The 56,950-nt window shown below is 44.8% G+C and overlaps 1 protein-coding gene across 6 annotated transcripts; it reads left to right on the top strand.

Annotated features, from left to right (window-relative positions):
• Positions 1 to 611: 611 nt before the first annotated feature.
• On the top strand, positions 612 to 34,848 carry LOC138426978 (phospholipase A and acyltransferase 3). Of its 6 annotated transcripts, none has more exons than XM_069566051.1 (5): positions 612 to 827; positions 1,298 to 1,375; positions 22,195 to 22,297; positions 24,833 to 25,101; positions 31,926 to 34,848. In XM_069566051.1, exons 2-5 carry the CDS (start codon positions 1,361 to 1,363, stop codon positions 32,025 to 32,027), a joined length of 489 nt encoding a protein of 162 aa, XP_069422152.1. In that variant the 5' UTR covers positions 612 to 827; positions 1,298 to 1,360; the 3' UTR covers positions 32,028 to 34,848. The 6 variants fall into 6 exon arrangements, with proteins under 6 accessions (XP_069422152.1, XP_069422153.1, XP_069422154.1 ...); XM_069566052.1 differs by having other exon boundaries at positions 745 to 861; XM_069566053.1 differs by lacking the exon at positions 612 to 827 and adding an exon at positions 837 to 1,083.
• Positions 34,849 to 56,950: the final 22,102 nt, after the last annotated feature.

Genomic DNA, 56,950 nt, shown 5'->3' with positions numbered 1-56,950 from the left:
ATATACAGTGCCCCCTTATCCTAAGAGGATGTGTTCCCAGATCCCCAGGGAATGCCCCAAACCGGAAGTCCGGAACCCTAAAATAATCTCAGCTTATCCATAGTTCTGTCTCTCCTCGTTTTTTTACCCAGCGGAGGGCAGATAGAGAACTCGTGGATAACGGAGGTCTGCGGTAGTTTTAAACTACAGGATAAGCCCACTTGAGGGGATGAGCAAACTGATTACTCTGCAGTGCGATATGTATAGATAGGTATGCTGCGGCTGCTGCTAAGTTGCTTCAGTCGTGTCTGACTCTGTGCGACCCCATAGACGGCAGCCCACGAGGCTCCCCCATCCCTAGGATTCTCCAGGCAAGAACACTGGAGTGGGTTGCCATTTCCTTTTCCAATGCATGAAAGTGAAAAATGAAAGGGAAGTCGCTCAGTCGTGTCTGACTCTTCGCGACCCCATGGACTGCAGCCTACCAGGCTCCTCCGTCCATGGGATTCTCCAGGCAAGAGTACTGGAGTGGGGTGCCATCGCCTTCTCTATAGATAGGTATACGAGATCTTAAAATATTGCGCGGGGGTGGCCCCGAGCTGGGTTTTCGGGGCTCCTCTTCTCAGGGTAGTGTGTGTGGAGAGGGTTCGCGGTGAGCGGAAAGCATCCTGGCCTGTCTGCCCCAGAGGCCGGAGCAGGCTGTCCCTGTCGCCCTGGGCGTGAGCTCTGCGAGGCTCTAATCAGCCACACGGGGAGGGGCCGGGTGACCTCATGCGGGCCTGAACTCTGCGGCCATTTAACTGGTTCCCTTCCTGGTGGAGGCCGCTACTGCCTTCTAAGTTCGCGAGGTGGGTGGAGCAGTAATCCCAGCTCGTAAGGAGGGTGAGACGCTTGGGGTGGCTCTCCCGGTGTCCCAGGCTGTGTGGGGGATGGAGGACTTGGGTGAGACCGGAGTAAACAAGTTAGTTCGGTTTAGCTGAGCGCAGCGGCCGGGAGGAAGGGCCGCGCGGGCGCGGCGCCGCGGACTTTCTGGGGCGCGGCCGCCAGAGTAGGTGACACCGATCGCGCTCCCCGCCGCTGCACCGCCAGCCTCTCCGGTATCCGGTGAACCTTCCTGCCCGCCCTGCGAGGGTTCATGGCCAGGTGCAGGGGTTGGGAGGGGACCGGCAAAGAACTGGAATGGAGTGAGCCGGTCGTTGCGCGAGAATTTGGAGATCAACTGGGCACGGTCTCCTCCGCCAGAAGTCACTGGCCCCTGGGGTCTTGGGGACACGGTTTCTTGTTACTGACGGTGACTCCCCTCTCCCTCCTGCCTCAGGCATTTACACAGCTGATAAAGTCAACTCCAGCCTGAAATCGAGGGCCGCCATCACCCAAGAGGATGCGTGCACCCTTTGTAAGTAATGCGGCTGTGCGTGGGCTGGGGGTGGGGGCCGTGTCTGGGTCGGTCTGAGTCATCAGAGAAGGGGTCCTTGAGGATGTGCGGGCCACACCTCCATTGGCCGGTGGGGTGGGCATCAGGCGTGAGACGGTCAGTGGTTAGAATTGTCTTAGTGTGAGTACTTGTATGGTCAGGTCCTGTTTGCCTGAAACAGGAGCCGGGGAAGGCAGGGCCAACCGGAGCTGGGAGGCAGCAAGGAGAGACTTGCTCCGCCAAGGTCCTGTCTGCCTTCCTGAGTCAGACCAGAGCACCTGGAGGGGCTCCTGGAGCAGGATGTCTTGGCTGCACCTGCTGCACCCCACCCCGCCCCCACCGCCTGGGGTTAACCACAGGGGCATTTTTCTGGCCTCAGCTGAGACGCTTCACAGCGCCCTGCCAGCAGTTTCCCAACTTTCACTTTTCCTATCTCTAATCTGTGATGTGGTTCAGAAATCATAAAGGGGCTTAGTACATGCTTCCTTTCAACCGATCAGGACCCTCTGCGGAGAGGTTCTGAGCCCGGCTTTTGAGGAAGACACCCCTGGGATCATGTTCACCATCCTGTTCCCTAGCTGTGGCACGTTGATCACGTTTCCAGTCCCAGAGTGACGATTATGTGACTTAATACTTCTGAAGTGCTCAGAACGTGCTTTGCACGCATATTAAGTGCTCACCTGTAATTCATTGTTCTGATTATGATTATGGTTTAATCCGTGTAAAGAGCTTAAGGCATGCCTGGTATTAGGGTGTACCTGGCATATTTGATGCCGGGAGTGGTCATTTAAAAACATCCCTCTTCGTTATCTAACAACATTGTTTTCAGTAATAATCATGAAATAAATATTTAGTAATGGCCGGAAAAGAAACACAGTAAAGTTGCTTCTGTTGAGCTTTGTATATGAAATCATGCCAGTGAAAAAATAAAAATTGAAAAGTAGGGTAGATGTTATAGAGAAGAATAGAAGTAATGGGTTAATAGTTTTTAGTTGCATTAATGTAATTTAGAAGAAAACTTGTTCTTAAAGTTAGGTTGGTTATACTCATGAATAATGACAACATTATAGTTTTTGTTTTGGAACTTCTTCTGAAAAGTTGTCCTTGACTTTGACAAAACTGATCTTTGCATATGCAACTCTCAGTAGAGGCAGACTTGTCAATCTGTCTTGGCTCACAGTTGATTGAAGAACACTTTTTATTAATTTCAAAAGCTTCTCTCATATGAAACAACAGATATACAAATAGGAAAAGCCTTAAACATTAGAATCGGTTTGCCACAGATTAATAAAAATCCCATTTTGTAATAAATTCCAGAAACTGCAATGCTGCCTATGTCTTAAAAAATTAATTCTAGTGGCTTTTATTTTTAATTTATGTTTGTTGATCTCTAGGTTTTTGGTTTGTTTGTTTTTTGTCTGTGCCGTTCAGCTTGCGGGATTCAGTTCCCTGACCAGGGGTAGAACTCAGGCTTTAGGCAGTGAGATCGGAGAGTCCTAAGCACTGGACTGCTAGAGAATTTCTGATTTTTTATTTTTCTTTTTAAAATTGATTTTATTGGAGTATAGTTGATTTATAATGTGTTAATTTCTGTTGTACAACACAGTGATTCAGTTATATATATATACACACATATATTCTTTTTAATGTTCTTTTCCATTATAACTTATCACAGGATATTAACTATAGTTCCCTGTGCTATACAGTAGGACTTCGTTGTTTATCCATTCCAGTGGCTTTTAAATATATCCACATTTAAAACATTTTGACTAAAACATCTTCACCAGAAAATCCATCATAAGTTTTTATTTGGTAAAATTCTCCCAAGTTTTTCTTCTTTGGCAAAAATCAGAGAAAATGGCTGAATGATGGTGAACTTTGACATTTATTTAATCCATTGCTTTAGAATGAGAGTTTAGTTCCCAGTGAAATTGATTCAGACTTTCAGACACTTCTCTTTTAGTCTCTTTTCTTCTGGTGCTGGGAGCGCAGACGCTTGTCTTCTGTTTAAACACAGGAAAATGTAGAGAGGGATTGGTAGCCCAAACTGTCCTGAAAGTGAACTTGAACCATTCTGAGCCATTCAGAACTTACTGTTGGAGCAGACACATGGAGCTGAGTCTGTGTGTGTTGGAGGTTCATTGTATAGCTAGGTGTTCTCTGATTAGACTTCTACATAGAAAACTAAGCTTTTCAAAGAATAGGAATGTGTGCTTACTTAAAGCTCGCATGCATGTTATTAAATCTTGGCAGGAACTGCATGAGTTAGAACTTAGACCATTATCACTAATACTGTTTAAAAGTGTCGGCATATGGTGATAATAAACAGCAGACTGACTCTTGGTAGGTCTTATTGACTTAAAATTCTCTATGGACAATTCGTCTATTTGTCTGCACCCAGAGGATGGGTGTACTTTCCTACTCTATGTATGCCACTGCCTGGCTCTTGTGTGTGTGTGTATATGTGTGTGTGTGTGTGTGTGTGTGCTTTGTCGTGTCCGACTCTTTGCAACTCCATGGATTATAGACTGCCAGGCTCCTCTGTCCATGGGATTTCCCAGGCAAGAATACTGGAGTGGGTTGCCATTCTCTTCTCCAAGGGATCTTCCCAACCCAGGAATCAAACCTACATCTCCTGTATGGCAGGCGGATTCTTTGCCACGGAGCCACCTGGGAAGCCTGGCTTTTAGGACTTGACAATTGTTAGTTATTCTGATAGAAGCTCCCTGGATCTCCCTGGGTTGGAGAGGCTGCATGTCTACCATATGGGCCCACGTTTCTCCAAGCTCTTCAGTCCAGTCCTGAGGCCTCCAGGTCAGTGCCACTGTGTTCTATTAATACATTTGCTTAGGAGGCGTGGTCCAAGAGCTTTGCCTTCTCTTCTCCATGCACCCTGTCCTTAAACCCGTGGCTTGTTGAGCAGCTGCTGCTGGGTAAGTTAAGATCCAAAGGGCCTCTGAGGCTCCAGATATGGAGAAATTAAAAAAAAAAATTATTTCAACCTGAAGGATAATTGCTTTACAGTGTTGTGTTGGTTTCTGCTGTACAACATGAATCAGCTATAAGTATACACACATCCCCTCCCTCTGGAGCCTCTCTCCCACCCCCACTCCCATTCCACCTTCTAGGTCATCACAGAGCCCTGAGCTGAGTTCCATGCGCTACAAAACTGCTTCCCGATAGCTTTCTATTTTACACATGGCAGTATACCTAAGCCAGTGGTACTGTCTCAATTCATCCCACCCTCCCTTCCCCTCCTGTGTCCACAAGTCTGTTTTTTACATCTGCATGCCTATTCCTGCCTGCAGATATGCAGAAATTGATGAGCCTGCTCTGGGCTCTGACTTGATACTCTCTTATGGACCTCTTCACGACCCTCTAGGTTTGCCTGACATCCTGACAGATCTCTGTGGAGCTAGTTAAGGTGCAAAGGGGAGGAGGGAAGAAGTGGATGCTTCATGCAGGGCAAGGGTTCATCTGTACCGTGGAGGGGGCTTGAGCAGGAAGCAGAGTGTTCCTCTAGCCCACAAACCTCTGCTGAGAACATTGTATGTGCCTGGCTGGCTGCCCAGTGCAGCTGGTGGGCTGGGCAGGGAAACTGATTGCTCCTTTCCCCAGGGCTCAGCCCGACAATTATAGTCATCATTATAGACTAAACGGGCTGTGGCTGATAAACCCTCTCTACAGGGAAGTCAGGGGAAGGCACTGAGGAGGCGGAGACATGAAGGATGAGTGGGGATTTGCTAGCAAACAGTCAAGGGCCTTGTGAAGCAGTGGCAAAACCCACCATGGGGGTGGTGAGCAGATGTCAGAAGCTTCGTGTGAATTACTGGGTGCAGAGGAAAGAACTTGGCCTTTGGGTTCAGGAAGACCTGTAGTGTAATCCTGGCATGACTTCTTTTTAAAAATAATTTAGTTAATGAATTTATATTTGGCTGTGCTGGGTCTTCGTTGCCGCGGGGGCTTTTCTCTAGCTGTGGCGAGTGGGGCCTGGTGTCCAGTGGCAGTTCGCGGGCTCCTTGCTGCTGTGGCTTCTCTTGTCGCAGAGCGCAGGCTCTAGGGCAGGCGGGCTTCAGTAGTTCAGCCTGGCAGGCTCCCGGGCTCTAGAGCACAGGCTCAGTAGCTGTGGGCACGGGCTTAGTTGCTCTATGGCATACAGGATCTTCCCGGATCAGGGATTGGACCCATGTCTCCTGCATTAGCAGGTGGATTCTTTACCACTGAGCCAGCAGGGAAGCCCCCTGGCACCACTTCTCAGGAGTTCTCTTGGGCAAGTTACTTTCCATCTCTGAGCTGTTTTCTGGCGGTTAAAATAGGGCTGCTGTAAGGATTCCAAGTAACTTGTGAAAACCCTGAGGGGTGCCTGGTGGCAGCGGTGGTGGTTCCCAGATGAGTTCAGGGGAAGTCCTGGTTCCCGTGGGCTGAGGTTCAACATGTGGAACAGGTCTGGAGTTTGTGGGGGTCAAGAGCCTGGGAAGGCAGATGAGTTTTGCCTCCTTTTTCAGAATACCCATGACCTTTGGGCTGCTGGGGCTGGACTGGTGCCCGATTGGAGCTGCTACTGTCACTCTCCCAGAGGCTGGGAGGGAAGAGGTGATGAGTCAACCCAGCCCCTCCTCTACCTTCTTGCTGGGCCTGAAGCTGGGGAGTCTGGCGTCCCCCTTCACCCAGTTCCCTGCACCCACCCAGCCTGGGGCATGAGTTTGGGACTCTCTAACAGGTGTTAAGTGGTTTTTAGAGTTCTCACCCCCATTATCCCATTATTCCTGACACAAACTCTGCTGGAGAAGCTCAGAGAGGTTAAGTGATTCCTGAAGGTCACACAGCAATGGAGCAAAGGGGCCTCAGTCTTAGGTGGACTGGGTTCTGCTTCTGAAAATGCAGTCTCAGACAGACAGTATTGAGGGTGGGCTCCTCTGGGGTTTCTTTTCTTCCTAAAGTCTTTGCATTAAAACTCCCAACTCTCTGCTGGCAAAATCCGTTCTCAGCACCCTCCCCAGACTTCAGGGTTTTGCTTTTATTTTGAATTATGTGCCTCTCGAGGGTTTCCCCAGAGTATCAGAAATGGAGTGGATAAGATGAGGGATTTCCACACTCACCACAGCATGTGATTTGGGAGCAAAGAGAACTTGCTCTCAGGCTGGGTTTCACAACCTCCAGAGTGTCTCCAGTTGGTCCTGGAGCTGTCTGTGAACCTTCCAAATCAAGAATAATAAAAACATCCCCAAGAACAGTGGCAGCAAAAACTGACATTTACAGAATGCTACCTATTTGCCAGGGCTTCCCAGGTGGTGCTAGTGGGAAAGAACCCACCTGCCAATGCAGGAGACACATGTTCTATCCCCGAGTCAGGAGATCCCCTGGAGGAGGGCATCGCAACCTGCTCCAGTATTCTTTTTTAAAAAATTAATTTGTTTATTTTAATTGGAGGCTAGTTCCTTTACAATATTGTGGTGTTTTTTGCCATACATTGACATGAATCAGTCATGGGTGTACATCTGGAAACCCCCTCCCACCTCCCTCCCCATCCCATCCCTCAGGGTTGTCCCAGTGTACTGGTTTTGAGTGCCCTGCTTCATGCATCAAACTTGGACTGGTCATCTATTTCACATATGATAATATACATGTTTCAGTGCTATTCTCTCAAATCATCCCACCCTCACCTTCTCCCACAGAGTTGAAAAGTTTGTCCTTTATATCTGTGTCTCATTTGCTGTTTTGCATATAGGGTCATCGTTACCATCTTTCTAAATTCCATATATATGCATTAGTATACTGTATTGCTGTTTTTCTTTCTGACTTACTTCACTCTGTATAATAGACTCCAGTTTCATCCACCTCATTAGAACTGACTCAAATGCATTCTTTTTATTAGCTGAGTAATATCCCATTGTGTACATGTACCACAGCTTTCTTATCCATTCGTCTGCCGATGGACATCTAGGTTGCTTCCATGACCTAGCTATTGTAAACAGTGCTGCGATGAACATTGGGGTACATGTGTCTCTTTCAATTCCCACTCCAGTAGCCTTGCCTGGAGAATCCCGTGGACAGAGGAGGCTGGTGGGGTACAGTCCATGGGGTCGCAAAGAGTCAGACTCTACTGCAGTGACTGAGGACGCACCTGTGTACCAGGTAGTGTTTGCTTTACAGGTACTAACTCATGTCCTCAGGACAGTCTTCTGAATTGTGTGCTGTAATTACCCTTATCTTAGAGCTGAGGGAACTGAGGCTGGGAGTTAGGTAACGGTGACCACGGCTACTCAGCTAATAAGTAGTACAGCTGGAATTTGAACCAAGGCTGTAATCAGTATGCAGTTTCTAAAAACCAAATGCATCCTGCTTTAAACACAGCAGTCATGCTCACTAGCCTACTTTCTGTGTTTTTTGTACTCCTGAAATATTTCATTAAAAAAAATCAACATTGACTGCCACTTCAATAAATGGTGCTGGGAAAACTGGACCACTGCATGTAAAAGAATGAAATTAGAACACTTCCTAACACCATACACAAAGATAAACTCAAAATGGATTAAAGACCTAAATGTAAGACCAGAAACTATAAAGCTCTTAGAGGAAAGCATAGGCAGAACACTCGATGACATAAAGCAAGATCCTCTAGGACCCACCTCCTAGAGTAATGGAAATAAAAACAAAAGTAAATGGCTGGGACCTGATTAAACTTAAAAGCTTTTGCACAGCAAAGGAAACTATAAGCAAGGTGAAAATTCAACCCTCAAATGGGAGAAAAGAATAGCAAATGAATCAACTGACAAAGGATTAACTTCCAAAATATACCAACAGCTCATACAACTCAATACCAGAAAAACAAACAACCCAATCACAAAGTGGGAAAAAGACTTAAACAGACGTTTCTAGATGGCTAACACATGAAAAATGCTCAACATCACTCATTATTAGAGAAATGCAAATCAAAACTACAATGAGACAATCACCTCACACTGGTCAGAATGGCCGTCATCAAAAAGTCTACAAACAACAAATGCTGGAGAGGGTGTGGAGAGAAGGGAATGCTCATGCACTGTTGGTGGGAATGTAAATTGATACAGCCACTATGGAAGACGGTATGGAGATTCCTTAAAAAACTAGGAATAAAACCACTGTATGACCCAGCAATCCCACTCCTAGGCATATTCCCTGAAGAAACCAAAATTGAAAGAGACACATGTATCCCATTGTTCATTGTAGCACTATTTACAACAGCTAGAACATGGAAGCAGCCTAGATGTCCATCAACAGATGAATGGATAAAGAAGTTGAGGTACATATACACAATGGAGTATTGCTCAGCCATAAAAAGGAACGCATTTGAGTCAGTTCTGGTGAGGTGGATGAACTTAGAACCTATTATACAGAGTGAAGTGAGTCAGAAAGAGAAAGAGAAATACTGTATTCTAACACATATATTGGAATCTAGAAAAATGGTACTGAAGAATTTATTTACAGGGCAACAATGAAGAAACAGACATAGAGAATAGACTTATGGACATGGGGAGAGGGGAGGAGAGGGTGAGATGTATGGAAAGAGTAACATGGAAACTTACACTACCATATGTAAAATAGATAGCCAACAGGAATTTGCTATGTGGCTCAGGAGACTCAAACGGGGGCTCTGTGTCAACCTGGAGGGGTGGGATGGGGAGGGAGACAGGAGGGAGGTTCGAAAAGAAGGGGATATATGTATATCTATGGCTGATTCATGTTGAGGTTTGACAGAAAAGAGCAAAATTCTGTAAAGCAATTATCCTTCAATAAAAAATAAATTAATTAAAAAAAAACAGATTGCAAACTTCTGACAAGGGGGCTAAATGGGGCTGAGCGTGGGTGGACTGGAATGCTTCCTAGTGGTCTTGAATGAAAGAAAAACATTGCTTTTGCTTTGTTTCAACCCTTGGGTTAAAAATTCTTCTGGAAGTGCCTTTCCTTTCCCCTCTGGTCCTGTGCAGTGCCCACACCTGAGGGTCTCACACTGGCTCTGAGTTGCAGGAGTGAATGTTGGTTATCATTCAGGGGCAGATGGCGAAATCTGCTAGAGGGCTGGGTGGTGTCCCTCCTCCTTGTGGTGGGGACGAGGTGGGGTTCAGGTTCCTGATTGGCTACTTGCAGGCTGACCCTGGGTAAGTGACCTCATCTTAGTCTTGGTTTCCCCAACTGCAAAATGAGGTACGACTGCCCCTCTCTTTCTAGCCTTCTCTACCCTACGGACACCCTCTCCTGTGGTTCTCCCTCTGGGCTGCACAGTAGAATCACCCGGAGGCTTAAAAAAAACCCCAAAACACCAGGCCTGGGTCCACCCCAGGGATCCTGCTTCGGACCCAACCCTAAGATCGCCCTGAGATGCCCGCACCGCTGTGCTTTGGCTCCTGTCTGGCCCCACCCCTGTTCACCTGTCTGCTCTCCATCTAGCTGCTTTTCTGCCTCCTCTGATTGCAGTGGAGTGTGAGAGTTAAGAGTGAAGGATTTGGGGGACTTCTCTGGCAGTCCAGCGGTTAAGACTCAGTGCTTCCACTGCAGAGGACACAGGTTTGATCCCTGGTCAGGAAATCCCATCTGCCACATGGTGTGGCCAAAAAAAAAAAGGGCAGGATTTGGGTTTGAATACATGCTCCCCCTCATTTTTCAAGACTTCAACAAAAATCTCTGATGCTGCCTTTCCCAGGAGGAGGTCCTCTGCTCCTGGTCTCTCTTATACCCATTTCAGCCAGGTTTTTGCCTCCAGCTCCCAATAGGAGCTGTTCTAAAATCAGCAGTGACCTTCACCCCAGACCGCTTCTCTGACCTCCAGACTCACACATGCAGCTGCCCCTTTCCAGGTGGACATTTCACCCCAGTGTACCCTCCCCGCCAGCAGCCTGCCCATTCGGCCTCCTGGAAACCTTGAAGTCACATTTCACTCCTCTCTCCTTCAGATCTTCCCTCATTGCAAATCTTGTTGAGTCTACCTTCAAAGACGTCCAGAATCCATTATTTCTCATGCCCTGCTCTCCCCATCTTGTCTGAGCCATCAGCTTCTCTCTCCATCTTCCATCCTACCCTCTCCTCCTCCCCCCGCACTCCAGCCACGCTGGCCTCCAGGATGTTCCTCAAACACACGCCTACCTGGGGCCTTTGCTCAGGTTGTCCCCTTGGCCTGAATGTTCCCGGTATCTGCGGGGCCCACTCTCTGCCTTCCCTGACACCCTTAGACTGTTGCAGCCTGTATCCCCCCACCGCCAACCACATTGTGCTCCAGACCGCTTAATCCTGTTTTACCTTTTCTTTCTTTTTGTTCTTATTTGATATCTCTTCTATTTGATATCATCATTTACTGGGGCTTCCCTGGTGGCTCAAACGATAAAGAATCCTCCTGCAATGCAGGAGATCCGAGTTCGATCCCTGGATCAGGAAGATTCCTTGGAGAAGGGAATGGCCACCCACTCCAGTATCCTTGCTTGGAGAATCCCATGGACAGAGGAGGCTGGCGGGCTACAGTCCATGGGGTCACAAAGAGTCGCACATGACCGAGCAACTAAGCACACCGACACTGAGGCTTTAAATGCATTTGAAGAATTTCTTTCTCTCTCTCTGATACTGAACAAGAGCTCTATGAAGACGGGTATCTTGGCTTTGTTCATGGGTGTAGCCCAGGTACCTGGCTCTGTGAGCCTCTGTTGAGGGAATGAGCAAACGAATGAGTCCTTTGACCCTCCCAGGCAGAGGTGAGCATCCCCAAGGGAAAAGAATTCTCAAGGGGTATCGTTGACCAGTTACACTGCTTCCCTGAGGTGGGAGAGAGTGTTTGTTAAGGGCAGGGTGATTCTGCATGCATGCTGGCAGCCTCCTCCCCTGTAATTTGGGCAAGGCTCGGGTCTGAGACCACAGCTCGGGGTAAAGGCTGGAGGCTTGGGGTCAGGAACCCAGTGAGTTCTGGAGCCTGTCAGCGGGAGAGCAGGTCACATGCTTGTTTCGCTGCTGTTGTCACTGTTGCCATTGTCCTGGGCGCCCCAGTGCTTTATGTCTGCCTTTCACAGACGTAAGAGGAGTTTAAAGATACATGCAGTTGGAATGAATAGGTGGACATATTTGTGATAAAGTACATACAGTAACACAATGGTAGAATCTAGGTGGTGGGTATATGTTCATGAAAAAAAGCTTTCAATTTTGAGCATTTGAAAAATTTTCATAATAAAGTGGAGAAATAATAAAGTTGGAAAGTATGGTATAAACTTACAAATGCTCATTGCAGAAAAGCTGGAAAATGCAGAAAAATAGAAGGAAACAAAATAATCACAACAACCACCCTTAGCCTGAGCACCTGGAGGGAATCTGTTAGGATGTTGGTATATATCTTTCTAGTCTTTTGTGTATTTATTTTGTTACATAATAGTAATTGTGGGGATTACCCCAGATTGAGCACACTGATGTTTATCAAACCTTACATTGTTTTCTGATTCTAAGGCAAGTATATATGTATTTACACTTTTGGAAAACTAGAAAATAATTAAAAAGAAAATTAATATCCCAAATTCCACCGCCTAGTAATAAACACTGTTTACATTTTGGTGTACTTCCACAATTTTATTTATTTATTTATTTTTTTCTTTGATATTATTTTTTATTAACTTTACAGTTTATCTTACATTTACATATTTAACATTCTGAAGTCAACTTATGTATATGTATTAGGTAAGGGTCTAATTTTCCAGGCAAGAATACTGGAGTGGGTTGCCATTCCCTTCTCCTGGGGATCTTCCCAACCCAGGGATCAAACCTGGGTTTCCTGCATTGCAGGCAGATTCTTTTACTGTCTGAGCCATCAGGAAAGCCCTACTAGGTAAGGGCCCAGCTTTATTTTTCTCTTTCCAAAACTATCAAGCCATCCTATCTTCAATGATTTGTGGCGTCTTCTTGAACATATATTATACATGTGACCCTAGCTCTCACTCTGTTCTGTCCCATTGGTCCATGTGTCTTTAGTTGAGCAAATACTATTTTTATTACCGTATTTTGCTGTTTATCTTAACGCCTGTTATGGTAAGTTCCTCTTCTTAATACCTTCCTTTTTTGAGGCTGACTTTTAATGCATCGACTTTTCTTTCTTTCTTTTTTTATGCAAAATAATTAGTTTTTTTTTTTAAATTTAAAAATCTTTAATTCTTACATGCGTTCCCAAACATGAACCCCCCTCCCACCTCCCGCCCCATAACATCACTCTGGGTCATCCCCATGCACCAGCCCCAAGCATGCCGTTATCCTGCGTCAGACATAGACTGGCGATTCAATTCTTACATGATAGTATACATGTTAGAATGCCATTCTCCCAAATCATCCCACCCTCTCCCTCTCCCTCTGAGTCCAAAAGTCCGTTATACACATCTGTGTCTTTTTTCCTGTCTTGCATACAGGGTCGTCATTGCCATCTTCCTAAATTCCGTATATATGTGTTAGTATACTGTATTGGTGTTTTTCTTTCTGGCTTACTTCACTCTGTATAATAGGCTCCAGTTTCATCCATCTCATCAGAACTGATTCAAATGAATTCTTTTTAACGGCTGAGTAATACTCCATTGTGTATATGTACCACAGCTTTCTTATCCATTCATCTGCTGATGGACATCTAGGTTGTTTCCATGTCCTGGCTATTATAAACAGTGCTGCGATGAACATTGGGGTACATGTGTCTCTTTCCATTCTGGTTTCCTTGGTGTGTATGCCCAGGAGTGGGATTGCTGGGTCATAAGGTAGTTCTATTTGCAATTTTTTAAGGAATCTCCACACTGTTCTCCATAGTGGCTGTACTAGTTTGCATTCCCACCAACAGTGTAGGAGGGTTCCCTTTTCTCCACACCCTCTCCAGCATTTATTGCTTGCAGATTTTTGGATCGCAGCCATTCTGACTGGTGTGAAGTGGTACCTCATTGTGGTTTTGATTTGCATTTCTCTAATAATGAGTGATGTTGAGCATCTTTTCATGTGTTTGTTAGCCATCCGTATGTCTTCTTTGGAGAAATGTCTGTTCAGTTCTTTGGCCCATTTTTTGATTGGATCGTTTATTTTTCTGGAATTGAGCTGCATAAGTTGCTTGTATATTTTTGAGATTAGTTGTTTGTCAGTTGTTTCATTTGCTATTATTTTCTCCCATTCAGAAGGCTGTCTTTTCACCTTGCTTATATTTTCCTTTGTTGTGCAGAAGCTTTTAATTTTAATTAGATCCCATTTGTTTATTTTTGCTTTTATTTCCAGAATTCTGGGAGGTGGATCATAGAGGATCCTGCTGTGATTTATGTCTGAGAGTGTTTTGCCTATGTTCTCCTCTAGGAGTTTTATAGTTTCTGATCTTACATTTAGATCTTTAATCCATTTTGAGTTTATTTTTGTGTGCGGTGTTAGAAAGTGATCTAGTTTCATTCTTTTACAAGTGGTTGACCAGTTTTCCCAGCACCACTTGTTAAAGAGATTGTCTTTACTCCATTGTATATTCTTGCCTCCTTTGTCAAAGATAAGGTGTCCATATGTGTGTGGATTTATCTCTGGGCTTTCTATTTTGTTCCATTGATCCATATTTCTGTCTTTGTGCCAGTACCATACTGTCTTGATGACTGTGGCTTTGTAGTAGAGCCTGAAGTCAGGCAAGTTGATTCCTCCAGTTCCATTCTTCTTTCTCAAGATTGCTTTGGCTATTCGAGGTTTTTTGTATTTCCATACAAATCTTGAAATTATTTGTTCTAGTTCTGTGAAAAATGTGGCTGGTAGCTTGATAGGGATTGCATTGAATTTGTAAGTTGCTTTGGGTAGTATACTCATTTTCACTATATTGATTCTTCCAATCCAAGAACATGGTATATTTCTCCATCTATTAGTGTCCTCTTTGATTTCTTTCATCAGTGTTTTATAGTTTTCTATATATAGGTCTTTAGTTTCTTTAGGTAGATATATTCCTAAGTATTTTATTCTTTTCGTTGCAATGGTGAATGGAATTGTTTCCTTAATTTCTTTTTCTACTTTCTCATTATTCGTGTATAGGAATGCAAGGGATTTCTGTGTGTTGATTTTATATCCTGCAACTTTACTATATTCATTGATGAGCTCTAGTAATTTTCTGGTGGAGTCTTTAGGGTTTTCCATGTAGAGGATCATGTCATCTGCAAACAGTGAGAGTTTTACTTCTTCTTTTCCAATTTGGATTCCTTTTATTTCTTTTTCTGCTCTGATTGCTGTGGCCAAAACTTCCAGAACTATGTTGAATGGTAGCGGTGAAAGTGGACACCCCACAATTTTTTTTTAATGTGTTGGTTTTCCTTTTGAAACAAAGTTTTAAAAAAATACCATTTTGTGTAAAGGTTTTTTTCTTTAACTTAAAAAATTGAGTTATCCTTGATTGTAAAGCTTTTTTATTAACCATTATGTTATGGTTATTTCTTGTCCTTAAGTATTCTTTTAAAATATAACTGTACAGTATACTATATAAATATGGCAGAATTTAACTAATATCTTTATGTAGAATATTTAGGTATCTAATGTTTTGTCATTAGATGTGAGTTTGTGACGTCTTTTATACGCGTTTCAGGTTATTATTAAGAGCTGGTCTATAAAGATGTGAGTCAGAGAATACGAATATATTTAAGATTGTGTGCAGGCGTGCATACTAAGTTGCTTCAGTTGTGTCCGACTCTTTGCGACCCTGTGAATCATAGCCTGCCAGACTCCTCTGTCCAAAGGATTCTCTAGGTTGCCATGCCCTCCTCCAGGGGATCTTCCTGACCTAGGGATCCAACCCACCTCTCTTATGTCTCCAGCATTGGCAGGCAGGTTCTTTACCACTAGCGCTGCCTGGAAGCCCATTTTTAAGGTTAGTGATACAAATTGCCAAATTGACCTTTGGAAGAGAGTTGTATTGATTTATACTCCTATCAACAGTGACTGAAGGTATCTGTTTACCTGCATCTTTTTCTTTTCTTATATTTAGTATTAGTATTTCCCCTGAACCATTTTTTAATTTACTTTAATTTGATTACTATTGAGATAGAATAAGTTTTCTTGTGTTAGTGGTAATATATATTTCTCTTTTAAAAATTAGTATTATAACTCTGTCTCCATTTTTTCTGTTTCAGTGTTTAAATTTTTTCTTGATTCATGAAAATTCTTTATATATTAAGGCTGTCATTTTCTTTCAGTTAGTCATGGTAGTTTGTCTGTGGTGTTTTTTTAGTGCACAGAATTTTCTGGTCTGGCTCTTTTGATTACAAGCAGCCCACTTAAGCTAGCTCAAGTAAAGAAGGTTTATTCTAAGGACACATGTAGAGGGGTAAGGGGAAAACTGAAGTACAGGAGCTCTAATAAAGCTGGGCCTTCCAGGGGCTGGGAGGCAGTTCAGGATCATGGTGATTCCAGGCACTCCGAAGCTGAAATTTGTGCATCTCTAATGGCACCCCACTCCAGGACTCTTGTCTGGAAAATCCCATGGACGGAGGAGCCTGGTGGGCTGCAGTCCATGGGGTCGCTAAGAGTCGGACACGACTGAGCGACTTCCCTTTCACTTTTCACTTTCATGCACTGGAGAAGGAAATGGCAACCCACTCCAGCAGTCTTGCCTTGAAAGTCCCATGGACGGAGGAGCTTGGTGCAGGCTACTACCCATGGGGTCACAAAGAGTCGGGCTCGACTGAACGACTTCACTTTCACTTTCAGTGCTCTGCCCGGGGAGTGACTGAGCTAGCTGTTCTTGATGAACCTGCTTCCTTCTCTCCCACTGTCCACAGGGGTCTTCTGCTTGGTCAGAGTGGGTGTGAGAACTCCACCCCTTGGTTTGGCCTGTGCTTCACTGGGGTCTCTCTTGTCTCCTCCATGTCATGATTTTTCAATTTAGGCTCTTGTGTCAAAAGCTAGTTTTAAAAATTACTTGATTCAAATTTTTGAGAGTGAGAGAGAGGACCATGGAAGATCACAGGACACTGACCTGCTTGGGGTCCGTGCCTTTTTCTAGTCCAGCTGGTGGAGGCTGAGATGCCGTGGTCACGTGGCATAAAATATGGCTGCCGGGGCAGTCGGGATTGTGGGTGGTCATTTTCTCTTAAGAGGGAGTGTGAACATAATAGGCAATGATAGAAAGTTGAAATAAGAAGAACTTTAACATTTTTTTTTCAATCATAAAAGCTTTCCCCCCCAAATGTTTATTATTTATTTATTTATGTTTGACTGCTGGGTTTTCATTGTTGCGAGGGTTTTCCTCTAGTTGCGATGAGCGAGGTCTACTCTGTAGTTGCAGAGGCTTTTGTTGTTGCTGAGCCCGGCCTCTAGGGTGCGTGGGCTTCGTAGTTGCGGTGCCTGGGCTGTAGAGTTCAGGCTCAATAGTTTTGGCATACAGGTTTAATTGTTCCAAGGCATGTGGGATCTTCCTGGCTCAGGGATCAAACTTGTGTCTTCTGCATTGGTAGCTGGATTCTTCACCACTGAGCCACCACGGAAACCTTTATAGGTTTCAATCTTTCAATCTTTTACTTTATGCCTTTTTCTTTGGACTTTATCTTTAGAATGTCCATCTCTATTCTAAGATCTGACATGTATCCACCTATATTATTTTAGGTTTTATTTTGTGGTTTTATGTGTTATTGACACATTTAAATGTTAATGATTTTTAAGCATTATTAACATGGTAATATTTACAGGCTTCAAATGAAAGATGGTTTTAAGAGGTTTTGGTGACAGAGAAGATTCACCTTTTCCAATTAAAAAACTGCAAGGTCATCAGTATGAAGGATTTTTTCCCATCTAAAATTATTAAAAAAATTTTTTTATCATAAAAGTAATTCACATTGATTAAAAACAATAGAATAATATAACATGAAATGTAAAAGTCTCTGAATCCCAATCCCCCACTGTATGTAGTATATAACAATTTGATGTATTTTCTGTAGCTCGTACATAGTGTATAATGTTTTGCTTATATGTGTACAATGTTTTTTAAAAATAATTTTTATAGGGGTATAGTTGATTTACAATGTTGTGTTAGCTTCAGCTATACAGCAAAGTGAGTGTGTTATACGTATACATACACCCACTCTTTTAGATTCTTTTCCCAGATAAGCCATTACAGAGAATTGAGTAGAATTCCCTGCGCTATACAGTAGGTTCTTATTAGTTATTTATTTTATATATAGTGGTGTGTATGTGTCAGTAAATTCTTCCAATTTATCTTTCCCTACTCCCCTCCCCCCAGAGCCATAAGTTTCTTTTCTACATCTGTAACTCTATTTCTGTTTTGCAGATAAGTTTATTTGTAGCCTAGTTTTAGATTTCACATAAAAGCAATATCATGTATTTGTCACAATGATGTTTTTTAAACAAAAGTGGGGTAATGTTTTCCAACTTATCTTTTCGATTGCTTCTGTGTCTGCTCATGTAAAACCAACCTGTTCTCTCTATTGGCTGTATATACATATACATATAAGATAATTTATTTCACTGGTCCTTATTAATGGTCGTCTAGGTTGTTTTTCCAATACGAATTGTGGAGGCCAGACACTGTTCCCCATTTGCTTGCTAAGGAAAATGGCTGTTACACAGCTCATTATAAGCTGTGCTTTTGTGGAGAGGATAAAGACCTTTTGTTCTGAAATCCTGTGGGCGCAGAGTCACAGCTTTGCCATTGTCATTGCCTGCGTTGTGTGGGAGAGTCCTGGTTACTGCGCTCGGGAGAATTGCTGGCTTCCTGCTGGCTCCCCTGTTCCTGGGGGAAGAACACCTGGCATAGCATACCACTAGATTTTGGAACTGGGGATCAAGCTGAGTGAGGGATGGATCACTTTCAATCCAAACTTAAGGGCCAGAGAGGGAACATTTTATTATGTCTGGTCTCTGTTGCCATAGAGAGAAAACAGCATTAGCCACAATGTAAATGGTGGGGATGCCAATAAAACTTTATAGATGCTGGAGTTTGAATTTCATATAACTTCTTGTGTCACAATATATTCTTCTTTTGACTTTCCCCCCAACCATTAAAAAATGTAAACATTACTCTTTGCCAGCAGACAGAAATAAGCAGAGGCACACAACGGGCCCAAGGACTGTAGTTCCCATATTTCTAAATTTATAACACGATTTCTTGAGTTTTTAATTTTGATTGAGCACAGTTGGGTGTGTGTATCATTGAGCAGTTGTTTCTCCAGTTAGAGTTTAGTGAAAGAGTGTGAATTATTCATGTGTATGTTCATGGCAACCTGTCCTCACTGGTCCTTGCAAGACCCCTTGTCTTCTGTTTACTTTTAAGTTACATTATATCATCATTTTTCTCTCCATCTTCCCAATGGTTAGCTAGCATCCTAATATGTTTAATATGTGTTCTTTAATTTCTAAAATGATGTGTGTGGTTTTGAGATTCTTTTGTTGTTGCTTTTTAAAAATAACTTTTTTGGCTATGGTTCTGATAAGACGTGTATTATTGGTTTGTGTGTGGGCGTCTTTAATTTATATAAGTGGTATTTTGCAGAGCTCAGTCTTCATTTTTCCACTCAGCACTGTAGCTAAGATAGCCTGTGTTGTCACGTGAACATCGAGTCCTTGCTTCTAACTAGTGCACAGGGCCCCATGGCCGAATCCATCACCTTCAGATCATTTTTAAAAAGAAATTTCCTTGAGTGGTGACATGTTTTAAGCTAGTGCATATTTGGAAATATGTACCTTTTGCCTTTTATAAGAGAGGCAATATGATTGAATATTTAAAAAATCACAGCTTTTTTGCTTTCAAACTGTAGAAATCCATTTTTCAAAGTTAAAAAATTTTATTAATTAAAAAATTAAGGTCGAATATACTCCATTTGGTGTTCAGTTCGGTGGGTTTTGATAAACACATACAATTGAGTAACCATTCACCATGATCAAATACAGAATAGTACAGAAACTTTCATTGCTCCAAAATTCCCTCATACCCCTTTCTTGTCCACCCCTTGTAGCCCCTGGCAATCATGGATTACTTTTCTGTCCTATAGGGATGGCTGTTCTGGAATGACAAATAAATGGAATCACACAGTATGTAGATTTTTACTGTAGGTAGGTTTTTGGTATGGCTTTTTTCACTTAGCATCAGTATTCAGTGTTACAGAGCCCGAGTTTCTTCGTACATATTTTTGTTGCTGTGTGTGTGTGTGTGTGTGTGTGTGTGTATCTATAATAAACATGTTTCTCTGCATTGGTCTTCTTTCATTGTGATTTGCTTGGGACACAGTGAGCTCCTTGGGTCTGCGTACCTACTGGCTGCTTATTACTTGACAGCATATTAAGTGAAAATGTTAGTTGCTCAGTTGTGTCTGACTTTTTGCGACACCATGGACTGTAGCCCACTAGGCTCCTCTGTCCATGGAAATCTCAGGCAAGAATACTTGAGTGAGCTGCCATTCCCTTCTCCAGGGGATCTTCCTGACCGAGGGATCGAACCTGTGTCTCCTTCATTGCAGGCAGACTCTGTAACGTATGAACCACCAGGGAGGCCCTCATATTACTCAAGTCCAAAATGTCTCCTTTTCTCATCTTTAGGCTCCCTGAGGGCTGGGTCTCTGCCTTGCCTTTATGTCCTGGCTTATTCATGGAAATGCCCACTTAATTTCCCTTCTGGGGATCCTTGAAGACCTCCTAACTCTTACCCAACAATTAATATACATTTTTTCCCTTTGTTTTGGAAAACAAATGGCATTTGTAAGTTGTAACCATTGTCCAATGTTCTGAAATAGATTCTCAGTAAGGCTGAGTGCCTTTTTCTGGGAAGATAAATTATAATTGCTGCAATAAGACAACATGATTTGTCTGTATACTTCCTGCCACATGGGATGCTTCTTGGCAGTTTTAGTGCTTCTATAAATAGAAATAAACTGCCCTTGATCCTGCTTTACAGCCACTGTAGAGTGGTGATGGGCTATTCCCACTGCCCATCATTGCTACCCCAGGGGAGTCCGTACTCCCTACTCATCTTTGATGGAATCTCTCAGTCAGGCCAGAGTTTGGAGGTGGGATGCGGACAGACCCCTATGGGTCTGTCCCTGAAGAGCAAGGAGTGAGCAGGAAAGGACAGAGGGCTGGAACAGCCTCTGAGGAGCTCTGTCTCCAGTTGTCACAAAGAGATTTATGGTTGGTTTGGATGAGAGAGGCTCATTACCCCAATTCTGGCCCAGAGTGGAGTGCCCCCACCTGCAGCTCTTAGCACAGTGTCTGGTACTGGGACCTCAATACATTGAAGACAGTGATCTTGAAGCTCTCCTGACTGTTCTCATGCTCTGGGCCACTGCTCTCATCACAGGGCGGGGCTCTGAGGAGCGTTTCAGCATCCTTCCCACCTTTCCCTGCAGATGCACGCACACCCTCACTCCCACACACGCTCACTGTGATGTAATGAGAAATGTATATTTAGTCTTGGTCCCAGGTTCCTGCCACAGAGCTTCTAAAACCCGAGTAACTTCCTGAGCGGTGGGGGTGAGAGGAATGCATTTCATCATTCAGAAGCCTCTTTCAACTGACCAGGTGCTGAAAGAGCTGGAGGCAGCATTAATCACCAGTGGGCAAAGTTCTCATCAACAGAGCTCACATAATGAAGCCTCCAGAAAGCCCCTAACATGGGGTGTTGGTGAGAGCATGGAGGTGCTGGAGAGCAGTGGTCCCCAGAGGGAGCAAGGAAGCTCCGACTCCCTCCCCCTACAGCTTGTCTTCTGCATTCCTGGCCATTCCTGAGTTGCATATTTTCTAGTAAACCGGTCATCTAGCAAGTAAACTGTTTTCCTGAGTTCTATGAGCTGTTCCAGCAATCCGTTGAACCCAAGAAAGGGGGCTGTGGGAACCATCAATTTACAGCCAGTTGTTTAGAGCGCAGGTATCAACTTCAACCTGCACCTGGCAGCTGAAGCTCAGTCTCCTGGGACTAAGCCTGTGGGGTCTGCACTGACTCTGGGCTGTGAGTGTCAGAACTGAGTTAAACTGTGGGACACCCAGTCAGTGTGCACCGAGGACTGAACTGCTTAGTGTGGGAAACCCACACATCCGGTGTCAGAAGTAGAGGAGTGAGCACAGTGCAGAGAGAGTTTTCTTTGCTTGTCACACACACGTGCACGCAGTCTCACCCTCAGGAGGAGCAGCCAGGAGCACATGACTGCCAGAAGCTGACTCCACCTGTCTGCCAGGCTCTGGGTCAGGGAGGGGCGTGTCTGTGGAATACTGCCCCCACCCCCAGATTTGGCGGCCTCTGCACGGCCCCCAGGTGGGCAGCTCTAGTCAGATAACCCGTGTGCTTGCCTGACGGTCACTATGGTGGTCAAGATGATGGCCTGGGAATCAGGAGGCCTAGCGCTGAGTCCTGGTCACATCACTCAGGGGATGCGAAGTTGTGCAAAAATTTCTTTCCATCTCTGAGCCTTGATTTCCTCTTTCATCACACGGGGTTCACAACAGTGCCCACCTCATAGGAGGGTTGTGTGAATTTATTGAGCTGCGCCTGTGAGACACTTAGCAGAGTGCTTGACTCAGAGTTCGAGTTCAGTAAATAATATAAAGGGTAACAAGAAGATAGACGCCCCAGCAAATGAAGAAACCCTTTAGGAGTGCACTTTGCAAGTCATAAAGACAGATGGGCAGGCCCGTAGTCCCTGCAGTTCTGGGACACAAGCGCGTGAAGTGGGCTGGGCACTGGTGTGGCCGGGCAGGCTCGGGAGGACGTCCTGGAGAGCTGTGAGATGGAGGCCGCTGAGCTTCTCCCTCTGGGCTGAGCGCCACCCTGGTTCCCAGCTCTTCCATCGTCTCTAACAGCCTTCTTCTTGGTTTTGCAGCCTGAACCCCAGCCTGGAGACCTGATTGAGATTTTCCGCCCTTTCTACAGACACTGGGCTGTCTACATTGGCAACGGATATGTGATCCACCTGGCTCCACCAAGTAAGGGCACCCAAGGCCTCCACCGTGCTGAGGCTGGAAGCAGAGGGGATGGGGGAGCTGTGGGTAACCAGGGACCCCAACATTCTTCTTGCTCCCCAACAAGACTTCGGCCACACTGTCCTCCTTGCAGCCTTCCTTCCTGAGGTCCTTGCTTTTATCTCCCTTCTGCTTGTGATGCTCTTTCCTGGCTCTCAGCACAGCTGCCTCCCTTTCATCATTCAAGTCTCAACTCAAATGGCCATTCCTGGGCGTGGCTTCCCTAGCCTGAGCGAGGGCAGCCTCCCCTGGTCATCGTCTCCTGGGTGACTTCACTTAAACTTCCCCACAGCCTTTTCAAACCCTAAAAGTATCTTATTTTTTCTATTTGTTCATCGTCAGTGTGCTTTCACCAGAGGATAAACTAGTTGAGGGCAGGTGGGCTGTGTAGTTCATGTTCCTCTTCAGCACCTTGGACAAGGCCTGGAACATAGTAGGGCTTCAGTATTGAGTGACTGTGCTGAGTGGGTGTAACTGCTGGACAGGAGAAAGGGAAGGCATGACAGGGATCTGGGTGGACAGTGTGACACCCGTCACTGGGTGAGCAATGCTCCTTAAAGGGAAAAGATGCTTCTATCTGCATCTTCTCATTGGAGCTTCACAGGAATCTTGTAAAATAGGTGAGGCAAGGGGGACTGACCTCACACTACTGAGAAAATGGTGGAAGTCAGAGCTGGAAGGAAACTTAGAGAACAACCGAGTACCAACGAAAGCGGACACTTGCTGGGCACTAACCCTGTTCCAGGCACTGAGGGAGGCACCTTACTGAGTCAGTTTCTTAAATCCTTGTAGCTCCCTGTCCACGGCTGTAGGCACAGGTGGAACTTATTGTGCATTTTCTGCAGGGAATGGGGTGCAGAGAAGCTAAGCAATTTGTCCAAGATCACATGGCAGGAAGGTCCTGGAGGTGGGACTCAAACCCTGGCCCTGACTCTCTATTTGCTGCCTTCAAACCTGATGCTCTGCTGTCAAGTCTGAGGTTCCCCCCAGTTCAGTCATCGAGTGTTTGCCTCATCCAGGTGCCCTTTCTCCAATTGTTTAATTAGTATTTTGTTTAATAGCCTAAATTTAAGAAGTAAAATAATTCTTTTAAAAAGAACTTTTAAATTCCTACATTGATGTGTGTTCATGAATCCATCTTAGCTTGTATTTGTGGATTCCCAGCATTGGCTCAGCTAAGTGACATGTCAAGACTATGCAGTGATGGAACCAGGATCAGCATCCATTGCTTCTGCCTCTGAGCCTGTGCACACTCTCACCAGGGTGGCACCCAGCATGTGGATTGTAAGGAAGCCCTCACTGTTGGGTGTTGACTCTGAACTTGCACTTCTGGGGCTGGAACCTCCTGAACCTCTGGGCTGGAACCTCTGGGCTGGAACTTCTGTGCCCTAGGCACCTAGCTTGCCTCTCCCCAGTCCCAGCCCCCTACCTGCCCACCGAGGGGCTGAAGGTAGATGGGCCTCTGGAGCTCCCCTGATCCAGTCCCCACGCTGACCCTCTCCACAGACTCACGGCTCAAACACAGCACCTTCTTATTTATTTCACTGAATCCATTAAGCACCTCCTGCCCTACTAGGAGGAAATCTGAATTCCTCTGATTTTCCAAATCTCATAGTTGTTCTCTGGGCAGAGGGGTTCAGTCCTCTTTGGAAGGCCAAGCAGAACAGGACCTGCACTCTGATCAGACCCTCTGGCCATTGCTTGTTGCTGTCACATGGCGTCACAGTGCAAGAGCCCTGGGGGCTCCTGATCATGGCAGGGCCACAGAGGCTCTCTGGGGGACATGAGTCTCCTCTGTGATGTTCCCTGGGGCCCACCTCTTTAATGCAAGCCCAGTTTTCAGTCATCATACCCTCCCTACATGATATAAGCTGGTGACCTCAAGAGGGATCTCTGTGTGGGCACCAGCATTTGCTCTACATCATCCTGTCCCCTGTATTGGCCCCAAATCCCTTTCTTCCAGGCAGTTTCACTTCTGGAAATCTGTTGCACCTTCTAGCCCCTCAGCATTGGCCAGGGCTGTGCCAGTCTACCCCTTGAATCTCCCTGGTGTCATACCTCTAGGAGCAGCTGTGGGGTTTTGGTCCCTTTGCTCCAAGGGGAATGGGATCCGTTCCCCAAATCCATCCACCTTTTCTGCAGTAATCAGCTTTGTGTGTGTCAGGGAAGTGGAGTCTTGGCGGGATGACAAAAAATTCACATTTTATTCTCCCAGGGAGGTGGGTGTGCTCAGAGCCTGTATTTGCGCACTCAAGAGGGCCACTGGGGTGTCACAGGGTGTGCAAGGCCAGCTTCTCTAGGTTAAAAAAAATCACAACAAATTATGGAACTTCACTCCTCATTTCAGGTAAGGAAACCAGGGACCAGAGACCACAAGGGTCTTATCCAAAGCCACACAGCTCTGACCCTGACCCATCTGCTCATCCCCTTGTGGATGTGGTGGATGCTGGGCTGGGGGCCGGCCCAGGACCAATCGTGTTCCTCATCCTGAATCCACAGGCGAAATCCCAGGAGCTGGTGTGGCCAGTGTCATGTCTGCACTGACCGACAAGGCCTTAGTGAAGAAGGAGCGGCTGTGCGACGTGGTTGGGAGAGACAGGTACCACGTCAACAACAAGCACGATGGCAGATACTCGCCATTGCCTCCCAGCAAAATCGTCCAGCGAGCAGAGGAGCTGGTGGGCCAGGAGGTTCTCTACAAGCTGACCAGCGAGAACTGTGAGCACTTCGTCAATGAGTTGCGCTACGGGGTCCCCCGCAGCGACCAGGTGGGTCCTCAGTGTGCCCCCATCTCCGTCTTCTCAGCTGACGCGGGCATCGGTGTGGACTTGGCTGGGGTGGAGACAGGCGCACAAACACGACAGGATAGCAAAGACAGAACTCTCCTCAAGAACATCATAGTCAGGCTGGGGACAGGGGTGAGGTGATGGACACCGCAGACAGTTGGGAGTAGGGGATGCTGGCTGAAGGCTTGAGCACAGGCATCACAGTCAGCCCGGTTGCCCAGCCCTCCCTGGCCGCCTGGCCCTGACATGGACCCTTCCCACAGCCCCAGAGGCAGGTTTCATTGTCCTGCTTTACAGATGCAGAAACGGAGCCCCAGAGCACTTATTGGTGGCCTTTCATGTCATCAAACAAATCTGTGTTATCTCTTTTCCTGAGCTGTCTCCAACTGTGCTGATAAGTAGCAGAGGTGAGATTTGAATCCAGGTCTTTTTGACACAGCTTTTCCTGCTTATAAAAAGCACTGTGCCCAGTCCTGCTGTAACCCAAGGGCACTCCAGGGGCCCCCAGGGGATGTTTATTTACTTAGTTGACTTTAGCCATGCTGCTGCTAAGTCGCTTCAATCGTGTCCGATTCTGTGCGACCCCATAGACGGCAGCCCACCAGGGTCCCCCGTCCCTGGGATTCCCCAGGCAAGAGCACTGGAGTGGGTTGCCATTTCCTGCTCCAGTGCTTGAAAGTGAAAAATCAAAGTGAAGTCGCTCAGTTGTGTCTGACTCTCAGTGACCCCATGGACTGCAGCCCACCAGGCTCCTCCGTCCATGGGATTTTCCAGGCAAGAGCACTGGAGTGGGGTGCCATTGCCTTCTCCGACTTTAGCCATGGCCGCTCTCTTTTTTGAATCACTTCTCCTGGGAAACTAACTTCCTCCTCATTTTCTCTCACTTCCTCCCCTCCTTTTCTGGCCCTCCCCCTCCTTTTGTGTGTGTGTGTGTGAGACAACATTATTTTTTAAAGTTCTTAGATACCAGTTGATGCAAAGGAGTATGATTTTTCTTTTTCTTTTGAGGAAAGGTGAGGTTAAGATCCATCAGGTTGCTGATATTCATTACTTTTTAACTTTTTGAGATTTGGTCTCTTCGTGGTTGTGTGGTGGTCAAGAGTGTGGCCTTCTGGAGTCAGGCAGACCCAGGCTGGATGTGAGCTCTGCCTTTGTCAGCTTTATGACCTTGGGGATTGATTCAAGTTCTCTCCGGTTAAATACCACTCTCGGTGGTTTAGCCTCTCAGTCGCGTCAGACTCTTGTGACCGCATGGGCTGTAGCCCACTAGGCTCCTCTGTCGATGGGATTTTCCAGGCAAGAATACTCGAGTGGGTTGCCATTTGGTAAAGTACAAGTGATGATATTGATCTTGGAGGGTTACTGCGTGAATTAGGTAAGAGCATCCTTTTGCTTAGCATAGTGGCAACTAAGAAAATTCTCTTAATAAATCTTGGCAGTTGAAGTAGTCGTAATGGCCCTCCTTTTCATTCTTTCTCTTGGTTCACCCAGTGTCTTGTCCACTGGCCTGTCTGGGCCACAGTGACATCCTTAGGAGGTATTCACCAGCAAGGATCATGCTCAGCCTTCTTCCTCATACTGCTGATAACCAGCGGTGTTTACTACACTGACCTGCATGCTGATTAGTTCATCCATATATATGTACATATATGCAATAAATATATAAGTATGTCTATGTGAATGTGAAAGGCGATTCATATGGAAATCGAGGAATATCAAGTACACCCCTACCTAGGTATGGACAGGGTAATACTGCCAATGTTTGGTGAAGAGTTCCAGAATCTCTGGGTCACAGTCTGGCTTCAACTTCTCTGACAGTTTATAAGAGCCTCCTTCTGGGAAAGTCACTGGGCAGGTCCATGAGGGGAACCTTGTTAGGTTACAAAGGTGATGCAAACAGAAGGGATCTGGGGGATTATGGCATCAGCACATGTGTCTGTTGGGGAAAATGACCCTCGCAACCTTTGTCCTGAGCCACATTCGCTGCATACTGTCATCCTAGTATCTGTCTTCACTAGCAGCCCTTAGAGACACCCTGCAGTTTTCCCCTGCATTAATGCTTCTACCCTCTGTAGCTCACATCTTTCCCATTCTTGGATTACTCTCTAGTTTTGGTGGAATACCACTTTGAATAGGTTCTGAGAAAGAGTGCATTTTAAAAAGGCTGCGTGCCTGAAAATATCTTCATTTTATCCATTTGATTGATAGTTTGACTGGGGATGGAATTTTAGGCTGAAAAAAAATTTGCTCCAAATTTGAAGGTATTGCTCCATTGTTATGTCATTTAAGCTATTCTTGTTGAGAAGTCTGAATTCGTTGTGATTTTTGAGCCTTTGTATGTGACCAATTTTATCTTTCTGGAAGCTTATAGATTCTTCTCCTTATCTTCAGTGTTCTGAAAATTATCTATGATAAACCTTGCATGGATCTGTGTTTATGAATTGTATTGGGAACTTGATGACTCTTTTCAGTCTGGAAACCCCAGTTCTTCAGTTCTGGGAAGTTTTCCATTTTCCCTTTTTTTTTAAATTCCAGAGGTTGTATCCCTAGAATGCTCCTCTGTTTGTCTTTTTTTTACTTTTATTTATTCATTTCTGACTGTGCTGGGTCTTCGCTGCTGTGTGGGCTTCTGATTGTGATGGCTTCTCTTGTTGTGGAGCATGGCTCTTGGGCATGTGGACTTGAGTAGCTGCCGCAGGGGGGCTCAGCAGCTGCGGCTCCCCGGCTCGCAGCACAGGGTCAATAGCTGTGGTGCACGGGCTTAGTTGCTCTTGGCAGGTGGGATCTTCCCAGGTCAGGAATGGGACCCGGATCTCCTGTACTGGCAGGCAGATTCTTTGTTATTAAGCCACCAGGGAAGCCCTCCTCTGATTTCCTTATCTTCTCTCTCCTGTTCTCCAATTATTTATCTTTTTAAATGAGAAAACTAACATTTACTGGTATATTTAGTATAATAGAAGTTTTTTAAAAGTAGCAGTGATGATGTCAGAATAAAGAGAAACTTACGCTAAAATAAGTCTGATTTCATGATTTGTGGTACTACATAACAATTGAGGTCCCAATTAGACCTGGGCTTCAACTTCAGGTAAATGTCCACCCTCCTATGCAGCAATAAAATAAAAAAAGAGATTACTGTACACATTTGGGAAGTAATGAATTAAGGGTGTTGTATTAGGAAGATTTGGTAGATTTAGAAAATATCTCTTAATCATGTCATTTTTAGTTTCCTTTAGTGGTTATTAATAGACTGAAGGACAAATTCATAAGATCATACAAGTAGAACATTTGATTTCAACACAGTATTGTTACGTAATCTAGTAAAATACATTTGTCAGTACACAAAAATAATATTTAGAGCATTTAAATACAATTCCAAATCTTGAGATAGTAAAAGAACCAAGAAATATTTATTGTTCATTCTTTCTAGAAACATCTTCCTGAAAAATGAAGCAACACTAACTAGACACACGCCATTTCTCCTCCTGAGCCTTTAGCCTGATGCATCACTCACACACCTGAAAAAGGCAAAAAGCATGAGCAGTTCTCCTGGACCCCCTTCAGAGAACACGAAAGCAGGATCCAGAGCAAGAGGAGGCGCCATGTAAACTGTTCCCAAAGATTTCCTCTTTCACTTCTTGGCCTAGATGAGGGTTTCTCTGCCTCAGCACTGTTAACGTTTTGGGCCATTGACGATGAAGTGAAGCCTTCCTTGTCCTGACTTGCTCTGTGCATTGCAGGATGTTTAGCAGCATCTGTGGCTTCTACCCTCTAGATGCCAGTAGCCTTCCCACCCCCAGGTGTAAGAGCCAGAATATCTATAGATATTGACAAATATCTCCCAGAGGCCAAGCCCGTCCCCTCCTTGAGAATCACTGGCCAAGGCAAGCAACGATCCTAATACATGGTGTGGCCAAAGTAAAATGCAGCTTCCGCACAATGTCCAGCAGTAATTTTCTTTGTAATCTCTGTCAAAGCAGCAACTCTCTTTCATTGAACTCATGAGGACGTTTGTGTTTTGTGTTAAAAGAATCTGATTGGTCATTATGTTTATTTGTGTTCAGCTCTTTAAAGCAGACTAGATTTTCCTTCAACAGACTGCATGTGACTCGTCTAACTTTCCAGTTAGAAAGGGAAGCAATAGATTAAAACTAAAATGTAGTTTGTGCTTTCCATGCCCGAGTATTCTAAAACAGATTCTCCTATTTTCCATCTACCTACCTAAAAATACTCAGGTTTCAGAAAATGTATACTTAGTGAGCTTTTGTAAATAAGCCTTCACATTGAATAGTACGTTTTAAAAGAAGCAGCTAGGAGCTACACACTCAGGCTGAAGTCTATTCTGTGTCAGATAAAATTTTAAGATAAGTAGAAATCGAAGATTTGGCCAATGGTAATATGTATATTTCATAAACCTGGATAAATTGCAGGGCATTATTTAAAAATTACTGTAAATATTAAAGCCAACGTGCTGTCAAATATTTTATAAACATTCTTAGTTTGTAACCACTCATAGTCTAAATTCAATTGCTCTCTGAGTAATATTACTCTTCTTATATCCACTTACAACATTGCTGAAAGTAAAGAAAGCACATTCAAACTGTCTTTTTCCTAGAAACAATTCCAGGGCTTAACTCAGAGTGGACATTTCAGCATGAGCAGCTAGTTGTCTGCAATCTGATAGAATTACAGTTTGCCCACTGTGAAAAAAAAGATAATGAAGGAGAATTTTTCTCTTTCATAATATTCTGATTGAAGACCTCTGATGCACACCATGTAGCCTATTTTCATGTTGAGAACTCCTGCAATTTCAGCGCAGTGGCTGGGCTGGACCCAGCAGCCTTGCAACAAGAAAATCATCAATGGCATCTGAAGGGAGCACTGTTTCTCCCAGGAAGATTATTCTTTCTGTAAAATTTGCACCCTTAGGACTAACTATTTACTACTTTTGTATTTAATGATATACTTTGTACAAAGCATGAGCACAAACAATGAGGCTATTGTTGTTTTCCTTGACCAAGTACCTTTTGTATGAACTGGCTCCATCAGCATTTCTTCTCACACTATGAGGTTCTGTAAAGAACTGGGGGCTTATTGTTCTTACTCCACTATCTGCAAACCATTTCTCCCACCCTAATGCCTAGCTTAGCAAGGAAAACACTGGATACAAGTGGTTATATGCAGGTTCCTTAGCAAGAGCGAAACAGAGCCACGGGTGCCACAAAGCCAGCCTAATTACCTTTCACAGGAAGCTCTAAAGACTGACGGACTGCTGCTGCTAAGTCACTTCAGTCGTGTCTAACTCTGTGCGACCCCATAGACGGCAGCCCACCATGCTCCCCTGTCCCTGGGATTCTCCAGGCAAGAACACTGGAGTGGGTTGCCATTTCCTTCTCCAATGCATGAAAGTGAAAAGTGAAAGGGAAGTCACTCAGTCGTGTCCGACTCTTCACGACCCCATGGACTGCGGCCTACCAGGCTCCTCCGCCCATGGAATTTTCCAGACAACAGTACTGGAGTGGGGTGCCATTGCCTTCTCCGGACGGACAGTGCAACTTAGGTCAGTTACTTCATTCAGACTTCTGTCTTCATGTGTTCTGCTGCCAAGTATGCCAGTTCTGGGTACCTTGTGATGTTAGTTACACTGGTATATTTCCTGGAATTTTGTATAGCTTTGCTGGACACATTTATGACTCAGATAAGCCTGGACAGGGCCAAGATACATATTTTTTAACCACTGAAGCTTTCCAAATTGTCCTTCATGTTGGGCATGTGTGAGTATTGCAGCCACAAAATATACAGCCTAGACAAGCTTTGTGCTTTGGGTACCAAGGGCAGAGTTGGCAGGTCATGTAAGGATGTGGATTTTGGGTTCCAGGTCCACATTTTCACCCTTTATATTCTTGAGATTTCTGATAGGTTGTCTCATTGGATTTCTTGGCATCAAACCATTAAGAAAATCTTTTCCTTTTTGAATCTTGATTCTGCTTATATGCCTGGTTTGGTTTCAGGGGAGATTTCTTGATCCATGTATATGATGCTCTCTTAGTTGGGAGAAGTACAGTTTTGCTGATTGGGGCATTGTGCCTTCATTGCAGTGAGTGTTCTCTAAGTCCTAGTGAAATTATGCCTAAAACTAATGACTTACTTTATTTTTAGTTGGAGTTCAGGAAAGAGTGAAATTTGACATATGTTCAATTTTTACCATAGAACTTATTCTTACTTTTGCCTCAGTGTGTTTTTTTTCTATTATAAGCAATACAAATCAGATATCTTAATAGTTTATAACATCACTACTCTTTTTCATAGTTGAGTCATATATTTAAGAGCATGCAAAAGTCAATGGTTGGCTGGACTGTGCTCTGGGGATTCAGCAAGGGTGAAGATAAGTGAGGGATTTGTAGGACAGAGGTCAGAGTTTATTGAGGATTCAATAGCAATTCCTCTTCAACTTTACACTTATTTCAAGAGCTCCCTGTTGGCCAGCCAGGATTTCAACCATCTGGCTTCGTCTCCCTCGTCCTTTCTGCAGCCACCCTCTGGGGCTCTGTCTGCTTTAAAAACTCACAGGGTCCAAGGAGTTTCCCTCTTCATGCCTGTGTACTTTGTTGGCAGCTGGCCCCATCCACCAATTGCTTTCCCATCCTGCCCTTCTCTCCCCATTTCCCTGCCAATATTTGTTGACTCCTGAGTTTGTCAGGGAAGTTAAGGGGCATGTCCAGCTCCCTGAGCTGGATGTCCTTGTTGAATGTACAGTCTGCTCTCAGCTTCCCGACACAGAGTCTGACTCACTGTCCTCTCTCTTGCAGGTCAGAGATGCCATCATGGCAGTTGGCATCGCGGGAGTGGGCCTTGCAGCCATGGGCCTCATTGGAGTCATGTTCTCAAGAAACAAGAAACAAAAGCAGTGACTTGATACAGTCCTGTCTGCAGTGACTTTATACATTGAGCGGGTCTTGTTTGCCTAGTGGGTTTCTGCTTTGGATTGTAGTTTTCATTCTACTTTACAATAAGGTTTATTTTCACAAGAATAAAATGAAGCCCAGTAAGGAAAGATTTAATTGGGATTAATGCATCGAGAAGTGCCTGGCATGAAGTCTGTTCAGGGTGCAGCGAGGCTCTCTTCCTGCTGATGCCAGCCTGTGCTCTGGCTCTTAGGTGATTTTCTCTCACTTTCGATTTGTGGGCTGTGTTCTTTACCTGCAGGAAACAAAGTCCAGCTCTGATTATCTCCATAATGGGTGTTTCCAGGTGTGTAGGTACGGGTGGGCAGCAAGAGAGACAGATAAACTTGACTGATATGCAAGAACAAGAACCAAGGGAAACCAGGATCCTTGACCTGGAACTAGACCCAGGCTGGCTTCCAGGAGTCAGCAGCTGGAGTCTGTAGATTTCCAGTGGGGCTCAAACCAAAGCAAACCACAGCCAAAATGAAAATTATATGCTCTGGTCAGTCTTGTTTAAAGCCTCCCCTGCTCTCCACAGCTTTTCCCTGCCTTATCACTTCCACGCTGCAGTGATCCTGCATCTTCTCCTCTTGGGGCTCGTTATGATCCCCAAGTCTCTGATCCCACACCCACTTCTGTGGCTTCTCTTCCCATATCCGTTCCGCTTCCTCCCTCCCGGTGGCCTGCGAGGCGCTCCTAGCACAAGTTCCTGAGAGAGAATCTGATTGGCTCAGTCACCACACTGAGCTGTCTACTGGTTGGTTGATAGCGTTGGCCCACTAGACCAATCAGCTCTGCCCAGTGCTGCCAGGTCACCTGGTACAAAGGCTGCCTCAGACCTTACGGAGTGTGGGTGTGGATGGTCTTATATCTGACCTGCCTGCTGCTGAGGCCTCCGGGGAGGGCTTAGGGAAGGAGGTATGACCATTCGTGATTGGTCCCTTGGGGTCTGCCTCTGTTACTAGCTGGGCTTGGCAGATGTTCAAAGTGACCAGTTTCCTGAAACGGGCTTTTGTGGGCTCCTCGGAAGCTCCCTTCTGGGCCAATTGTCCTTCCCTCCACAAGGCAAGTCATCTCCTCCATCTGGTTGCCATTGTTTCCCTGGGCAGCCTTGGTTGTCTGGGGACTTTCTGTCTGTGGAATCCCGGACAGGACTTGTAAACGGCTCCTTTCTCGTTCCCTCCTGCTTGGACCATACCTGGTCTAGGAAAAGCTTATGCTCATTCTTTCCCCAGTGTTGGCATAAGCATAGTTTTCTCCCAGTTAGTTTCTTTTAGTTTTATCTTAGCCCTATTGATATAACATCTCATGCCTGTTCTCAAGTTTGCCAAGCTCAAGGGGCACAGGCCAGAATTAAAGGGGAGTCTTTGAAGGCCCTTCTCTCACATTGGGCAGAATGTGATGTGGACCCATGGAGTATAGATCTCTAAATTAATCATGGAATAAAACGGAATGAGGTAGACTAAATATAAGAAAGCAAAAGCACCCCGTTCAATTACAAAATAACGAGACATTACATATAAAAAGTGAGATTTGTGGACATAATCAGATAAGATGGAAGAACTAATTCCAAATATATTGATAGTGACCATAAATATAAATGAACTAAACTTGCCAAGAAAAAGACAAACATTATACTGGATTAGAAAACGAATGCAGGGAATACTGTCTACAGCAGATACAATTGAAATATAAGGGCATAAAGACTGAAGTTAATAAGATGGACAGTTTATGTGACAAGTCATTTGACATCTTGAAAACATTAATGTTGTCAAGGAAGAAAATTGAGGGTATGTATAAACTGTCCTAGACTGAAAGGCATGTTGGAGACAAAGTAACAAAATGTGAGAAAGGACTATGCAAGCAATTTGGGTTTACTGGGGAAATTGGAATGTGAACTGGATAATGAAGAATATTAAGGAATCATGAATCTTATTAAGTGTGATAAAGGTATGAGGCTTATGTAAAACACATGGTATGAAAAATAGATGCAGATAAAGCCAAATGACAATCAGATTTTAACCCATGCATTAGGTATATGAGCGGACATTTTACTACTACTTTTGTATATTAAAACATTTCCATAGTAAATACCTTATAAATAGCTGAAACTTGAAAATTTAAACAAAATAAACTTTCAAAATTATTTCAATAAATTTTATAGTAATATTTTTAATAAAAAGATATACTAGGCAACTACTAACTAAAAACTGGTGAATTCATTGATATGAATTAACTGAAAGCTGGCATAACTATATTGATATCAGAAAACATAAGCTTTAAACCAAAAATGATTACTAGACAGAAAGGCTGAAAAGTGTGGCATAATAAGAAATACACTTGGTCTTTGTCCTTGGTTCTTGGCCAGAGCTCCTAAAACCCTCAGAATTTTCTTGTTGATAGGCTTTATGTTTTGCTATTTCTAAGGAGACCCCTTTGATCAACCTGAGTTTGTACTAATGGGGTGACTTAGACCCTTAGATAGCCTTAGGATGGGGCTGGTCATCAGAAAGCCCCAGTGATCAGAGGGTTGGAAATTTTAGGCTACTGATCTCTAAGAAGGGAACGTGGGAGGGGGTGCTGAAGATTAAGCTCTATAAAAACTGTTCAGCGAGGAGACTTGATGAACTTCCTGGGTGGTGAACATACCAAGGTATCCGGAGAGTGGCTGCCTGAAGAGGACAGGGAAGCTCCTTGCCTCCTCTGTCTCCACGCCTTGCCCTCCACCTCTCTTGCATTTGGTTGCTTCTGAATTGTATCCATCCCAATAAATTGGTAAACATTTCAGGTGCCTTTCTGAGTTCTGTGAGCCTTTCTGGAAAACTACTGAAACGTAGGAGGGGTTTTGACAAAAGTACAGGTGAGTGGCGAAGGACATCTGATGTGAAGGAAGACAGTCTTAGAGGACTGCGCACGTAGGTTGTGAAGTCTGTGTTTAGTGTCAAAATCGAACCGATTCAGTGAGCACCCAGTTGATGTCTGGAAACTCAGAAAATTGACTGCTGGTGTCGAGAAACACTCCACAAAGATTCTGATAAAACTTTCAACTCCCTAGGAAGGTATGATATTAATAATTCTAAAACTGTTTGCATCTAATAAAAATCCTAAAAGAGATATTAAAAATTTTGGTCTGTTGTAAGGAGAAAATGGCCAGTTCACCCCAGTGGGCGATCGACCTACGCCTCCGTCAGGATCTGATAAATCAGGGGACACAAAAATCAGTTAAGACACAGAAACTTCGGACAATGTACTGACAAGCTGATTCAATGAGCACATAAACTGTGAAATACAGATTCTTTCTGACCACACACAAAGGAATGCTTACGGAAACTGCCCATGCCTGGGTAGGAGGCGGGTGGCCCTTTAGGAGGCATATCAGACCTCCTGGGAGTCAGGACTCACTCTCTGACACACACATACTCTGCACATACAGTGCACTCACACCCAACTTGTGTACATCACTCTGACTCACTGCCCTGCTGCATGTCCACCCACACTGCCTTCTGGACCCCCTCTCTGCCTCGCCTTTGTCTTCTAAAGAGCGCCTTTCCAGCCCAGTCATCCCAGTAAAGAGAGGGACTTCTCACCAGTGCAAGAAGGGCTCCCAACTGTTGACTGGAAGTGATGAACAGAGGGAGTCTGCAGGCTGGACTGGGGCTCTTTGAGGGTCAGGTTCTAGACTGTTCCCTGCCAGGGCTGCCCTCTGCCTGTCTCTGGTTTTCGTGTCTCAGGCCAAGCCAAGACTGAGACTTGGAGACCTGACTGAGATTCCTGCCTCTGGCTGGGAACACGGGGCCTTCTCTGTGAGCAGGGGCTGTGTGAGCCATCTGGCTCCCTCAAGCAAGGACGGGTTCTCTGTTTAAGCCCCAGCGTTGAGGTGGAGAGGGGGAACAGTTGCACCAACATGCGCTGGTTCTCCCTTCAGTGCCTGGCACAACAGGCACTCAAGGGCCATTTGCTGACTTCATCATGCTCCCCACCCCCAAGGTGTACCAAGGGCTCATCTTCATTAGAAGAGTTCATGGGCAGACTGTTGACTTTATTCCATTGGAGAGTAGGGTTCAGTTCAAGCCAGCCCCCGGTTCTTGGGAAGCATCTCATCTTGGGTCCAGTCGCCTATATATTAGTTGTTTTGGAGGGACGAACAGGAATAAGACACAGTTACTTCCTTTCAATAGTTTACAACTGGCTGCACAGCATACGGAAAGGAGCTAGAGCCTCCCAACTAGACAGAAGCGGTTGGGGATCCTCGGTCTCCTGCTCCCTGAGTGTGCAACTTGCACACGTGACTTCCCCCACCCCCTTGCTAAGTTCAGCTGCACTTCCTGCAGAACAGATAATAATCCCTACCTCTGGGCTGTGTAGGGATGGAGTGAAAGCATGCGTGGGGAGGCATTGGGGCAGGCTTGGCCAAGTCCTGGACCAACTCCTTACTGCCTTCCATAGCATCAAAGCATTAAAGAGAATGTCCAAACCCTTGAAACTGCTCAAGGTACTGGCCAAACAAAATAGGTGTCTGCATTTAATGGCGTGTTATTCAACCATTAAAACAGATGGACAGCACGTGTGCATATACACATGTAGGCAGATGTGTTTATATATATATGTTTATATTCAAAATAAGTATAAAAGTTAGACTTATTGAAGAACAATTACTAATAGTAAATTGACCCTTTTTAGTATATAGTTCTTTGACTGTTGACACACTCACATATCCATGTGACCATCAGGAGAACGCAGATCACAGGAGAGTCACTCGCCCCTAAAGCTCCCCCACGCCTTTTTGTTGTCAGCCAGCCCCTCCCCCCAGCTCCACCCCTCCACTCCTGCGATCTCTTTTCTCTCCCTATAGCTTTGCCTTTTCTAGAATGTCATATAAATGGAATCATACAGAAGCTTGCTTTTTGTGTCTGGGTTCTTTATCTTAGCAGAATGTGTCTGATGTTCACTTAAGTTGTAGCACGTGACGGGCTTTGTTCCTTGTTACTGCTGAGTGGTATCATGTGCCAGTCTTTCTTTATTCACCAGCTGAAGGACATTTGTGAGCTTTTTGATATTTGACAATAATTATTACAGCCACTATAGACATTCCCATACAGGTTTGTTTGTGTGCATGAATATGGATTTTAACTTCTTTTGGGTAAACACTAGGTGTAGGATTGCAGAATCATAAACTAAGATTATGACATCCAGTCCCATCACTTCATGGCAAACAGAAGGTGAAAAAGTGGAAGCAGTGGCAGATTTTAATTTCTTGGGCTCCAAAATCCCTGCGGACTGTGACTGCATCCATGAAATTAAAAGTCGCTTACTCCTTGGATGGAAAGTTATGACCAACCTAGACAATATATATATTAAAAAGCAAAGACATCACTTTGCTGACCAAGGTCCATATAGTCAAGGCTATGGTTTTTCCAGTAGTCATGTACAGATGTGAGCGTCAGACCATAAAGAAGGCTGAGTGCTGAAGAATTGATGCTTTCTAACTGTGGTGCTGGAGAAGACACTTGAGAGTCCTTTGGGCTGCAAAGGAGATCAAACCAGTCAATCCTAAAGGAAATCAATGAACATTCCAGTGACTATTCATTGGAAGGACTGATGCTGAAGCAGAAGCCCCAATACTTTGGCCACCTGATGCGAAGGGCCAACTCATTGGAAAAGACTCTGATGCTGGGGAAGATTGAGGGCAAAAGGGGATAGGGTGGCAGAGAGTGAGATGTTTAGATAGCATCACTGACTCAATGGACATGAATTTGGACAAACTCCAGGAGTGGTGAAGGACAAGGAAGCCTGGCATGCTGCCGTCCATGGGGTCACAAAAAGTTGGATGGTACTTAGATACTGAACAACAGCAACAATGGTAAGTGAATGTTTATTACAAGAAATGACCCAGTTGTTGTCCAAGTACCTCACAGCACTACAGGAGCGCACGCCCCTCTACTGGGGAAGGAAGAGGCCCTCGAGACTGCAGGAGGCACTCTGGGGTGTGTGTGGCCCCTTCATCTGTTCGTTTTCCCTGGCCCTGGAAGGGAACTCTTTCCACTGAAGGTAACTCACTAACTTGCCTTTCTTTCTCCCCCTCACCCCTCCCTTCTCATCACACTGTTTCTCTAGAAAGACTCTCCTCTGTCTCCTTCTCTCTAGGTAAGAACGTGGGCCTGTGAGAACAGTGGAACTCAAGCCACAGAACACGCATGCAGACTTTTGCACCAAAGGGACCGTCAAACTCCAGCAGGGTTTCTGGCAACAGGAGGCCGTGTCTGCAGGATGACCCCTCAGATGCCTGCCTGAGAAAGCTCAGCGCTGCCAGGACCTGAAGCCATCCCTTTGAACGTGGTCCCCAGGAAGGGTGGGGCCACTGTCTCCAAGTCTCTGTTGGGTATAGAAGCCCAGCTTCCAATCTTACCAGCTGTCCACCCCTGTCCATGTCACCGTGTCGGTGAGCAGAGTGGAGCTGGGCTGAGTACACTGGTCTTCGGGGATCATCCTCACATATCTACTGCATCCTTCTGTGTTTCCCGAGTATCCACGTCTTTATCTAGAACCGTTTTCTGACCAGCACTGTTGGGACTTAGGGTGGACTACTCCCAAATAGATTACAATGGAACATTGCTTATTTTGAATTAAAGTTAAGAAATGGCCAAGGCAAGAGGGATGCTCTGATTCTCCTTTCTGATCCCCTGAAAGCAGGCAATACACCCCTCATGTGAAAGGTGCCCTCGCTGCACCTGGAGGTAGAAGGACATCCTTATTGCCAGGGACAGGGCATCCGGGGGAAGAAGCCTGGATAAACACCTCGTTACTTCTTCAGTTTACCATGACAAGTGCGAACTCTGCTTAGATTCCTCCCTAATTGAACACTCAATACCTAAGTTTTGGGACTTCTTTGGTGGTCCAGTGGTTAAGAATCCATCTTCCAATGCATGGGACTCGGGTTTGATCCCTGGTCAGAATACTAAGATCCCACCTGCCTAAGGGCAACAAAACCTGCCCAGTGCAATGAAAGAAAGCCTGCAAGCAGAGCAAGCCTTCAGTCAGAGAAAACCTGTGCACTACAACCAGGAGCCCTTGCACTACAACAAAGACCCAGGGCAGCCAAACAAACAAACAGGCAAACAGCCACAATAACAGCAACAACAAACCACCCCATACTCAGAACACATTAGTTTCTTTGTCCTGTCAATTTCTCACACATGTATTGTTTTTTGTCTAAAATGTCTAACAGCTGCCTGCTTTGGCTACTTCTTAGGGACCATTTCCATGAGGCTCTGTGTGTATGCATTAAAATGGTTTTCTTTTTCTCGAGTCTATCTTGAGTCGATTTTATCACTCAGTTCAGTTCGGTCGCTCAGTTATGTCCAACGCTTCACGACCCCATGTACTGCAGCATGCCAGGCTTCCTTGTCCATCACCAACTCCCGGACCCTACTCAAACTCATGTCCATCGAGTCAGTGATGCCATCCAACCATCTCATCCTCTGTCATCCCCTTCTCCTCCCGCCTTCAGTCTTTCTCAGCATCAGGGTCTTTTCCAATGAGCTGGTTCTTCGCATCAGGTGGCCAAAGTATTGGAGTTTCAGCTTCAGCGTCAGTCCTTCCAATGAATATTCGGGACTGATTTCCTTTAGGATGAACTGATTTGATCTCCTTGCAGTCCAAGGAACTCTCAAGAGTCTTCTCCAGCACCACAGTTCAAAAGCAACAATTCTTCAGTGCTCAGCTTTCTTAGGTAGTCCAACTCTCACATCCATACATGACTACTGGAAAAACCATAGCTTTGACTAGATGGACCTATGTCGGCAAAGTAGTGTGTCTGCTTTGTAATAGGCTGTCTAGGTTGGTCATAGCTTTTCTTCCAAGGAGCAAGCGTCTTTTAATTTCATGGCTGCAGTCACCATCTGCAGTGATTTTGGAGCCCAAGCAAATAAAGTCTGTCACTGTTTCCATTTGTTGTTTCATTTTATTATTAGTTTTATCATTAGTTCAGCCACAGTAACCCAAGGGGCACAGAGGGGGAAACTTCCTCTCCCCAACAGTACACAACTGAGACAATATTATTTCATAAAAGCAGAACCTCAGTGCTACCCAGAGTTCAGACATTTGTTCAACAGGTCAGTCACAAGCCTGCTATGTGCCTGGAGGTGGCCAGGCACCTGGGACACAGGGCGGTCCAGGCGAGCTTCCTGGCCACAAACTCTGGGCAGCGAGAGGCCACGGGGTGGTTTCCTCCGCTTCACACCGGCTTCCAGGCTCCCAGTTGGTCAGCCATGACCTATGTCCTCTAGGCACCCACGCCCTCCAGGGGTATTACACCCACAGTGCCGTTGAGTTTCCGTCCTCTGATCCCTCCCTTCTCTGCATTTCATACCTGCGGCTCCTCCTCCCACTTACTCTTTCCCCTCTGGCCAGCCAGTTTCTCCCCTCCTTCCTGGGTGTCCGGCTTTCTCTGGATGTCCCCTCTCACGGCTGTATTTATTCCTGCTGGGGTTGCTTTGAAGAGGACCAGACCAGATGGGTCTTCCCTGAGCTGAAGGTTCTTGGTGTTCTGTGTATCCGTGGTCAGACCCCTGGTATTGAGCGCTACCCCACTTCTCTTGCTGCAGGTCACTGATGTGCTCATGACACAAGGCGTGACAGCAGGTGTCATCGAAGTGGGCCCGGCCCCTGCCGCACTGCCATCCTGCAGAAGCAAGAGGGAAAAGCAGTAAGTGCAAGGAGTTGTCATGAAGGCAGCCAGTTACTATTGGGAAATCTTGCTTAGCTAGCAGGCATGGAGTTTAGTTTATTGATTTCCCTGTTTTGTGATCATTTAGGTTTATTTTAATGGAACTAAGTAAAAGCGCAGGAAGATTTTATTTGGGGAAATGCAGACTAGCATGATTCTATTAAAGACACAGTTGAGGACTTCCCTGGTGGTCCAGTGGTTAAGAATTTGCCTTCCAAAGCAGGGGCCACAGGTTCAGTCCCTAGGTGGAGAACTAAGATCCCACATGCCTTGGGGCAAGTAAATCTGAGTGGGGCAACTACTGAGCCCATGTTCTCTGGAGCCCACATACTGCAACTGGAGAGTCCATAGTGAAAGTCAAAGTCGTGTCCGACTTTTGTGATCCCATGGACTGCACACTCCATGGAATTCTCCAGGCGAGAAATCTGAAGTGGTTAGCCTTTCTCTTCTCCAGGGGATCTTCCCAACCCGGTGTTTGAACCCAGGTCTCCCACATTGCAGGCAGATTCTTTTCCAGCCGAGCTACAAGGAAAGCCCAACAAGAGAGTCCATGCACCGCATTAAAAGATTTTGTATGTTGCAACTAAGACTCGATGCAGTTAAAAAAAAAAAAAGACAATTGAACTCTGTTCCGGACTGCTATTTTGTCTTGTTTATGCCTCTCTCTCCATGCCAGCCACTGTCAGTTGAGGTTCCTGGCTCATTTGCTGTGTGGTTCCAGATAGTCCTCCTCTTCTCACTGCCTTTATTATTATTATTATTTTTAATGTATTTATTTAGTTTTGGCTGTGCTGGGTCTTTGTTGCTGCACAACCCTTTCTTTCGTTGTGGAAAGTGGGGATTGGCCTCTAGCTGTGGTGCACTCGGTTCTCATCGTGGTGGCTTGTTTGGTTGCAGAACACGGGCTCTAGGGCGCCTGGGCTCAGTAGCTGCGGCTCCTGGGCTCTATAGCACAGACTCAGTAGTTGTGGTGCCTGGGCTTATTTGCCCCACAGCAAGTGGGATCTACCCAGACCAGGGATTGAACCCATGTCTCCTGCATTGGTAGGCACATTCTTTACCATTGAGCCACTAGGGAAGCCCTCACCTGCTTTTATCATGTGTAAATGGAAAGCACTGGGCCTGGTCTTGTGCACATTCTCCCAGCTCTAAATTCTCTGATTCACCTCTAAAGGCTGGCTGCCAGCCTCACCCACTTTTTTTCAGTCTTCAAATATTTCTCTCTTGGAAGGCCATGCGTTGCCTTCATTTATTGGATTTCGAATCACAGTATGTCTACTTTGGTGAAACATGCCTGCATTTTCTAGTACAAAAAAGCTTTAAAAATTGTTTCAGGCATGAAAAGAAATATCCAGCTTAAATTGCGAAAAAGCGCACTATATTTACTGCTGCCCTGCAGTCATTTCTGCATTCCCCATGTTTCTTAAGTAACTATTGTCTGATTGCACACAATGTGAAGAGCAAGGAAGAAAATCAGACATTACATATACTTCTAAAGTCCTCTTGAGAATATCCTGTTGGCATTAACGGCTCAGCTGTGGTGGCAGGATATGCATATGCCTGTTGGAAAGCTGGAATGATCTCCCAGTGATGCACCTGGAACCGTCAGGGAGGAGCCGCTGGACCTGCAAGGATGCAGCGGGGCTCACCGGAAGACTGCGGAGGAATGTCCGTCTCTGAACAGCCGAGTTATCGAATGACCAGCTTCCAAATTCACTCGTGTGTGTTTTTAGCTCACCTGTTTTATTTTGTTTCAAAACGCCATTTAAAAAAGTCCCTGCCCCAGCTCGCTCCAGCTATAGGAGCAGGGATGGAAGTAGAGAAAGAGGCTCTGCTGAGTCAGTACCAGGATGGGCAGCGCTTAAGTTTTGGCAGGGTTGCCGATCCCAACGAGAAGAGGAAGGTGGAGGAAACAAGGTTAATATAGGCATGGATATACGTCGCCAAGAACTGATTCTTTTTCATGAGAAAAGCACATTGTCTCCTCGGTCTCTACCCCCGAGAATCCCCCAACCTCGAGTCTCTCCTGGGTTCATTCTCCTTTTTCTGCCTCCCAGACTGGGCATCTCCGCGATGGGCTTCTTCCTTTCCCCAGTAGAGGGCGCCCTCTCCTATGTTGCTGAGGGGAACTTGAACAACAGCATTTTGTTTCGTTTTTTGAGGGGGTGGGTAGGCAGTTTCTTAAGATTAACCATTGACTTACCGGTAACTCCACAACCCTACTTGTGTTTACCCAAAAGAAATAAAAATATACGTTCATGCATACAAACAAACCTGTATGGTAACGTCCATCAGTTCACTTCAGTTCAGTTCAATCGCTCCGTCGTGTCCGACTCTTCGCGACCCCATGGATTGCAGCACCCCAGGCTTCCTTGGAGCCTACTCAAACTCACGTCCATCGTGTCTGTGATGCCATCCAACCAACTCATCCTCTGTTGTCCCCTTCTCCTCTCGCCTTCAATCTTTCCCAGCATCAGGGTCTTTTCCAGTGAGTCAGTTTTTTTTGCATCAGGTGACCAAAGTATTGGAGTTTCAGCTTCAACATCAGTCCTTCCAATGAATATTCAGGACTGATTTCCTTTAGGATTGACTGGTTTGATCTCCTTGCAGTTCAACGGACTCTCAAGAGTCTTCTCCAACACCCAGGTCAAAAGCATCAGTTCTTTGGTGCTCAGCTTTCTTCACAGTCCAACTTTCACATCCATACATGACCACTGGAAAAACCACAGGTTTGAGTTTTGTTGGCTAAATGATGTCTCTGCTTTTTAATATGCTCTTTAGGTTGGTCATTGCTTTGCTTCCAAGGAGCAAGCGTCTTTTAATTTCACGGCTGCAGTCACCATCTGCAGGGATTTTGGAGCCCCTCAAAATAAAGTCTATCACTGTTTCCACTGTTTCCCCATCTATTTGCCATGAAGTGATGGGACCAGATGCCATGATTTTAGTTTTCTGAATGTTGAGTTTAAGCCAACTTTTTCACTCTCCTCTTTCACTTTCATCGAGAGGCTCTTCAGTTCTTCTTCGCTTTCTGTCATAAGGGTGGTGTCATGTGCATATCTGAGGTTACTGATATTTCTCCTGGCAATCAAATATCAAAAGTCACAAAGATGTCCTTCAGCTGGGATAAGCAAACGCTGGGACATGCATGAAACAATACACCACTCAGCAGTAACAAGGAACAAGTCCATTTTCGCTGCAACATAAGTGAATGTCAGACATTCGTTAAGTCAGCATTCTGCTAAGTTAAAGAACCAGACACAAAAAGCAAGCTTCTGTATGATTCCATTTCTATGACATTCTAGAAAAGGCAAAGCTATAGGGAGAGAAAAGAGATCGCAGGAGCTGAGGGGGGGAGCTGGGGGTGAGGGGCTGGCTGACAACAGTGGGGCACGGGGGAGCTTTAGGGGTGAGTGACTCTCCTGTACTCTGGGTTCTGCTGATGGTCACATGGATATGCGAGTGTGTCAGCAGTCAAAGAACTATATACAAAAGGGTCAATTTACTATTAGTAAATGTTCTTCACTAAGTCTACTTTATATATTTATTTTGATACAAACATATATATATATATATACAAATACATGCACACATATGTGTATGCATATGTGCTGTAAAGCTGTTTTAGTGGTTGCATAACACACCATTCATACAAGGGCTTCCCTTGTAGCTCAGCTGGTAAAGAATCCACCTGCAATGCAGGAGACCCCAGTTCTATTGTTGGGTAGGAAGAATATCCGCTGGAGAAGGGATAGGCTACCCACTCCAGTATTCTCGGGTTTCCCTGTTTGCTCAGCTGATGAAGAATCCGACTGCAATGTAGGAGACTTGGGTTCAATCCATGGGTTGGAAAGACACCTTGGAGAAGGGAACAACTACCCACTCCAGCGTTCTTGCCTGGAGAATTCCATGGACTGTATATCTATGGCGTCGCAAAGAGTTGTACATGACTGAACGACTTTCACTTTCACTTAACATGCCATTACAGGCAGGTATCTATTTTATTTGGCCAATTCCCTGCTGTTTCCAGGGTTAGGGCATTCTCTTTAATGCTGTGATGCTGTGGAAGGAAGCAGGGAGTTGGTCCAGGACCTATCCAGGCTGCCCCAGTGCCTCCCCACACACGCCTTCACTCCATCCCTACACAGCCCAGAGGTAGGGATTATTATCTGCTCTACAGAGGGTGCAGCTGAACTTAGCAGGGGAGTGGGGGAAGTCACGTGTGCAAGTTGTACAGTCAGGGAGCAGGAGACCGAGGATCCCCAACTGCTTCTGTCCAGTTGGGAGGCCCACACTGCTCTCCTTACACTGTGTGGCCAGTTGTTAACGATTGGGAGGAAATAGCTCTTTCTTCCTCTTGTTTGTCCCTCCAGAACAACAAATATATAGGAGACTGGACCCAAGATGAGATGCTTCCCAAGAACCGGGGGCTGGCTTGAACTGAACCCCACTCTCCAAAGGAATAAAGCCAACAGTCTGCCCATGAACTCACTTCTAAATGAAGATGAGCCCTTGGTACGCCGTGGGGGTGGGGAGCATGATGAAGTCAGCAAATGGCCCTTGAGTGCCTGTTGTGCCAGGCGCTGAAGGGAGAACCAGCGCATGTTGGTGCAACTGTTCCCCCTCTCCACCTCAACGCTGGGGCTTAAACAGAGAACCCGTCCTTGCTTGGGGGAGCCAGATGGCTCACACAGCCCCTGCTCACAGAGAAGGCCCCGTGTTCCCAGCCAGAGGCAGGAATCTCAGTCAGGTGTCCAAGTCTCAGTCTTGGCTTGGCCTGAGACACGAAAACCAGAGACAGGCAGAGGGCAGCCCTGGCAGGGAACAGTCTAGAACCTGACCCTCAAGGAGCCCCAGTCCAGCCTGCAGGCTCCTCTGTTCATCACCTGCAGTCAACAGTTGGGAGCCCTTCTTGCACTGGTGAGAAGTCCCTCTCTTTACTGGGATGACTGGGCTGGAAAGGTGCTCTTTAGAGGACAAAGGCGAGACGGAGAGGGGGTCCAGAAGGCAGTGTGGGTGGACATGCAGCAGGGCAGTGAGTCAGAGTGATGTACACAAGTTGGGTGTGAGTGCAGTCTATGTGCAGAGTGTGTGTGTGTCAGAGAGTGAGTCCTGACTCCCAGGAGGTCTGATATGCCTCCTAAAGGGCCACCCTCCTTGTTCCCTGGGCAAGTGATATGAGTGATGGAGCTCCAACCTGCAAAGCCCGACATGCCAGACATGGTGCTCAACATGGAGCCGCATTATCATCATTCCTGCGAGTAAGACCTGTCACTGCCCCACTTGACAGATGGGAAGACTGAGGCTCATGGAGATTAGATGGCCTTTCTCACCTGTAAGTAGAACAGCAAGACCAAAACCTAGTTCTGAATGTTTCCAATGTTATGCCCTTCATGAACCCAGGACATCAAGGCCATCCTGGGACAGCTCAAGTCTGGGCTCCAGGCCTTGAGCCGCCTGGGGATCATAGAGTGTGGTTGGGGTTGGCGATGGGCAGTGCCTTTCTGGAGTTTGCCGGAACAAGAGGTATGTTGCCCTGGTCACACTCAGAATCCAAGATACGCCCCTCCCACAGGAGTTTAATCTCAGGAAGGCTCTGAGGTCAGCCAGCACCGCAGCTCCCTGGGACCTGGCTGAGCCAGCCACACCCTGACCAGGGGGCTGAGCGACTGCTGTGGGCAGAGGATGCCAGCTGATAGTGGGGAGACATGGCTGAGAGCAAAGCCTGTGATTATAGGAGTCAAGACTCAACTTGGCCAATGATGTGACAGTTTACACATTAAAAAGAATACACAGAGATTGAAAAGTATCCAATATATTGAAATCTATGTGCTCATAATGATATTTTCAAATTTATTTGTTACCTTTGGAAGGTATGAAAGACTCACCATATCATTTGAAAGACTGATAAAGGAAAAGATCCAATCGATCATTTGTTAAATGAGCTATACTCAGGGAACCAGATGAAAAACTGCACCAAAATCTAAAGTCACAACACAATACTGAAAAGGTAGCCATACTTATGTCTGCAAATGAGTAGAAAAGTTATCTGGAAGGGCACACACCCAGCTGTCTAAAGGAAAAACTGTCTATATAGGAGATGATGGTGGAACGGGATTTTAGCCTTAATGCTGACAGTTTTGATTGGGCTTTGGTTTGGTTTTGTGGTGGTGTTGTTATTGTTAATAAGGAAAATGTATTTACATGTTACTTGTGCAATTAAAGAAATTAATTGTTTTTTAAGTCCAGGCTTTGGAGTCAGAGTCTCCTAGGGTCAGATTCCCGCTCTGCCTCTTGGAGAAGTTCCCTTACCACAGCATTTGTGCCCTTGAGTGTGAACTTGGGAGTAAGTAGTCCTACTTCACAGCTTCCCTGGTGGCTCGGCGGTAAAGAATCTGCCTTCAATGCAGGAGACACAAGAGACGAGGGTTTGATCCCTGGGTTGGGAAGATCCCTTGGAGGAGGAAATGTATACCCATTCCAGTATTCTTGCCTGGAGAATCCCATGTACAGAGGAGTCTGGTGGGCTACAATCCCTCAGGTTGCAGAGTTGTCATTAGTGAGCAACTGAGCACGCACGCACCCATTCCTACATCACAGGGTTGTTTCAAAAGCTAAATAAAAGCCTTTCTCACACTGCTGGCTGTGGTGAGCACTCAGGGAGTGTGGATATTTTTGAACCAGAAGAGAGAAGGAACACGTGGAGGAGGATAAAGGGATGGAGGGAAAGCAGAGGGGCTGCTTCGATGGAAGATGAGGGGGGACAAGGATGCTTTCTGACAGCCCACCCAGGCCCACTTCTGTGAACCACGCTCCTGGTCCTACTGATATGGACAGCGTGACTGAGGAGGTGGCGCTGGGCTCCCCAAGCCCTCCATTCCTGCCTTCTGAGGACTACCCGCAGGAGTGCTCGCCACCCAACCTGGACCCTCAGGTCTCAGCTTGTACCTGCGCCCCTCTGAGCCAGAGCTGCAGACCAACAAGGAAAGCACCACCAACAGAGTTTGTTTGTTTGTTTGTTTGTTTTTTAAATAAAAGCTTATCTGCAGTTTAGACTGACCAAGGCCATCTTTTTGTCAAGATGATGTCTGTCTGTTTTATTGCCTGGACGTCCAGCCTGTATCATTTTAAGAGTTTGGTTTTTCCTGTGATGCTGCGCAGGCATACAAATCTTTAGAAATGTGAGTCAGATTTCACATGAGAATTGCTCTGTCTTTAAGCGGAGCCAGGCTACATGCTGGGTAGACAAGAAGGCCCTGAAGAAGAACCATCAGAGTTTGAGATGTAGGTTCAGAAGGAGCTGGTGAGGTCAAGGTCATGGTCAACACTCACCAAGTTTTAGGGCAGAGAGGAGAGGGGAAGAGTTGGTGATGGACAGGGAGGCCTGTTGCGGTCCATGGGGTTGCAAAAGTTGGACACGACTGAGTGACTGAGTTGAACTGAACTGAACATTCTGCTTTATTGAATGATTTTTAAAATACTGACTGTGACCCATTAAATAAAAGTTATCACTTTAATCCAATACAATGGATTAAAGACAATCTCTTTAACAAGTGATGCTGGGAAAACTGGTCCACCACTTGTAGAAGAATGAAACTAGAACACTTTCTAACACCATACACAAAAATAAACTCAAAATGGATTAAAGATCTAAATGTAAGACCAGAAACTATAAAACTAGAGGAGAACAGAGGGAAAACACTCTCCGACATACATCGCAGCAGGATCTTCTATGATCCCTCTCCCAGAATATTGGAAATAAAAGCAAAAATAAACAAATGGGACCTAATTAAACTTAAAAGCTTCTGTACAACAAAGGAAACTATAAGCAAGGTGAAAAGACAGCCTTCAGAATGGGAGAAAATAATAGCAAATGAAGCAACTGACAAACAACTAATCTCAAAAATGTACAAGCAACTCCTGCAGCTCAATTCCAGAAAAATAAACGACCCAATCAAAAAATGGGCCAAAGAGCTAAACAGACATTTCTCCAAAGAAGACATACAGATGGCTAACAGACACATGAAAAGATGCTCAACATCACTCATTATCAGAGAAATGCAAATCAAAACCACAATGAGGTACCATTTCACGCCAGTCAGAATGGCTGTGATCCAAAAGTCTACAAGCAATAAATGCTGGAGAGGGTGTGCAGAAATGGGAACCCTCTTACACTGTTGGTGGGAATGCAAACTAGTACAGCCACTATGGAGAACAGTGTGGAGATTCCTTTAAAAATTGGAAATAGAATTGCCTTATGACCCAGCAATCTCACTGCTGGGCATACACACTGAGGAAACCAGCACTGAAAGAGACACATGTACCCCAATGTTCATCGCAGCACTGTTTATAATAGCCAGGACATGGAAACAACCTAGATGTCCATCAGCAGATGAATGGATAAGAAAGCAGTGGTACATATACACAATGGAGTATTACTCAGCCATTAAAAAGAATACATTTGAATCAGTTGTAATGAGGTGGATGAAACTGGAGCCTATTATACAGAGTGAAGTAAGCCAGAAAGAAAAACAGCAATACAGTATATTAATGCGTATATACGGAATTTAGAAAGATGGTAATGATAACCGTGTATGTGAGACAGCAAAAGAGACACAGATGTACAGAACAGTCTTTTGGGCTCTGTGGGAGAGGGAGAGGGTGGGATGATTTGGGAGAATGGCATTGAAAGATGTATAATATCATATATGAAGCAAATCACCAGTCCAGGTTCAATGCATGATACTGGATGCTTGGGGCTGGTGCACTGGGATGACCCAGAGGGGTGGTATGGGGAGGGGGGAGGGAAGGGGGTTCAGAATGGGGAACATGTGTATACCTGTGGTGGATTCATGTTGATGTATGGCAGAACCAATACAGTATTGTGAAGTAATTAATCCCCAATTAAAATAAAAAAATTTATATTAAAAAAGTTATCACTTGCTAAAGGGTCACAAACCAGAGTTGCTGGATTGTAGGGTATGACTTTGGCTTTGTTAGAAAAAGAATGGAAGAGGAAGCTTTTCACTGGCAGAATACCAGAGGTGTAACTGCTCAGTGTTTAAATATTTGCCAGCACAGTAGCTGCAGCAATCAGGGTCTTTCAATTAACATTTCAATAATTGCTTATGAAGTGCTTCATTTTGTCATGTGTTTGTGAGACATTTGTATTCATTCCTCTGTGAAAAGCCCATTAATGTGTTTGTCCACTTTTCTGTTGGGTTGTCTTTCTGTTATTGATTTCTTTATGCGTACTGAATATACCAATCCTTTGTCAGTTTTTGTGTTACAAATCTTCTCCCAGATGTTGCTTATCTTTTCATTCACTTTATTATTCTTATTTGATGGAATCAAATTTACCTTTTTGTGCTTTATTATATTTTCTGTATTATTTTGTGCTACAGAATTGCAGAAGGGTCATAAAGATGTTCTGCATTTTCTTCTAAAACTTTTATACTTTTGCCTGTGATGGTTAATTTTGAGTCAACATGACTGAGCCAAGGTATGCTCTGGTGGCTGATGAAACATTATTTCTGGGTGTATCTGTAAGGGTGTTTCCAGGTGAGGTTAAGTGTTTGAATTAGTAGACTAAGTGAAGATCTGCTCTCACCTGCGGGCAATGAGAAATGTGAAACAAAATGGAATCACAAAGGTCAAGTTTTTTTTTAATGGAACCAGAAGGCCATTAAATAGGTGGACCTTTCCCACATGCTACTTGGGTGGAACCTCAACTTTTGGATGGCATGAAACCACAAATCCCGAGGACTCTGAATGAACACCTAAAACTTGGTGTGTGTGTGTGCTCAGTTCTTCAGGCAAGAATATTGAGGTAGGTTGCCATTTCCTTCTCCAGGAGATCTTCCTTACCCAGGGACTGAACCCATGTCTCTTGTGTCTCCTGTACTGGCAAGCCTATTCTTTACCACTGTGCCACCTGGGTAATCCCCAAAACTTGTCATAGCAACAGGTTTTCACCTTGCTCTAGTCATAGCTTTAGTAATCCTGTTCAGCCAGGACTGGCTTCTGCATCTGGCACCAATTAAAATTCTTTGCCATACAAGCCTCCCTTCTTTGTCTTTAAAAGCCCATGAGTGGTACTCCCTAGTAGGACACAGTTTAGGTTGCTACTCACATCTGTGTGCTCTGCATTGTAGTTTTTTGATCCCAAATAAGAGCTTTCTACCTCAGTATCGCCTTCTAGGCTTCCATGGTGGTTCAGATGGTAAAGAATGTGCCTGCGATGCAGAGACCTGTATTTGATCCCTGAGCTGGGAAGATCCCCTGGAGAAGGAAATGACAACCCACTCCAGTATTCTTCCCAGGAAATTCTATGGACAGAGGAGCCTGGCAGGCTACAGTCTATGGAGTCACAAAGAGTCAGGTTTACTTAGGTTGACAATGAGCATCATCCCATCTACTGATGGCCCAAATAGAATAAAGAAGGTGAAGGAAGAACTCTCTCTCTTCTTGAGCTGGGAGGTCCATCTTTTCCAGCTTTCTGATATCAGATTTCCTGGTTCTCTGACCTTTAGACTCCAGAGCTTACCCTAGCACCCCACGCTGCAAGTTCTCAGGCCAGGAACTGGGACTTGGACCATCAGCTCCCTTGGTTCTCAGGCCTTTGGGCTTGGACTCCATTATAACACTAGCTTTCTGTTCTCTGCTTGCAGATGGTGGATCGTGGGACTTCTCAGCCTTTGTAGCCATGTGAACCAATTCCTATAATAAGCCTTTTCTTGCATCTATCTATATACCCCTGCTCTGTTTTGATCACAACAATAATTTATAATAAATCTTGATATTTGATAGTGCAAGTCTCCCTGTCTGGTATTTCTTTTTGGCAATGAAAAAGCTAATCTTGCCTCTTTACTTTTTGGAGGTCCACTTGAGAATCTGGCAGCAAATTTCAGCAAAGACCCTGCTGGAATTTGGTGTGGAATTGCACTGAATCTAGAGATGAAACTTGGAGAAAAACTGACATTTATGATATTGAGGTCTCCTATCCATGAATACTGTATCTCTCTCCAATCACTAGATTTCCTTTGATGTCCTTAAATACTTTTCCCACAGAGATGTCATCCATATATTGCTTGAATGTTTGGTAAGACTCATCTGTAAAACAATTCAGGTCTGCCTTTTTTTGTGGGACAATTTTTAACTACTGATTTAATTCCTTTAATGGTGATAGAGATGATTAGATTTTTTATTTGGATTCATCCTGGATTCAATTTTGATAACATGTTTTCCTTAGAATGGTGGCTCAGATGGTAAAGCATCTGCCTACAATGCGGGAGACCCAGTTTCAGTCCCTGGGTCGGGAAGATCTGGAGAAAAAAATGGCAACCCACTCCAGTATTCTTGCCTGGAAAATCCCTTGGATGGAGAAACCTGGTAGGCTTCAGTCCATGGGGTCGCAAAGAGTCGGACACTACGGAGCGACTTCACTTTCCTTTCCTTTTCCTTAGAATGTATTAATTACATCCAAATTTACTAATTTATTGTCTTCATGTTATTTATTGATTTCTTGTTGTTTGATCTCCTTAGCATCTGTAGTTATATCTCCATTTTCCCCTAAAACATTAACTTGTGCATTCTCTTTTGTTGCTTATTTTGATTCATTTCTCTTGGTTCATATCCTTTTACTTTCTTCCTATTTTTCCCTTCTGCCTCTTTCTATCTTCTTTTTTTTTTCAGTCTTTAAAAGGAATAATTAACATACAACATTGTCTTAGTTTATCTTAGTTTCAGGAGCACAACAGAATGATTTGATATTTGGATATATTGCAAATGATCACTACAACAAATCTGGTTAACATCTGTCATCATACATAGTTACAAACTTTTCTTTTTCTTGTGGTGAGCACTTTTAAGAGGTACTCTCCTAGAAACTTTCAAATATGCAATGCAGTATTTTAGCTATAGTCACCACTGTGTCGACATTCTAGGAATCAGCGAACTAAAATGGACTGGAATGGGTGAATTTAACTCAGATGACCATTTTGTCTACTACTGCGGGCAGGAATCCCTCAGAAGAAATGGAGTAGCCATCATAATCAACAAAAGAGTCTGAAATGCAGTACTTGGATGCAATCTCAAAAACGACAGAATGATCTCTGTTCATTTCCAAGGCAAACCATTCAATATCACAGAAATCCAAGTCTATGCCCCAACCATTAACCCTGAAGAAACTGAAGTTGAATGGTTCTATGAAGACTTACAAGACCTTTTACAACTAACACCTCAAAAAGATGTCCTTTTCATTATAGGGGACTGGAAGGCAAAAGTAGGAAGTCAAGAAACACCTGGAGTAACAGGCACATTTGGCCTTGGAATGTGGAATGAAGCAGGGCAAAGGTTAATAGAGTTTTGCCAAGAAAATGCACTGGTCATAGCAAACACCCTCTTCCAACAACACAAGAGAAGACTCTACACATGGACATCACTGGATGGTCAACACCGAAATTAGAGAGATTATATTCTTTGCAGCCAAAGATGGAGAAGCTCTATACAGTCAACAAAAACAAGACCAGGAGCTGACTGTGGCTCAGATCATGAACTCCTTATTACCAAATTCAGTCTTAAATGGAAGAAAGTAGGGAAAACCACTAGACTATTCAGGTATGACCTAAACCAAATCCCTTATGATTTTACAGTGGAAGTGAGAAATAGATTTATGGCCTAGATCTGATAGATAGAGTGCCTGATGAACTATGAAGTGAGGTTCATGACATTGTGCAGGAGACAGGGATCAAGACCATCCCCATGGAAAAGAAATGCAAAAAAGCAAAATGGCTGTCTGGGGAAGCCTTACAAATAGCTGTGAAAAGAAGAGAAGTGAAAAGCAAAGGAGAAGAGGAAAGATATAAGCATCTGAATGCAGAGTTCCAAAGAATAGCAAGAAGAGATAAGAAAGCCTTCTTCAACAATCAATGCAAAGAAATCGAGGAAAACAACAGAATGGGAAAGACTAGAGATCTCTTCAGGAAAATTAGAGATACCAAGGGAACATTTCATGCAAAGATGGGCTCGATAAAGGACAGAAACGGTATGGAGCTAACAGAAGCAGAAGATATTAAGAAGAGGTGGCAAGAATACACAGAAGAACTGTACAAAAAAGATCTTCACGACCCAGATAATCATGATGCTGTGATCACTCATCTAGAGCCAGACATCCTGGAATGTGAAGTCAAGTGGGCCTTAGAAAGCATCAGTATGAACAAAGCTAGTGGAGGTGATGGAATTCCAGTTGAGCTATTTCAAATTCTGAAAGATGACGCTGTGAAAGTGCCAGGGGCCAGCGTGAGGAACTCCCCCCATGGCAAAGGTCATGAGGAAGGAGGCTTGGCATACGCAAAGGCGTGATCAAGCCTCAGGAAACCCCCTGTTCCCGAGCATCTAACCCCCAAACCAGAGTCTGTTTTATGCTCTCACCTACACCTCTGACTTTACGGGGGGCTCTTCCCCATAACCGTTTCTCTCAGAGAAGGAGTAAACGTGCAGCTCCAAGGCAATAAAAATTCCTGGGCGTGACAAGAGTGTTTCAGACTCCTCTGAAGGTTATCTAGCCCACCTGTATAGGTTCGTCTGGCCACATGTGATTGTTTACAGCCTCCCAACCTGACAGGCACGAGATGATTTAGACTTACTAAAGGCAAATTCTTTTGGGGAGTTGGAAATTATTAGTATAGTGGGTTGGTTAGGAATTATATTGGTGAAGGGTTTTTCATTTGTTGTGTCAATAATTGCTGCTAATTCCCTCCCCTGGGTGGGACAAGGATGTTTCAGGTCAAACCTCTCTGCCAGTAGACTAGCTTGTGTGACAGGATTATCCACACTCCTGCACATGATTGTTTCCTACCTCTCAACCATAAGCAGCACAGAGAGTTTTGGAGTATTTTGAGAGTCTTAATTAGCATAGGGCTTTTTCTTCTTGTTGAGTCAATGATTGCCACCAGGCCTGCATATCCTTAGGCACCTGGGAATATATTAATCAATGTATTTGGACGATAGAGAAGGAAATATAGTAGTTTTTAAGGTTAACAATACTAGACTTTTTGAGTTAATGAATTTTCTCTTTTGTAATAGATCACTGTACTTTGTTATAAATCACTGTGTCCTTGCTATGTAAAAATGTAACTTTATCATATCTTAAGACTAAATAGATCTTAAGGGGAGCATTGGTGAAAGGATTTTCACTTGTTGGGCTGATGTTTCTGCTAAATCTCCATGTTTCCTACCCTTATAATGAATATAACTAGCATATAGGAAGAAGTAAGTATTAACCTTTAAGCATATAGGAGAAATAAGCATTAACCTTTAAGATTAATCATGTTAACCTTGGGTTAAATAAATTCCTTTCTTGATTGTAACTCACTACACCCTCACCCCTGGTTTAAGAAAAAACACTCTTGGAAGAAATAAGGTTTTTGGTTATCAGAAAAAAAGGATCATAAAATGTCAGCGGGTCTCATGGCCAGAAGATGATGTAATATTCCTAAGACCTTTTTTTAATACATTTATGTGAAGCACCTGATTTTGCTAAAGGTCAGGACTGCTAACCCCCATGTGACTCTATATTCATCCCTATGTGTAGCAAAAGGTATATAAGCAAACCCCAAAATAAAGAAATCAGATCAGTTTCCGGAAAGACTGATTCCCTCATGTCGTTCTTTTCTGCTCCCCGTTTTTCTGGATGAATTCCCATCTGGAGCGTGGGTGCCCTCCAAGTCTACTTTTTTGCCCCAGTTTTCAAGCCCACGCGAGAAGGAGCCCAAGGAGGCGCACCTTCCGATATTCAAGTGGCACCGGTGGCCCAACGTAGATGGTGCAAATTCCTTGTCTTGGAATTTTATTGGTATCCCACGGAAACCAAGTTGTTCAGCCCCTTTTTCTCTCCTACTATTTTCTGGCTGAGTTCCCATCTGGTGCATGGGTACCCACCAAGCCTGTTAATTTTTCCTGGGCTTCTAAGATCGGACTGCGGGGGGGGGGGGGGGGGCGGGGGGGGGCTCAGTGCCTCCTCTCCTTCGGGAGAATGGGAAGACGCCTGCGGCCTGCGTAGGTGGTGATTGGTATTCCATGTGAACCAAGTTATTCAGCCTCTTTTTCTCTGCTAATCTTCTAATCCCTCTCTATCTGTAATTAAGTAAGTTATTTCCAAAGACGCCAACGCCGTCCCCACCTTCGAATTCCCTGGATCCACCGGGGCTGGACCCCGGCATGAAAGTGCTGCACTCAATATGCCAGCAAATTTGGAAAACTCAGCAGTGGCCACAGGACTGGAAAAGGTCAGTTTTCATTGCAATCCCAAAGAAAGGCAATGCCAAAGAATGCTCAAACTACCACACAATTGTACTAGTCTCACATGCTAGGAAAGTAATGCTCGAAATTCTCCAAGCCAGGGTTCAGCAATACGTGAACCATGAACTTCCTGATGTTCAAGCTGGTTTTAGAAAAGGCAGAGGAACCAGAGATCAAATTGCCAACATCTGCTGGATCACGGAAAAAGCAAGAGAGTTCCAGAAAAAAATCTATTTCTGCTTTATTGACTATACCAAAGCCTTTGACTGTGTGGATCACAATAAACTGTGGAAAATTCTGAGAGAGATGGAAATACCAGACCACATGACCTGCCTCTTGAGAAACCTGTATGCAGGTCAGGAAGCAAAAGTTAGAACTGGACATGGAACAACAGACTGGTTCCAAATAGGAAAAGGAGTCCGTCAAGGCTGTATATTGTCACCCTGCTTGTTTAACTCATATGCAGAGTACATCATGAGAAACGCTGGGCTGGAAGAAGCACAAGCTGGAACCAAGATTGCTGGGAGAAATATCAATAACCTCAGATATGCAGATGACACCACCCTTATGGCAGAAAGTGAAGAGGAACTAAAAAGCCTCTTGATGAAAGTGAAAGAGGAGAGTGAAAAAGTTGGCTTAAAGCTCAACATTCAGAAAACGAAGATCATGGCATGTGGTCCCATCACTTCATGGAAATAGATGGGGAAACAGTGGAAAGAGTGTCAGACTTTATTTTTGGGGGCTCCAAAATCACTGCAGATGGTGACTGCAGCCATGAATTTAAAAGACGCTTACTCCTTGGGAGAAAAGTTATGACGAACCTAGATAGCTTATTCAAAAGCAGTGACATTACTTTGCCAACTAA

The sequence above is a fragment of the Ovis canadensis genome, chromosome 21 (genome assembly GCF_042477335.2).
Source record: "Ovis canadensis isolate MfBH-ARS-UI-01 breed Bighorn chromosome 21, ARS-UI_OviCan_v2, whole genome shotgun sequence".
NCBI lineage: Eukaryota > Metazoa > Chordata > Mammalia > Artiodactyla > Bovidae > Ovis > Ovis canadensis.
This window is presented reverse-complemented; position numbering and strand designations above follow the sequence as displayed.

Bases quoted from the DNA above. Each gene is read 5' to 3' on its own strand.
- LOC138426978 (XM_069566051.1), top strand. The intron at 22,298-24,832 runs GTAAGGGCACCC...CTGAATCCACAG, and splicing joins GATCCACCTGGCTCCACCAA to GCGAAATCCCAGGAGCTGGT. The intron at 25,102-31,925 runs GTGGGTCCTCAG...TCTCTCTTGCAG, and splicing joins GGGTCCCCCGCAGCGACCAG to GTCAGAGATGCCATCATGGC.